This window comes from Phaseolus vulgaris, chromosome 5 (genome assembly GCF_051622355.1).
Source record: "Phaseolus vulgaris cultivar YP4 chromosome 5, ASM5162235v1, whole genome shotgun sequence".
Lineage (NCBI taxonomy): Eukaryota > Viridiplantae > Streptophyta > Magnoliopsida > Fabales > Fabaceae > Phaseolus > Phaseolus vulgaris.
Genome location: NC_143502.1, coordinates 11,911,964 through 11,983,833, shown reverse-complemented (window position 1 = coordinate 11,983,833; position 71,870 = coordinate 11,911,964). Strand labels below are relative to the sequence as shown.

At 36.2% G+C, this 71,870-nt stretch overlaps 3 protein-coding genes, 3 long non-coding RNA genes and 2 pseudogenes across 8 annotated transcripts; 5 read left to right on the top strand and 3 right to left on the bottom strand.

Moving 5' to 3' along the window:
* Nucleotides 1–13,172: 13,172 nt before the first annotated feature.
* On the bottom strand, nt 13,173–16,797 carry LOC137835177 (O-methyltransferase family protein). The gene is made up of 4 exons (XM_068643552.2): nt 16,259–16,797; nt 15,612–15,948; nt 15,469–15,533; nt 13,173–13,727 (listed from the first exon to the last, which is right to left on the bottom strand). The coding sequence occupies exons 1-4, from the start codon at nt 16,619–16,621 to the stop codon at nt 13,428–13,430; spliced, it is 1,065 nt and encodes a 354-aa protein (XP_068499653.1). The 5' UTR covers nt 16,622–16,797; the 3' UTR covers nt 13,173–13,427.
* On the top strand, nt 16,680–20,987 carry LOC137835178 (uncharacterized). Its single transcript, XR_011085033.2, has 3 exons — nt 16,680–16,744; nt 18,500–18,562; nt 20,297–20,987. It is a non-coding gene; the product is annotated as an uncharacterized LOC137835178 (long non-coding RNA).
* A 20,516-nt stretch (nt 20,988–41,503) lies between these two features.
* On the bottom strand, nt 41,504–42,536 carry LOC137833977 (inositol-tetrakisphosphate 1-kinase 1-like; annotated as a pseudogene).
* A 469-nt stretch (nt 42,537–43,005) lies between these two features.
* LOC137835175 (ribokinase-like) lies at nt 43,006–45,448 on the top strand (annotated as a pseudogene). Its single transcript, XR_016520896.1, has 4 exons — nt 43,006–43,726; nt 43,968–44,153; nt 44,818–45,012; nt 45,097–45,448. The product of XR_016520896.1 is annotated as a ribokinase-like (transcript).
* On the top strand, nt 45,100–48,777 carry LOC137835174 (uncharacterized). 2 transcript variants are annotated; one of them, XM_090302161.1, is made up of 2 exons: nt 45,100–45,204; nt 46,527–48,777. In XM_090302161.1, exon 2 carries the CDS (start codon nt 46,613–46,615, stop codon nt 48,767–48,769), a length of 2,157 nt encoding a protein of 718 aa, XP_090158287.1. In that variant the 5' UTR covers nt 45,100–45,204; nt 46,527–46,612; the 3' UTR covers nt 48,770–48,777. The 2 variants fall into 2 exon arrangements, with proteins under 2 accessions (XP_090158287.1, XP_068499652.2); XM_068643551.2 differs by having other exon boundaries at nt 45,145–45,204; nt 46,530–48,777.
* A 7,002-nt stretch (nt 48,778–55,779) lies between these two features.
* Nucleotides 55,780–57,904, bottom strand: LOC137835176 (uncharacterized). Its single transcript, XR_011085032.2, has 2 exons — nt 57,525–57,904; nt 55,780–57,407 (listed from the first exon to the last, which is right to left on the bottom strand). It is a non-coding gene; the product is annotated as an uncharacterized LOC137835176 (long non-coding RNA).
* Nucleotides 57,905–59,463: 1,559 nt separating this feature from the next.
* LOC137835173 (pfkB-like carbohydrate kinase family protein) lies at nt 59,464–63,312 on the top strand. The gene is made up of 5 exons (XM_068643549.2): nt 59,464–60,219; nt 60,393–60,578; nt 62,054–62,249; nt 62,334–62,437; nt 62,935–63,312. Exons 1-4 carry the CDS (start codon nt 59,608–59,610, stop codon nt 62,423–62,425), a joined length of 1,086 nt encoding a protein of 361 aa, XP_068499650.1. The 5' UTR covers nt 59,464–59,607; the 3' UTR covers nt 62,426–62,437; nt 62,935–63,312.
* A 1,189-nt stretch (nt 63,313–64,501) lies between these two features.
* On the top strand, nt 64,502–65,131 carry LOC137833886 (uncharacterized). Its single transcript, XR_011084881.1, has 2 exons — nt 64,502–64,763; nt 64,857–65,131. It is a non-coding gene; the product is annotated as an uncharacterized LOC137833886 (long non-coding RNA).
* The last annotated feature ends 6,739 nt before the right edge of the window (nt 65,132–71,870 follow it).

Sequence of the window (71,870 nt, the reverse complement as noted above, 5' to 3'; positions counted from 1 at the left end):
AACCGAACAAAATGTGAAATAAAGGCAAAACACCGAATAGAATTGCAAGAAAAGGCCTAAGACATGTTTAATGAATTCAAATGGACATGAAAATGGAAGAAATAGATGGAGAAGAAAGAAGACTTATGTGGTTGTAGTTCTTGGTTGATGAACATGCCACTTGAAGTGTGAAAGCTCCAAGATAAGTGTGAATTGCCGCCACTTGAGGGAACCAAGGCTCTCAAGATGAGACTAGGAAGAGGAGAAGGCAAGTTCTCACTACACTCAATCACCAATTTGGGAGAGTTTTGTTACTTCAAATATCAAATCTATTATTTGAAGGACCTAAGCCCTCCTTTTATAGGAGCAAGGGCCGGTCATGAAGCTTACAAAGCTTGCACCACAAGCTAACCAAAAGTCCCCTAAGCTAATGCCTATAGTGAGTCATGAAGAGTCACCTTCTAGAAAATTCTAAACTAAAGCCTAAAGATGTTTTACAAAAGAGGTATCTAATGTTTTCCTCTAAGCACCTTCCTAAAAACTATATATTTAAACATTCTATATTATTTACAAATTTATACAAAATAAACTATAAAGAAAGACATTAATTGAAGCCTATTCTTGAAAGCTTGTAGACTTCTTTGGCTTTAGGCTTGTTCCTCTCTTTATTTTATGTCTTCTTTGAATTTTGAGAAGACTAGAAGGAAGAACTTCAAATGTGTGGGTGAATAACCTCTTCCTTCATTAATAAAAGCCTTTCTTATGTGATCTCCATCATACAGTAGTCTATACTAAGTTGCCTTATCAAGTTGAGGAAAGGTTGCAGGAGAAAGAGCCCGAAGCCATATTGTATAGGATGACTATAAAAAGAAGGGGAATGACAGCCACCAAAGTGCTTGTGAAATGGAAGCATGACCTTCCAGAAGATTCTACATAGGAGTTTTACTATGACTTCAAAAGAAAATACCCTTCATTTCATTCTTGAGGACAAGAATGTATTCATGGGAGGGGTATTGTTACATATAAAGTGAGTTTTATATGCAAGTGAGTGATGTGGTGACTCATCACTTTCACCGCTTCATTGCCTATAAATAAGACCTATTGTAATCAAAGAATTTTAATCAGCAATAATACACACATTCTCTTACCTCTATATTCTTCCCTTTTATATTTTGTTTCTCTTCTCTATTCAGAAATCCTGATTGGGTTTCCCCATCACATCTTATCTTCGATGGCCTTAGGAAAGGAACCCTAGATCTCATTCTTCTTCTATCAGGTTGTTAAGGGTATTTAGGATTTTAGGGTTCCTGTTTTGATTTTCAATTTGGTGATTAGTTTTGATTATTTTGTTGGTGGTTGTGGCCACGATACATTCTTGGAGGTTTGCACTGTGTTTTGTTAGAAAAAGGTAACTCATTTGTGATTGTTCTATTTGTTTGTTTTTTGAAAAAATTATTTGGTAAACTAGTTAGTAGGTGACATAACAATTCTTTGATTAGGCAACATTTAATGCCTTTTTTTTCGTTTGATGTATGTTTTGGGTTGGGGTTGCAAGTGGCGGGGGAAGTTGTAAATTTGGAGGATGATGGGGGAAGGTTGGTGAATAACTTGTTTGACGAAGAGGAAATAAAAAAATAGATAGTATTTTGAAAAAATTGGGCGATAAAAATTATAGAAAGAAAAATATGTTGATGACTTTTGTAGGTTGTACATACTGCTTTCATTAATTGTTTTCTATTTTCCTAGGACTTTTTCTTTTTCTTCATTTCTTTTTAAAGTGTTACACAATTTAGATGCACTCCATGTCTACAATTAGGAGTCCAATTCATGAGTTAATAGTTTCCAGTTTAATGCAAGCATCTGAAGTATATAACCAGTAGAAGAAGGCCTGTGAAATATACTTGGCTAGTTGTGTTTTCGTGTTGTGTTTTAGTCTTGTAGTTTAGTGCCAATTTTATGACAAGTAACTTTGTAATCCAATTTTGAATTTGTTTAAATATTAATGACTGAGTACTATTTTTTGGCAACAATCGTGGGCAACATGATTATCAAACTCATGAGTTAACTCGTTTGAGCTTATGTTCTAACTCATCCTACGTGAGTTAACTCAGTAGCAAACTTGTTTTTGGAGTGAACTCGGTAGACTCGGGGTAAACTCGAATGAACTCGCAAGTCTGTTTTTGAGTTGGCGAGTTCATAGGGGTTTTTGTTTTAACCCAAAACGAAGTCGTTTGTAAATGCAAAATCAAATAAACTCACCTCTTTCGCTGGCATTAAGGTTCACGGGTTTGTTGACATTCATTTTCGTGGTTTCCTTTGTCGTGGTTGCTCGCCTCTTCTCTAATTGTGTGGTGGTGGTGGTGGTTATCGTGGTCGTGCAGCTCGCGTTCATCTAATGCAGTGGTCGCGTGGGTTGTGTTCATCTGGTGCGGCGGTGATGTTCGTCTGAGTTCTTATCCCCAATGGTGATCTAATATCCGGTTAGAGGAAACAGGGTATTGTTGGTGCTATGTTTTGTTTGATGTTTTGTTGTAAGGTTTTCTTTTTAAGTGCAAATTAGGGTTTATATGTAGTTTTATGTTTAAGAGAAAATTTGGTGCATAGCAAATATTTTCAGTTTTTTTTTTTAATTGGGGTATATCAAATTGGGGAAAATGTGGTGCATTTTTTTTTTTAATTTGGCAGGTTGGAGCATTACATTTACACAGACTGTGAACATTATTAAATTTTTTCAATTAAATTTTGTTTTTAATTTAAAAATATTTCATGGTCTTTTAAGGAATGTTTAAGATTGGATCAAATTCAACTAGGGACAATCCAATTGCATCTTCATCTATTAAAAGTATGAGTAAAAATGCTTCAGGAAATAGACCAGATAGATGGAAGCATGAGATAAATATTAATGGAAATGATAAAAATGTGAAATGTAATTATTGTTCAAAGATTGTGAGTGGAGGAATATTTAGATTCAAGCATCATTTTGTTGAAACTATGGAGGACTCTGAACTGTGTGCTTCTGTTTCATAAGAAATAAAAAAATTGATGATAAAAATTGTTGTAGAAGCTAAGCAAGCTTCATTGAAGAAAAGAAAGTTAAATATAATAGATGAAGATCATGAAGAAAGTGAGAGTGTTGAAGAAACACAAAGTATATTTGGTTCTAATGGAAAAGAAAGAGTTGGTAGAGGTAGGGGGAGTTTAAGCTACCATAAATCAAATGATGAAAAATGTTATAAAGAAGAAGTTGATGCTCAATTTGTTGACTTTTTTTTTACATAAGTGTCATTCCATTCAATGTAATTAAAAATCTAGCTTTAACAAGGATGTGTCAAATGATTGGAAAACATAGAGTTGGCTATAAACCTCCATCTTATCATGATATTAGAGATAAGATCTCAAAGCAAGCAGTGGAAAAAACTGATTTAATACTTCAAGAATATAAGGATGAGTGGAAGAGAACAAGTTGCACAATTATGTTTAATGGGTGGGCATATAAAAAAAAAGTGTTCTATTTGTAACTTCTTGGTGAATAGTCCTAAATGGAATGTTTTTCTTTATTCATTGGACACCTTAGACATATCAAAACCAACTAATAAAGTATTTAAGATGTTGGATGACATTGTTGAATTTGTTGGAAAAGAAAATGTAGTGCAAGTGTTGACTAATAATGCTACAAATTAAAGGCAACTAGAGAGTTATTGATGCAAAAAAGGGAGCATCTTTTAAGATTTTGAAAATAAATTGAAGGTGGAACAAATTACTATGAACTAAGGAAGAAAGATCTCCACTTACATTTATGGCATATCAATGTTAATTAACATGATGAAGAAGTACACAAAAGGAAGAGACTTGATAAGGCCGGGTGTGACTAGATTTGTCACGACTTATTTGACTCTAGCTTGTCTTCATGAATTGAAAGTGATCCTGCCGGTTGACCAGAACGCAAGAGTCTTGCCACGTCAAAGGTATCTTCCTCTGGATCGGCTTTGCACCATGCTAGCTTCCGTCCTTCACACCTCGATTCTCCTCAAGAACCTGAAAAAGACAGAGTGGCGCCGCTGCGACCGATCGCGCTCCGACGCTCAAGTCAGTGACGGAATCACCAAAACTCTAAGAGAGAAAGCTAAAAACTCAAGGAACCGTGCAAAAACTCTCTCAGCGTACTCAAGTATTCTCAAAGCGTAAAGAAGTGTTCTAAACGCGCGTACCTCAGAATCTGTTAAGAGTTCCTTATATACCTGTGCATTTTCTCTCTCCTGACGGTTACACCTCTGGACACGTGGCTCGCATCCAGCTGTACACGTGTCACCATCTGGAATGTCTTCTGCTTGAGCGCCACTTCTACTCTTCAGGCTGTTCAACTAAGTTACTCAGGTGAGGAGCAACTCGGTGCATAGCTGCCTTGGAGCGCGATCTCTTCTAATGGCGAGCACGGGGTGTCGCCATGCACACCTTCTCTGTGGTCTCGCCTGCCGCTATCACGATCTGCATTACTTGCTCATTGTGCATGTTCTGGTAAACTGTTCCCTTGCCTCAAACTCTGGCTAGGGAATGATCATCTGATAACTTCATCCTTCGTACTCGTGCCCCTTGAAAGCCTTGAACAAGCTTTCCTGATCTTTCGGCGATGTCCCCCTCTCGGCGATCTCTGACCACTTGGTCGCCTAAGCTCACATACGGCGACTACGACACTAGCCTGGTGACCGCTGGTTTAGATATGTTAGAGATCGGAGCACGCCAACTTAACGATTGGCGACTACACAGACTTCCCAATGTCCTTCCCTTCTGTCAGTCAGGTGTTCCGTTCAACACGCCTATATTATCGCTTGCTGCCACGTCATCACTCCCGACTACCTGGTCGGTACAGAAAGTGTTGAACAAGATGTTTTGATGTCTCCAAATTCGGTGGAAAGATTGAAGACCTTGTTGTTGTTGTGTGTGTGTCTAGTTGTTTGAAACTTGTTAATTCACTCCTTAAGATGATCCAAGTTCATTTGAATCTTTAACCTTTTGAAAATATGGGTTTTATAAAAAGCTGTTGAAATTTCAATAGGTTGAAATTTCGAAACAACAGGTTGTTTTACCTTAGTAGTTTTTGAAAATGTTTTGAAAAGCTTGACTTTGCTGTAGAGTCAATTCAACCGATTGTTTCGAAAAAAACTGTTGAATCAAGTGTGTTCAAGCTTTGAAGAATCCAAATCCTTTGTGTTTGATGGAAGACTGGATGTGCTTGTTGTTGCTGAGATGCTTTAGAATAGGATCTGGGGTTGATTATATTTGTAATCCACTCTTTGTTGAATCTAAAGCTTAAGTGTTTTCAAATCTTTTAAGATTAAAGTGTTTTTCAAACTAAGTGAAAAGCAACCTGTTGTTTTGTTGAAACAACCGATACTTAGGTATTTTTGAAAAGGTTTGAAAACTGTTTTGGATGGTTGACTTGCTGTCAAACCCAAACAACCAATTGATTCGCTATTTCAACCGATTGTTTGTTTGGAATCCTAACAGAAAATAGTTTTGTTTGTTAAAAGAGCTTTAATTGATTTCATAACTAAATACGCTCCAGCTTTAAATGCTTTGACCAAGATTTGAATACTATAAATAGTTTGTTAATATTTTCTAACAAACAACAAGAAAGAAAAACATATTTGAGTTTTTCAAAGAGTTTTGAAGCATTTTGAATTTGAACTTGAGCTTTGGTTATTCAAGAGAGAAGTGGAATAGGATTACTCTGTATTCATTTCAATTGATTCTGTAACAGTGTAATTCATTCTATGATTTATGTACATTCTGGTGTTGTAAAGCCAAGAATGGTTGTGTGCTCTTGAGGTTGTCAAGATCAACATTCTTGGTGGTGTATGTGCTGAGCCAAAGGAAGTGTGTGTCTTGAGGCGATCAAGGTCACTTCTTTGGTGGTGTGTGTATGTAATCTGGATTTGATTACCTAGTGGATTCCCCAGTGGTTTCTGGGAAACTGGATGTAGCTCTTGGGTTAAGAGTGAACCAGTATAAACTGTTTGTGCAATTCTCTCTTCCTTAAACTCTTTAATTTCAGTTGTTGTTATATTACTAGTATAAACAACTGATTGTTTCTGCGAAACAACCGATTGTTTTTCTGTTGCTTTTTTGTTTTGAGCTTTGTTCTTGGCAAACTGATTTTCTAAATCTGGTTTCTTGCAAATAATTTCATTCTATCTTAAAAAGTTTGCGAAAACCCTCTTTAAACCATTCACCCCCCTCTAGTTTAAAGTCATACATTCTAACAAAAACAACCGATTGTTTTCCTGAAAACCTTAACAAAATTCTGTTAAGTGGTTTTAATATGTTTTAAATGATCCTAACTACCTTGGCTCCTTTATTAAATGTTTTTGACCACTTGGTTGGTCTAAATAAAGGTGGTTTTACGCTCCTAATCTTGAAGTAAGAGAAAGAGTTTATCAAAAACAGTTTTTCAAAGATTTGAAAGAGCTTTGGATCATTCTTAAGTGTGTGGAATAGGATTGAGTTGTAATTCTGAACTTTAAGCTTTGTAATACTCAGGTGTATTTTATTCCCTTCTTCCTTGATTACTGTATTTTTGTTGCCAAAGAGTGTTGTGTGTTCTTGAGGGGTTCAAGATCAACACTCTTGGTGTGCTTTGCCAAAGGTAGTGTGTTTCTTGAGGGGTTCAAGGTCACTACTTTGGTGTGTGATGTTTGTAATCTGGTTTTGATTGCATAGTGGATTACCCAGTGGTTTCTGGGGACTGGATGTAGCTCTTGGTGTAAGAGTGAACCAGTATAAATCTATTTGTGTGATTCTCTCTTTCCCTGATCTTACATATATCTGTTTAAAGTTGTTTTTATTAATTGCTGATAAAAACAATCGATTGAATCGCAAAAACAACCGGTTGATTTTTTGGAAATCAACTAAAACAACTTTGTGTTTTTCTTTCATTAGTTTCGTTCTCTGTGATTCTTCATTGACTTTCATTATACCTTCAAAGTTTGCGAAAATCTTTCATAAACAATTCACCTCCCCCCTCTTGTTTAAAGCCATATATTCTAATAGAAAGCATCATTATTGACCATGTTCAACTCTGAAAAATGGAAAACAAGCAAGTTTGGAACTTCACAAGAGGGGAGAAAAATTAAAAATGTGATATTAGATAGTCGGTTATGGAAGAATGTCTCCATGTGTCTATTTGTCTCCCCTCTTATGGTGATCCTAATATTGATGGACTCAGATATGAAGCTTGCAATGGGTTTTATGTATGAAGAGATGGATTGCACAAAGGAGAAGATTAAGTGCAATTTTAATCATATTAAGAAAATGTAAAAACTCTATAGCTTATCTCTTTCAAAATTGAATTACTTATTTGTGAAATTATTTCTAATATATGATAGTTGGTATTGAATGTAGCTATGAAGATGTTTGGAAAATAATTGATGCAAGAAGGGATAATCAACTTCATAGGTCTTTGCATGCAAATGCATATTATCTTAATCCCCATTTCCATTACATATGCAAATACAAGAAGGGTTATATACGTCCATGGAAATATTGGTTAAGGATGTTGCAAAAAGAAAAAAATAATAATTTGCGACTTGTTGATTTCCATTATGCTAGAGGACTTTTTACAATGAATGATGCAAGGGAATGTAGGAAAGCACTACTTCCTAAAGAATGGTGGGAGATGTTTAGGATGGAATTCTAGAGTTGAAGAGGCTTGCTATTCGAGTTCTAAGTTTGATTTGTAGCTCTTCTGGATGTGAGCGTAATTGGAGTTCATTTGAAATGATAATTTAAGTTATTTATAATTTATAATTTCATTTTTTAGTTTTATATTTACTAAATTTCCTATTTAATTAAAGTTTCATACAAAGAGAATAAACCGTTTGCATAAAAAAAAGATTTGGTTTATGTGATGTATAACTAGAAGTTGAATAATAAGAAAACTAGAAAAATGGTTGATTTTCCCTTTGATGATATTCAATCAAATGATGAATGGATAACTAAGGAGAGAGATGATATTGATGAGATTGAGCAAGTTCGAGGTGCATATGATGGTGAAAATGTTCACTTAGATGGAGTAACAAGAGATCCAACTCTAAATCCATTTATCTTGATAATATAAATTTTTTTGTCAATGTGGATGTACAATTTTCGTCAGGGGAAGATGATGATTGTGATGAAGATGATGATGGAGGAAAGGATGATATCATTAGAAAATTAGACATAAAAACTTGAGATTTTTCCATTTCCAGTTATTTAATTCTATGACTTTAACAATTTAACTTTTGTAATATTTGTATGAACTTATTTATTTGAGGTACTTTGAAGTTATATAATTCTCATTCACTACTAAATGTTGTTATTTTAGTGTTGTGGACTTATTTGTTTTAACTACATTGTGTGGGTTAAATGGATGAAGAAACTGAATGGAGAAGATGAATTTGGTTGGTGAATATAGAGACTTAGAAGAGGTTAGGTCAACTCCTAAGAGATTCTAAGCTAGACACAAAACTAGTGCTAACAAATAGTGAGCAAAGAAGAAAAATTGTGCACAAACATGGGCAACCTTTCTTTATCAATTCTAAGCTAGCATTTACAAGAGGTACACACTTATTTATAGTGTTAAGGACAACCAATGTGTAATTTTTAACCCTAAAAACTCTTCACTCCCATGGTGACAATTGACTTCCTCTTACTGGAGAAAATCTTCTCAAATTAAAGGTTGACAAGTGACCCTTCTTCATTGGTGAAAATTCTCTCCATTGAGGGGGATGACATGTGGACCTTCATGCCTTCCTTGCCACTCCATGCTTTCTAATTTCACTTTAGGCATTTATTGGTGCACCCTAGATGATTTAGAATTGCATTGGGTCCAAAGATGTCCAATTGTAACTCTAGCTAGACTCTCTTTTCCTATTTACACCCTACTCTAATTGGCCCAATACATGACCCAAATGCAAGCCTAAAATAAAGTCTATAGTACTTTGTAAAAATTTTACAAGACTAGACCAAAAATGAAGAACAATCAACAACTGATTCTCCAATAAAAAAAGAGTATTATGAACACATTCTTCTTCCAATCTTCTAGCCATGACCCCTGTTAGATGCCTAATATGAATCCTTTCAGATTGTCCTCCATTAGACCCTTCCTCTTCAAAAGGATTTGTCCACATGTCCAATTTATTATTGTAGTCATCACCACCTGGTGTGGACCATTTCCTTGATAATTATTTTCTTTCTCGACCAGGATCAAATATTAATCTACAATATACATCAAACACATTATATAAGTGTCTTTATTAAAAGAAAGTTGAAACAAAGGAAAACATAACAGAAATAAGGCCTATTATTATTTTTGTACAGGGTATCAAATAAAGAAATAAAGTTCTTTTTAATTTTTTTTTTCACTTTGTGTTGTCCATTGCTTAAGTTAGGCAAGAACATAATAAAGTGTTGTTTTTAGATTTTTGTGAAGAAGAATTAGGATTATATGATTGAAAAGTGGAGTTTAAAGTATTGCAATCCGCCATCCGCCTTTAAGGATTCTTTCTCAATTGTGCTTGCAGGGAGTATTATAAGAGACTATTTTTTATCTTTTATGATTTCTTCTTCTTTTTCAACCACACCTTTAGTTGATTTAGTTGATTTTTTTTTTCTGGAGAGGAAAATTTTTTGTTTGTATCTGGTTCAGCTTCATACACAAACTTTTTTGTACTTTCCTTTACTATTCTTATTTCCCCATCTTCCTCGTGTGACCTTTCGTACTTGGATTTGGAAGAGTAACCCTCCCTCTTGAACTCTCTCCTAGAATAAAATGTGTTAGGATAATCTTCCCTAGAGGTACTCTTTCTCTTGGGCTATTGTTCTACCCTAATACATAGTTGAACCAAGTCATCCAAATTTTTAAAGTAATTAAAAGGAAAAAATTCCACCATATCATGTATTTCAAGGTTAAGACCACTCTTAAATCTAGCAATAGTAATCGTGGCTTTTCCTTGACACAAGCCCTCAACATAAGTAATTCCCTTTTCTGCCTACATTCATTTATAGTTAGATCTCTTTGTCAGAGTCTTTGGATTTGATACATCAACTCCCTTCCATAGTAAGAGGGAACATGGCATCTCCCAAGGACATTCTTTAGCTCATTCCAATTGAATGTTAACAAAATAGTGTTTCATTAAAAAAGTCCACCAATACATGGCTTGTTCCTGAAAGCTCAGTGTAGCCAGGGATACCTTTCTATAATCTTCTACACGGTGACTATTAAAAATTTTCTCCATCTTCACCTTTCAATATAAAAATTCACACTAGGACAAAAATAGAAATCAATGACGACTTATTATGATGGTTGTAAGTCAACCTATCATAAAAAGTAATCAATGACATTTTTGTAATAATCGATATACTTATTATGTTAATTAAAAATAAAAATGGCATAATAAATAATTAATACGCTAGTTCTTAAATAAACATAGTGAGTTTTCATCATTAATGCTCTAAAGTTCTTCCCGATCTACAAACTCTCTTCTCCAACTACAAACCCTGAGTATGACTCCAATTTTTTTTTCTCCATTTTCAAATTGACTGCAAACATTCATCCATTTATTAGTATTGGAAATGCTTGCTATTGAGAAGCGCACAAAGAAAAAAGAAAGATGATGTTATCGCGTCCCTCACCATCGAAATCAACGGATCTGGACCTCACCATTGTGGCGGCAAAGCACCTCAATAATGAAAACTGGAAGAATGGCGATCTGAAGTGCTACATCATCTTCTAGTTCCCAAGTTACGTCTCACAACCTTCACATCTCCACAACCTTCATGTCTCCACAAGTTCCCCTTTAAAGCTCCCACAGTAAGATCCACCTCCACAATGTTGTTGTTGGAGCTCTTGGTGGGCTTCCTCTCGAGGAGAGGCTTAAATACGAAGAGGACAAAATCACGTAGGTCAAAAATGAAATTTGTTGCTAGTGTTATGCGTAATGATTAGAGTGATTCTCAAGTGGATTATTCAACCAAACAACTCCTACTGGCTTGTGTTATCATAAGGTTTCCAAATTTATAAGTTATACCTCGCTATAATGTTATTCCAATGTATATTACAAATATATATATAACTATTATATATTTATGTATAATGGTTTGACTTGGTGTTGAACTGATGAATGCATCCGTGTTACTTGTTGCTTATGGTGATTTAGTATTGTTCTTAAGACTTGTGATTAAATTCCTTGAAAATCTGCAATTGTCACAATTCTACTACTTTTGCTTGCTCTAGTTCAAGCTATTTGTTCAATCATCTCAATATTTTAAGAACAAGAAACTATAATACATTATTTATGCTTTATGTGTTATATTAATTGATGGGGAAAGTTATTGGACAAGCATGAAACACAAAATCTAGAAGCATGATTTTAATCCACCATCCAATATACTTTGTTGCTATTCGACTCAAAATTTTGACAAGGTGATCAATGTAAACCGTAATCTAAGTCAACCATAACTAAACAAACTAAGACTAGATTTATGTGAATGGTCACTCATTTTATTATTGAAGACAAAGAACAAATTTAAACAAAAAGGTTGAAATGTCAAAAGTTCACTTTCAGAAAAGAGAGGTAAGTCGCTATGACTACTTAAATATCTAGTTTTTCTTAGTCATAATTCTCTAAGTTAGCTTTCACAAATCTCTCTTAATAAAAACTCATTTAAAATCTTCACAAAATGAAGTGTTTAAAAGAAAGAAAATAAAAGACACTAAGATAAACATTAAACTAACCACTAAACAAAGCACTAAGTAAGACTAATGTGTGCAAAATAAAGTAAACTAGATATGCCTGGGTAAGATTTATTGGTACTTGTGAACCTTTAAGATACTCCCACCGTCTACTTGCATGATTATTAGTCCACTAATGAGTTAGAGTAAAGTCAATACTACTTCACTTTTACTCTTTTTTGTATCACTCTTTTACTCTCTTTTTTAGTATCATGCATTTAGATATTTGATCCTTTTTGTACAAAATTTCTACAAAAAAAATAATAAAATATTATTTTTATCTAAAAAAATATTGTATTTAATTATTCAAATAATTTATTGAATTCGTATGTATAAAATATGAAGTTATATACTAAAGGAAATATATTTAATTTTATATTTTTGATGTTCAAACTAAACATTTACTTTAACCTAATAGTTGTTGTCCTATTATCCTGCGAAGAAGTTATAGTATTAAATCTTTATTGAACTAAAATATTACTAGTTTTGTTCTCTTTAACCTAGATTAGAGGATCAAATCATCGATTTACAGTGAGACTAAACCAGCTTTCACAACAATTATTATCAACTTTCTTACTATAAAATTGTCTTCTTTTCAAAGGTCAAATCTGTAATCTTTATTATCATTAGTCATATTTATCATAATTCCATATCCACATCAAGCACCAAAACATTATTTTTGGATCAACAAAAGATGGAAAGAGGTTAGAAGAAAACATTGACAAAATAAATAATTTAGATGACCATGTTAAAATAAAGTTCGAGGTAAATGTTGACATAAAAAAACAGAGAACCAGAAGAAAAATAATATAATTTTAGAGGTCAAAAATTGCACTCATTCTTTTTATGACTATATATTAGATTATATATAGTGCGCATCATCAAATCCAAAGGAAAAAAATTATAAAGCATCCACCATTAAAAATATTGTACGAAAATTTTGTATAATTATGTCGTATAACTTTCTTTGTCAAAACATTACAGAATTCAAAATTGTTTTGTTTAATGCACGACCTAGTTGCATAATATTATTTGGCTTATATTCTTGCTCACGATCACTTGACATTAATTTAAATTAAAATGTCTTATAAATAGAAAATTCCAATGCCACAATAATTACATATTTTCTGTTTCAACAATATATCAATATCATGTAAAATATATAAAAACATGCAAATAAAAATATTGCACTATAGTAAAATTTTCCAAAATACTAATACCATTACAATGCATATAACAATATAATAATTTCTTACGTTTTTATAAATAGAACACCAAAATTTATGTTTATGATGACTGTCAAAAGACCAAAGTTTGAATTTCACTTGAGATGTATATTTGTAAGTACCTTTTGACTCTTAAAATTAATTTTACTCATAAGAATCTTAATTCAACTTATCTGAACTTTTAAGAATAACAAATTAACTTAAATAAAAGGATAACTTTTTTTCTTGAAAAGATAGTTCAAAGGGTACTACTCTCTCGTGACTCTGTTTCTTATTTTTTTAAGGCACATGGTAGGGTACTATGTGTACCTGTTTTTCTACTATACCACAGTCAATATCTAAAAATCTTAACCCTAGTTCTCCAAGCAACTCAGTTCTAATATCACAAGACCACTACCACTTAACTAGTCTACAGAACAAAACCCTTGAAACAGAGAAGAGTGGTTGCCTTAAATTCATTTCTGAAACTCAAGAACAGTGTAGAAATGGTCAACGTTGAAGGCTCTGAAACGAGGGAAACCTGCATCATTGGCTAACTGCCTGAACTGTTCTTCAGTCCTGTGCTTCCCCTTGGCTCTGTAGATTGTCATCACGAAAATGTCACCCTCAAGCAACGCCCTTGTTCTGTGACTCTCATCCGAGTGCTCTGGCAGTACTGGCTCACAAGCTATCAGTTTCCCTCCCTCAGGAAGTGCCTTGTGACAGTTCTGCATTATCTGCTTTATTTCCTCGTCCGTCCATGTTGTTAGCACCCACTGCCAAACAATGTAAAATACATTATGCAACAAAACTATAACAGATGTCATACACACACAACAATCAACACAATGAGAAAGACTAATCATTTAATTCTGTCACAGATCTTAAAATCTACTAAACAGTAGACTAATCATTAGACAAATTTTTACACACAATATGAATCTACAGATTGTTCATTACATAAATCTTTCCTATAACGTGTCAATCATAGATATTTAAGTATTGTACCAATCCGTCGTGATAATCTTCTTTTTATTATTCATAATTAGTGCTATGTAAGAAATATAGTTAAAATAAGTTATGTTTTATTATGCTTATAATAATATAAAGGAAAGAGATTGAAAGTAATGAATGAATTAATAATTATACGATTAATTACACTCTTTTTATCCCCTACCATCATCTAAGAATAATTTTAAAAAATAAGTTTAAATCTAACTTGATTTGTAAAGTGAATGTTTGCCCTCACTAACATATACTATAGAATAATTTTATTTTTAGATGATATGAATTTTCAATACTCATCCCTCAAGTTAGGTTGTTAACTTGAATATAGAAATGAGTAGACATATAATTTCATCCGCTTATAACTTAAGAAGGTCGATTTTCACTCCGTTATATAATATAAAATTATCTTATCCTAATCCATGTTAAATTGTAACCGTGTCTAAAAGTAAGGTAATCTCCAATGACGGATATTATGAAAAGAAAGGAAAAAGTGCAATTTTATAATACAAGGAGCATTTCTCAAACTGCATAATACAACGACTTCAGTTTCATTGGCAATAAAGATTTTGGTCCAGACAAATTTTAGGAGACAGAGATTCTCGAACTGTCTTAAATTATTTATAATAAGTCATAATCAATCCAACACATTAGCATGACTTTACCTACCCCCACTGTATAAGATGCCTACAATAATATATTATATAATGGAAGTGCAGCTTACTGAAAATTAAAGTTATCATGTATATGTGGTGAATAAATGATTGCGCTTTCGTTGAGACTTATGGCTTATCTTAAGAAGCATAGTATTTTTTTAGCTAAAAAACCTTTATATTATGCACATAAAACATCTCTGATAAAAATTGCAAGAAAAATTTAATTAATTTAAATAAAAAGAAAAAAATAATTTAATTAATACTAACAAGTTTAAACAAAATATAAAAAACATATACAATTTTTTCCATAATAAATATCAAATAAAACGAGTATTTATACATCATTTTCCATTAAATAAAGGGTTAAGATCTCTTCGCAATTTTATAATTTGAAGATAAATGATAAAAAAAATAGTACATATAAAATAATATAAAATTAGCATTTTCAGAGTTTTACGTTAGAGAAAAATGACCAGACAATCAGATAATGGTTATTTAGAAACAAGAGAACAAATTATATCTGACCAAATAATTCTACATAAAATACTTTCCTTATATTTTTAGGGGTGATCGTAATTAAGTAAGAGAATGATACAATTTTGTTTTGTCTAGTTCGTGAATAGCTAATATAACTTTTTTCTCAACCACTCATGCCATCTGCAATAACTATAACTGGCAATATCTACTATCAGCCAAAAGAGAGTTTAATAATGTTCACCGTAATTGCTTAAGCGAATTTATAAATAAATTTTAAATATATAAGAAATGAGAAATTCAAGGGTGATGAAATTGACATTCTGGAAAGAAAGGGAAGTTAATATAAATGATTTATGATTAAATAAAAATAAGGACTCACCTTCATGAAGATAGCATCTCCTTGGGGAATAGACTTGAACATGTCACCACCCACATGGGTTACACCTACAAATGAATGAGACGATGATAGAAATAAGATGTGTGATCACAATCTCATGAAATAAAAACCTAACAGTTACTCACATGGGGTTGGTGGTGCTTTGGCCACAACTTCAGGGAGGTCGAAGTTGATCCCTTCCTTGATGTTGGGGTATTTGAGCAGGATCATGCGGAGGCAGTCACCGCCACTACCACCCACGTCCACCAGCCTCTCCACACCTTGGAAGCCATCGTAGCCCTCCAACATGGCCCTCATAAAGGGCACTGACACCCCTGACATCGCCTTCACCATTAGCTCGTTCATCTCTGCCTGCTTCAGGTAATACGCATACGCTCCCTCCCCGTTCGCCCTCTCGAAGGGCTCCTTCGTAGGGTCCACCACTGCCTCGTGAACCAATGTCCACGCTCGCATCAGCGCGTCCTATCCACGCAACAACATCACTCACATCAGATCAGACTGTGTGAAACCCTTCAAATTCATCCTATTTTAGCCCTCAATACTTTCATTCATTCAATGGCCATTTCCTATCTACCAAGTTATTTTAAATATTAATTTCAATTGTTATCTTTTTTTTTATGGGAACACCTCTTTAACTTAAATTAATAACTATTCCCTTAAAATATTAAAATCGTTTTCTTAAGGATATTTATACTAAAAATTAAACATCACCAACAAACTTAATCTGAACAAAAATTATTTTCCTCTTTCTACTAACAATTGATAATCGGACCTGGTGGTGTTGGAGCACGTAAGCCCCGTAGGAGAGGCCTTGTTCGTCGGTGACAAGCGCTTTGCCGACGTCGGTCAGGGAGTACTTGCGTTCGCCAGCGGCGAGGTGTTCGTGGAAGACGCCGTAGCTGGTGAGGATGCGAAGGAGGCGCTGGAGGTTCTCGGCGTCGCCGTCGCCGACAGGGAGGATGCGGGGGAGGATCTGGGCGGCGGAGAGGGGGGCGTTGGCGCCGCCGTTCCAGATGGCGTCGGCGACGTTGAGGCGAACGACAGCGTTTAGGGCCATTGGAACGCTTATCATGTTGGCGAGTTCCATAATCGCGAGCCTCGATTGCTTTCGCGAATCCGTGCTTTCCTCTTCCATCTTCTTCTTGTTGATGTTGTTGCAGGGTTTGGAGTTTGTGAGAAGAGGAAGCGATGTTGAAGGGATTTATAGACGAATGAAGCTAACAAACCTGTCAGAGTGAAAGGAAAACCGGTTTAAAAGGTGAGTTGGTAAGGACGGTGATTCAAATAATTTAATGATTTATTGATAAGTTCAAAAATTTTATAATATCAAGAATTATATACTTTTAAAGTTTTGAAACCATCATTTCCTTTCAAATAATTTAGTACCACTGTCGTATAATGACTTAATTCTTTTACAGTTAACATTAAAATATAAACAATACTAAATATTTAATTTATTAAAATTATTCAATTGTAGTAATTTTATTTTTTATGAATATATTGTTTTTAGTTTTTTTAAATATAATTTTTAATTAATATTTTGAAATATATTACAAGCAATATTTTATTAATAATGGAAGGATAAATCAATGTAATTCTTTAAAGGTTAATTAAAGTATAGTTATTTTAATATTGAGAAAGTAATTCATTAAAAAAAATAGTATATTACAAAATGTAGACCATATCTTTAAATTAGTATATTACCAATTATATACTCTAACGGGAAAAAAAGTGATGTACTATGAGATAGTTTAGGATTGTTACTTTTGATATCTTATAACTAGCATAAAAGATTGTTTTACACGTAGTATTAGCATTAACTCATTTTAATACTTGTTTTATTATTTTTATTTTAGTATATAATTTTAAAAATACCAGTATACAAGTGCTAGAAATTTTAATCAAAATAAAATATTTGAATTATTTATTTCCTCCAATAACATATTATGTTAAATATTTATCTAAATAATACATTATGTTAAACAATTATCAAGTAGTATGATTTAGTTCAAGATTTAATTCCATTATAAATTTGATTTGATTTAATTTTTTTATTTGAAAATGAAAGAAAAAGAATTGTTAATTTTGAGTTTTTAAAAAAAAAATTAATAAAATTAGTTTGAATTTTTTTTTTTAAATAGATAAATAATTATAAAGAATATAATAATTTAGGAATATAATTATTTGATGAAATAATTGTTTTTAAAAACATAATAAATAAATAAAATTTTAACAAAACTAACATTTATAAATTTTGAAATAACTTATTTTTAAAATTTTGGTTTTAAAAAATTCATAAAACCAAAAATTTTAATTTTTTTATATAATTTAAATTATTGATTTTATTAATAATGAATATAATAACAAAAATATTTGTAAATGTAATATTGAAAATTGATTTAGAATATTTTGTAATATAAGATTTGTTTTTACATTTACTTATTTGTATAGATCTATGCTATTTGGGTAATTATTTAGCAGAATAGTAAATATTTACCACAATATCCTATTGGAGAAAACAGATGATCCAAATATACTGTTTTTGTCAGAATTTCGTAAGTGGTTTTTTATTTTTGTTAAGAAAAGTATTTTTTTCTTGTGAACATAATGACATTTGTTTATTTTTTAAAAGAAAAATATGTTATTCTCCTTTTATTGTCTTCAAACAAAATTTAAGAATTTTATTTCTAATTTTAATAATATTTTCTATAATATGATAATTTTATTTCAAATTAAATTTTCAAACTAATAATTTTATTAGTAATATATATATATATATATATATATATATTTCATAATGTAAGATTATTTATTATTAACAATTGCTTATGTTATAAGCTTACTAGATATTTTTGATGATAAATCAACTTGTCTGTCTGACTATTATAAAAGTTTTCTTCGATTTATCGAAAATTTCTATATTTTTCATATTTGGTTAAGTTAACGTTGGAAAGCTTTCTTCATTCACTGTTTTATTTTCCTTTTACTTGCAAACTCTTCGTGTTTCTCTCAGATTCACTGTGCCTCCTTTGTGAACCTAGGAACCTCCTCTTTCTCAATCGCTCCCTGAAACAAGGTATATCCTTTTTTCAACTCATTACTCTTGTATTTGCATGATATCTGTTTGGAATATTTGTTGCGATCACACTGTCTGAGTTGTGACTATTTTGAATTTATTCTTTCCTGCTTATGCTCATCTCTGCTGGTTATGTGGTTTCGGTCGAATCTGAAATGCGTCATTGCATGTGGTTTGCTTTGCTTGAATGTATGTCTGCATTTGCTTATGTTTATATTTCTAGATACTCTTGCAATGATTTACCAAGCTCTATACCCCTCGACACCCCATAACCTATTAGAAGAAGTTGTTGAATCAAGTGTGTTCAAGCTTTGAAGAATCCAAACCCTTTTAAGGTTGATGGAAGGCAGGATGTGTTTGTTGTTGCTGATGGGTTTTAGAATAGGATCTAGGGTAGATTCTCTGTGTAAATCCACTCTTGATTGAATCCAAAGCTTAAGCATTCTTAAACCTTTTAATTGAAAGTGTTTTTCAAACTAAGTGAAAAATAACCTGTTGTTTTGTCGAAACAACCGATTGTTTTATACTTAGGTGTTTTTAGAAAGGTTGAAAACTGTTTTTGATGGTTGACTTGTTGTCAAACCAAAACAACCGATTGATTCGAGTATTCAACCGATTGTTTGTTTTGGGACCATAACAGAAAACTGTTTTTTGCTTTGACTGAGCATTAAATGATTTTATAATTGATTACGCTCTAGTTTTAAATGTTTTGACCAGTCTTTGAAAGCAATAAATAGTTTGTTCAGTTTATGTAACAAGCAAGAACTAAGATTTAATCAAAGAAAAACATATTTGAGTTTTTCACTGATTTTGCTTTTGAAGAGTTGAAGTTTGCTTTGAGTTTGCTTCGATCAAGAGAGTGTGAAATAGAATTTTCATCTTGTATTGATTTCATATCTTTTTGTAACAAGTGTAATCCTTTGTACTTTGAAGAAACTCTGTGTGTGAAGCTGAGAAGTGTTGTGTGTTCTTGATGTTGTCAAGATCAGCATTCTTAGTGGTGTTTGTGCTGAGCCAAAGGAAGTGTGTGTCTTGAGGGGATCAAGGTCACTTCTTTGGTGGTGTTGTAAGTAATCTAGGGTTGATTGCTTAGTGGATTCCCCAGTGGTTTCTCGGAAGACTGGATGTAGCTTTTGGTTTAAGAGTGAACCAGTATAAACCTCTGTGTGCATTCTCTCTATCCCTTGAACTCTTTAAATTCAGTTTATATTGTGAACTGGTATAAACAACCGATTGTTTTTCTGGTGCTGTGCTAATTTGCTTTGTGTTTTTGGCAAACTGATTTCTTAATCAAGTTTTCTCGAAGTAATTTCATTCTAGACTTAAAAGTTTGCGAAAACCCTCTTTAAACCATTCACCCCCCCCCCCTCTAGTTTAAAGCCATACATTCTTACAATTGGCATCAAGAGCTTGGTTCTTGAATTTATTCAAGTGTGATCCTAAAACTGTTTTTTATGGCTGATAGACTACCTTTTGGGGAAGGTGCTTCAATCAACAGACCACCTCTGTTTTGTAGTTTGAATTACCAAGTTTGGAAAGTCATAATGAAAATCTTTGTAGAATCACTTGACAAAGGTATTTGGGATGCAATTGAAAATGGCCCCTTTGTTCCAAAATTTGAAAAAGATGGATCTTCCATTGAAAAACCTTGGTCTCAATGGACTGATTTTGAAAGAAAGAAGGCCAAATCTGATTGCATTGCTAAAAACATAATAACTTCTGCCTTGAATTCAGATGAATTTTTCAGGGTCTCACAATGCAAATCAGCAAAGGAAATGTGGGACACCTTGGAGGTAACTCATGAAGGTACCAATGAGGTGAAAAGAGCCAGAAATCATACTCCAATCCAAGAGTATGAAATGTTCAGAATGCTCAAGGGTTAGACCATTGCTGAAGTTCAGAAGAGGTTCACTCACATCATCAATCACCTCATGAGCCTTGAGAAAACCTTTGAAAAAGAAGAGCTAAACATCAAGATCCTCAAATGTCTTGATAGGTCATGGCAACCTAAGATAACTGTTATATCTAAATCAAAAGATCTAACATCTTTAAGTATGACTTCTTTGTTTGGTAAGCTTAGGGAACATGAGTTGGAGATGAATAGACTCTATGTTCAAGAAAGTGAAGACAAGCATGTAAGGAGTATTGCCTTAAAAGTTGTCAAACACAAAAGCAAGCAAGAATCCAGTGATGAAAGTGGTGAAAAGAACCTTAGTTTGCTATCTAGAAAGTTTAGCAAATTCTTGAAAAGGAACCGCAACAAAGACACAAACAAAGAAAGGTATGGAAACAAAAAATCCAATGATTTTAATTCCAATAACTATACTTGTTTTTATTGTGGTGAGCAAGGGCACATAAAGGAAGATTGCCCAAATAAAGAAAGCAAGGAGAAGAAGTCAAGCTACAAAGAAAAGAAGGGAAAGTCAAAAAGTCAAGCTTGGGATGAGAATGAAGTCTCCTCATCAAGTTCATCATCAAGTGAAGAAGAAAAGGCAAACATATGCTTCATTGCAGAAGGGGATGATGAATCATGCAGTTCAAGTGATGTAAGTTCATGTGCTTCTCTAAATGTTGAAAATTATAGTGAATTGCTTGAAGCTTTTCAAGAAACACATGATGAAGCTAATAGATTGGTTCTTTCATACAACTAATTGAAAGAGCTTAACAGCTGGCTTGAAAAGAGAGTTAAGGCACTTGAAGAAGAGCTGGAAAAATCAAAAAGTGATTTTGAAAATCTAGAAACTCATTGCAAAAACTCTTCTTGCAAGTGTGACACTCTCATTTGTGAAAATTGTGAAAATCTTGAAAGGAAAGTGCATTATCTTGTGAGTACTGTGGATAAGCTTTCAAAAGGAAAATCCAACTTTGAGAATGTCTTAGCATCTCAAAATTGTGTTTTTGGAAGAGCTGGATTAGGTTTTAATCCACAAAACAAGCAAGATAAGTTTTCAAAGAATTTTCCAAAACAGCCAGTAAAACAACCGATTGTTAAGTCGAAACAATCGGTTGTTACATGCTTTTATTGCATGAAGAAAGGCCATTCTGTTAGATTCTGCAAAATAAGGAAATTTTCTGTTCCTAGAGGCTTTATGAAATGGATTCCCAAAGGTTGTGAGGTTTCAAATGATAAAAGTAAACCAAATGGACCCACATTTATAAGGGGACCAAACCTTGTTGCTTGAATTCATGTTTATGTAGGGAATCTAGAGAAACATGAGGCACTAATTCATCTGATCAGGTTCTTGAAAGGAAAAGATCATCATTGAAGCTGAATCAATGTTATGTATCAATCCAAGGTACACAATAGTCAAAATAGGTTTATTGATCAAAAGGCATATGACTCATTGAAGGAACATCACAAAGGATAAGACCTTCCTTATCTCTATCTTTAATTCCTTTTTAAATTCATATTCATGCTTAAATATCTCTTTTAAAATGTTCAAATACATTTGTTTTGAATCCTTTCTGCTCATGATTAAAAATTTAAAATTTGTTTTACTGTTGCAGAAAAACAACTGATTGTTTCCTCGAAACAACCGATTGTTTTGTATCTAACAACACTGTGAAAGAATGGATTTAATTCATTTTTAATTTCTGTCTGTTGCAGATATCAATTACGAAAGGATTTGGGTCAATAAAGCTATGTTGAAAGCCTGGTTATGTTCTGGAGGAAGTTACAACATGTCATAAAGGAATGTATTCCAAAAATCTTGAAAATTTAAGAGCCTTTATGACTAGTCAAAGATCACATGTGATGACCATGTGATTTTATGCTTTTTCTTACGTTTTCTGTGCAGGTCTTGGTCAAGTCTTTTCTCTCTGAAAAACTGAAACCCACTCACATCATTGAATGCAGTTTGGTTCTGTGTTTCTTTAAATTTTGTTGCAGTTGTTCTCTTTCACAAGAACAATCAATTGAGCCATCTCTTGCAACAACTCTTGCTCTCCTTGTGTGAGTCTTCTTTGCCCTTTTTTTTGCTGTCATGGAATCAACTTCTCCTAGATCAAAGAGGGTCAAAACCAGAGCATTGAGGTCTGGAGGGAGATTAGAGGGTTGGTTTTCTGGAGACAATGAGCTCATTGAAAGGTATAGGTTTGAAACTAGCACAAAAGTGATCAACAACCCCAAAGTTGTTTCCTTTGATTGGCTGAAAAGCCAAAAGCTAGATAATGTGACGAAGCTGCTCAAAGATCAATCTCTAAGAAGGTTCTTGGAGATGAAGGGGAACATATACCCTGATTTGATTCGGGTGTTCTACACCAACCTCAAGTTTGAGGGAAACAACCTTGTTTCTCATGTGAAGGGAGTTGACATGGAGATCACTTATGATGTGTGGACTGTTGTTGCTGGTCTGAAATGTGCTGGCCTAAGAATCAACAAGGGAAATCTTGGAGTAGTGGAGGACAAATTAGATAATGGTTATTTAGAAACAAGAGAACAAATTATATCTGACCAAATAATTCTACATAAAATACTTTCCTTATATTTTTCGGGGTGATCGTAATTAAGTAAGAGAATGATACAATTTTGTTTTGTCTAGTTCGTGAATACCTAATATAATTTTTTTTCTCAGCAAGTCATTCCATCAGCAATAACTGGCAATATCTACTATCAGCCAAAAGAGAGTTTAATAATGTTCACGGTAATTGATTAAGCGAATTTATAAATAAATTTTAAATATAAGAAATGAGAAATTCAAGGGTGATGAAATTGCGAAGAGATCTTCAACAAAGTCCAATACTACAAGAGTTGCTTGAAGAATCAAAATGTCCAAGTGAGAACTTGTTCGGTTGGAGGCTTAAAGCTAGATGAAAGGGTGTTTGCTCTTATTGTAACCTGGATTCTTACTCCAAGGGGGAGCAATCATTTTGTCCCAACAGAAAAAAGACCTTGTATACATCTACTGCATCATGAAGAAGATCAAAATCAACTGGAACCACATCATCAAAGAACACATGCAAAAAGCCATGAGGTTAAGTGATTATCACTATCCCTATGCTGTTTTAATCTCTAAGTTCTTGCTCTATTTTGAAGTGAATCTTAAGGATGAGACATCTGAGCTGGTCAAGTCAACACAAGAGATGAACAATGGCTTTCTTAGCAAGATGGGATTCACTAAAATAAGTGGGAAATGGGTGAGCAAAGATGGTGATCATGGTGCTTCATCTAGTGCTGCAACTACGGATTTTGATGAGGAAGATCAAGTTGTTGACATGGATTTTCACCATGAAAAGCAACCTGAAACCAATCTAGGTGCTGGAACCAGTGCAAGAAATCAAGGAGATGAAATGCCATCCATGTCTTCTTTTGAAAGATACATGGTAAATAGGCTTGATGGTTTTACCGAGAACCAAAGAAATCTTCATGATTTGTGTGTAAGCAACTTTCAGAGTATAGACAACAGGTTCAACAACATGGATACACGATTCATGACCTTGGATGAACAAATAGAAGTTGTTCAAAATCAGATTTTTGAACTCCAGTATGACAAAGATGATTAAAGGAAAAACAACAGGTTGATTTCACGAAACAACCGATTGTTTTTGGTCTTGAATCAGTTTTATTGCTTTTGTTCTCTATTTCTGTATGATCTGGAACAATTATCTTATTATCTCTTCTTTTTTGTCTATTTGTGAAGACAAGTAGGGGGAGATTTATGCTGTGTTGTCTTTCATTATCTTTTATTTCTGCAAAACTCTATGTTGTGTATGAATGTTTAAGTAAGCCTTATTTCTGTTGGTTTTTAAAACTACTGATATACTGTTTTCTGTTTTTTGCTCTAACCCTATATCAGAGATATTGTGCTTTGCTTAAACTTTGTCTTGTACAAACTGCTTCAGATTCAATCACATCCAATACAAGCAACCAGGGATTTGTCTTCATCAAATAGGGGGAGATTGTTGAATCAAGTTTGTTCAAGCTTTGAAGAATCCAAACCCTTTGAAGGTTGATGGAAGACAGGATGTGCTTGTTGTTGCTGATGGGTTTTAGAATAGGATCTAGGGTAGATTCTCTGTGTAAATCCACTCTTGATTGAATCCAAAGCTTAAGCATTCTTAAACCTTTTAATTGAAAGTGTTTTTCAAACTAAGTGAAAAACAACATGTTGTTTTGTCGAAACAACCGATTGTTTTATACTTAGGTGTTTTTAAAAAGGTTGAAAACTGTTTTTGATGGTTGACTTGCTATCAAACCAAAACAACCGATTGATTCGAGTATTCAACCGATTGTTTGTTTTGGGACCATAACAGAAAACTGTTTTTTGCTTTGACTGAGCATTAAATGATTTTATAACTGATTACGCTCTAGTTTTAAATGCTTTGACCTGTCTTTGAAAGCAATAAATAGTTTGTTCAGTTTATGTAACAAACAAGAACTGAGATTTAATCAAAGAAAAAAATATTTGAGTTTTTCACTGATTTTGCTTTTGAAGAGTTGAAGTTTGCTTTGAGTTTGCTTGAATCAAGAGAGTGTGAAATAGAATTTTCATCTTGTATTGATTTCAGATCTTTCTGTAACAAGTGTAATCCTTTGTACTTTGAAGAAACTCTGTGTGTGAAGCTGAGAAGTGTTGTGTGTTCTTGAGGTTGTCAAGATCAACATTCTTACTGGTGTTTGTGCTGAGCCAAAGGAAATGTGTGTCTTGAGGGGATCAAGGTCACTTCTTTGGTGGTGTTGTAAGTAATCTAGGGTTGATTGCTTAGTGGATTCCCCAGTGGTTTCTGGGAAGACTGGATGTAGCTCTTGGTTTAAGAGTGAACCAGTATAAACCTCTGTGTGCATTCTCTCTATCCCTTGAACTCTTTAAATTCAATTTATATTGTGAACTGGTATAAACAACCGGTTGTTTCTATGAAACAACCGATTGTTTTTCTGGTGCTATGCTAATTTGCTTTGTGTTTTTGGCAAACTGATTTCTTAATCAAGTTTTCTCGAAGTAATTTCATTCTAGACTTAAAAGTTTGCGAAAACTCTCTTTAAACCATTCACCCCCCTCTAGTTTAAAGCCATACATGCTTACAGAAGTTTCCATATATACCTCTCACGAACAAATAGTGGCCTTTATGAAAAGCGATCGCCAAAAAATGTGTCATTTTGGCAGAGAAAACGATGGAGCTCTTAGGGTAATCCCGTGTAAAGAGGATGAGTTTGTCTGTTGTGACGAGTCCTTGGACCCTGAAAGTCCCTTTTGTTATTTTTATGCCACCGTCTTCAAAAAGATTGCTCTTCGTTTACCTTTATTTAATTTTGAAAAAGAACGTCTTACCGAGATCAACGTGGCCCCTATCCAGCTACATCCAAATAGTTGGGTATTTGTTCGGGGATTTCTCCATTCTTTGCACATAGATTGGCCTTTTCCCATCTGTGGAAGTCTTTCAATATTTCTTTGAGGCCAAGCACTTAGGTCGCAAACTCTGGATTTCCTTCAATGGGGTGGCTGGGAGAGCATTGTTATCGCTTTTCCAACAATTTTAGAAAGGCTTCAAGGGTAAATTCTTGAAGATACGGTGCAACAAGAAGGACCCAACGCTTCTAGATGTGTTTCCTTTATACTGAACCAAGAAACCAAACTTCCAAGGTGCTCGGTGCCTAGAAAACATGCCCCCGCGTGACTGATGAGCATATATTTATTCACACTTACTAGCCTTATTCATAGATTATTGGACTATAATAATAAATAAATCCATTGTTTTCATTAATATTTTTATAATTGGGTTTATTTGGGCCTTAACTATTATTATTGTTAATTTTGTATTTTTAGAGTAAATTATCCGGAGGAAGCATCTACCTTTGTGAATGGGCCAAATATGCAAAAGTCCAAGTTGCTCTTGAACCAAAACAGAAAACAAATTCTGAGGAGAAGAAAGAGAAAATAAAATCTACAATATCTCAGAAACAGAATTGGAAGCAAATCTTCTGCAAAATAAAAAGAATTATGGAAAGGGAAACTGTTAACAAAATATAAACTACAATATTTTCCCAAGATCCTTGGAGCAGAAAAGCCTATAAAAGGACACAAGCATCAAGGAGAAGAAGAGAGCTTCATAGGGTTTTCTTAGTTTATTTTCTTCTTAGTAATTCTTTTGTTTTGCCTCCGCATGGAAGGCTAAACCTTTTTGGTTGATTCTTTTGTAATTCCCCATTGAGTTCTGAGGTTTTGTTCAATAAAAGTTTCGATTTTTAATTCTCTATAACAGTTGTTTTTATTGTCTAATCTCCTGGAAAACTGGTTTTTGTGAGAGGTTGTACTTGAACGCATGATTGAGAGTCTTCCTTATCTTAAACTTTGGTTTCTTAGTTAGTTTCATTGTTCTAATTAATTTCTTGGGCGCATGATTCAAGGGAGAGGAGGTAAGCATTCCCATGGAGTATACGCATGGAACAAAGTGGGTATTGATTAAACTAGTAGACGCATGCTTTACTGGTGAGTTTCAGTTGAATCAGATCGGCGCATGTTCAATCTGGTTTAGCTCTGTTGGAGGATTGAGAAAAGATTAATCTTTAGAGAACCTGTGAAGAATTCATTGGTGGAAGAACTTGGGATCAACCGCTTTTTATTTGCTATTTTAATTTCTTTTATATTTTTTGCACAACTATCTCAAACCCCCTTTTCATCTTTATTGTTATTGCTAACTTTTATTGCTTGCAGATAGATTTTAAACCCTGATCAACTGATTTTACTATTGGATTCGTTGGGAGACGACTTGGGGACATTTGTCCACAATTATACTATTATCTCTCTAGTGTTAGACAAGTCTACGCTAGAATCATATTAATTTGACAGCAAAACGACAGCTATCTGTGACCAAGAGGTCTGCCATTTCTTCTCAAGCTTAAAGGTGATCTTTGATACTACCACTCTCATAAGCAAAGAGTTCTCCCAGGGGGGCTAAAGGTTTATATTGGTACCATGCTGGCCCAGATTAACAAGAAGGATATGGCAGAAATGGCCAAGAAGATGAGGGCAGTTGCTCAAGCACCCCAAGCCCAGGATCTCAAACTCAAGGCTCTTGCCATAGCAGCTCCAACCCCTATGGAGGACGAGGAGGAGACCTACTTTGAGCTAGTCTTTAAAAGGAGAAGGAACACTACAGTTGCCCCTTCCGAGCACTCTACATTAGATGGGCATGTTTCCTCCCTCCATGCTCCTCCGCTAAGCCCATCCCCATCACGCGACATGGTAGTGGTGCGAGAAGACGAGGGCACGAGCTTCCAGGAAGAAGGACTATGGGACCAAAGCCTGGACGCTCCCTCTTTTCTCGAGAAGGTCCTCCTGCCCAACAAGGCGAAGGAGAAACTTATGAGCCTAAAGGAGGACCGCCTCGTCCAAGAAACCATGAGACAAATGGGGTAGGGCCTTGCTGCAAGCTACTTGGTTGTTACCAAGTTAAAAGAGTTGAGAGGGTCGGCTGACAAGAAGTTCCACAAGGCTGCTGAGTTCCAACAACAACTGGAAAACCTTCAAGGAGAGCTTCAGCGAGAGACGGCGAGGCTTTAGGAGGAACTCCATCAATCAAAACATTTGTAACAAGAAGTTGAGACTCTTTTAGTTGAGAAGTCCAGGGAAGCCTTAAGCTTATCTGAGGAGAAGACGAAACTCCTAACTAAGGTGGAGAGGCTCAAAGAAGAACTGGAACTGAAAGATGAAGAGCTAGCCAAGGAGAAAGAGGCCTTCACCAATGATGCTGCTAACTCTTACCTAGTGGGGTTCGAGGATGTTGTCGCCCAAGCCTCGGGTGTTTACCCTAAGATGAATTTCTCCCAACTTGGCCCGGGCAAGTCTGTGGTTGATGGTCAGCTTGTGGAGGAGTAGCTTTTACTCTCCATCATACCTTGTAATTTCCTCTTATGGAGAACACCTTGAAATGGGGTGACCTATTTTGAAAAGTTTCATTTATCCTCGAACTTATACTTCTGTCATTCTTGTTTGTATATGTGATTTTTTTTTAAATTCTTTTAGTTAAATTAATTATTTATAAATATATAAAATAAATTATTTATATTCTTCTTCAAATTTTATAATTTTTTATAAATATAATAAATTTATTTATAATTTAAATGTTAAATTAATTTTAAAATACATTGATTTATTATTATATATATAAATATAATCAATTATATCTATATCTATGTATAAAGGGATTCTCCACTTTAATTTCTCTAAATTGTTTTCCTATTTTATCCTTATTTAATATTTTGTTTTATTAATTTATTCTTGTTATTTGGACATTTTATAATTTTAGAAGTTACTAAAGAAGTTTTTTAATTTTAAAATTTTATTTTATTTGTTCTCACTTAACTAAGAGGAGAGTCGAGATATTGATACGTTATTTTATTTTGTTGTCACCTAACTGGCAGGAGAGTGGAGAGATTGGTTACATTTCTATTTTAAATTGATGTTCTTCTTTATTAAATAAGCAATTTATTAGAGAAGAGTGGAGGGAGAGTGGTGAAATGTGGATTTATGGACGGTTACTTTTTTTTAGGCAAAATAGTGATATATAAGAAAATTGTGAGAGAAAGAATATAAAAACATCTTAAAAACTGTTGTCTTGTGCTATTTGATATTCTTTCTATAGAGCCCCAAGTGCGCTCTTTCTACAGAATCTCAAGTGTGCGCAAATTCAACAAATTCAATTCTGGTGTTTTTTTTTTCTACAGATGGTCGAACTCACCAAAAACCTTCGGTAAGAAAACTCGAAACAAACTAGATAACAAACCAGAGTCATTTGATGGGAACTAAGGATTGAAACACCAACACTACATTGTTGTACGAAAATTATATATTGTTTGGGATATTCAAAAAATTATTCAAACTGTATCAATCCAAGTTTTGCATAGAGAAAGACAACTTACATCTACAAGATCGTCCCCATCCACATCATCTTCCTGGTAGATAGATTATTCCACTCATTGATTTTTGTTCTTTGTGTAGAGTCCTAGGTGCGTGCAAATTCAATTTCGATGCCTCTTCTTTCAAAACAAAGGTATATTTCACAAGCACATGAGCAAGAACTGAAATCCTAACGGTGAGTCAAAAATCAAAGTGACTAAAGACGAGAGAGGAAGAAATCGAAAAAGTTCAAAGTTGTTGTACCAATCAGGTAATCGGAAGTGATGACGTGGCAGCAAGCGATAATATAGGCGTGTTGAACGGGACACCTGGCTGACAGAAGGGAAGCACATCGGGAAGTTTGTGTAGTCGCCAATCGTTGAGTTGGCGTTCTCCGATCCCTACAATGTATAACCGGCGGTCACCAGGCTTGCGTCATAATCGCCGTATGTGAGTTTTAGGCGATCAAGTGGTTAGAGACCGCCGAAAGGGGCACATCACCGAAGGATCAGGAAGGCTTGCTTAAGGATTTCAAGGGGTACAAGTACGAAGGACGAGGTTATCAGATGATCATTCCCTAGCCAGAGGTCGAGGCAAGGGAACGGTTTCCCAGAACATGCATGATGTGCAAGTGAAACAGATCGAGATAGCGGCAGGCGAGACCACAGAGAAGGTGTGCATGGTGACACCCCGTACTCGCCGCTTAAAGGGTCGAGCTCCAAGGAAACTATGCACCAAGTTACTCCTTGCATGGGTAACTTAGTCGAATAGCTTGAAGAGTAGAGGTGACGCTCAAGTAGAAGGGGGCTCCAAATGGCAACACGTGTACAGCTGGATGCGAGCCACGTGTCCAGAGGTATAACCGTCAGGAGAGAGAAAGTGCTCAGGTATATAAGGAACTCTTAACAGACTTTGAGGTACGCTTTTCAGAACACTTGAGTACGCTTTGAGAATACTTGCTAAGTACACTGAGATTCACTGCGCACGGTTCCTTGAGTTTAGATATTCTCTCTTAGTATTTGGTGATTCCGTCACTGACTTGAGCGTCGGAGCGCGATCGGCCGCAGCGGCGCCACTCTATTTTCTTCAGGTTCTTGCGAGGAATTGAGGCGTGAAGGACAGAAGCTAACGTGGTGTGAAGCTGATCCAGAAGGAGCATCCTTTGACGTGGCAAGGCTTTTGCACTCAGGTCAACTGGTAGGATCAGTTGTGATACACCATTGCATGAGCAAACGCCTTCATTGTTGACCCTCCCAACGTCTAGATGTAAGCGCACACGCGCGCACAGTCTTCCTTGGTTGTCACTACCGTCGTGCCTTCCGCATCCTTTATGCCTCCGAAATCCTAATTTTGAGATTCTGAAACGGTGTATTATTGTTCCTCTTCACATTTCATCACCGCCACTCCATCGTGTCTTCTGCCTCCTCAATGCTTCAAAAATCCTAATTTTGAGATTTTGAACCTATGTATTGCTAATTTACTTCATATTTCATCTCTTTTATTTATCTTATTTTGTTTTTCCTATTTCTTTACTGTATACATTTTATTTTGTTTTTTTCAATAAAGATGTTTAGTTTATTTTATAAAATAATAACTTCAATTTCTTTACTCATTAAGAATCACATTGTTAAAATATTATGTTCTTCAATAATATTACATTCGATTTATTGTGATAAAAAATATAATCATTTAATTATTTTAAACATATTTAATTAAAAATAAATATAAATATAAGTAATAAAAGATTAACACAAATAGTAATATATTATTTAATTTGATTAAATTTTGTATTTAATTTTTTTCCACATTTTAATATAATTAAATAATAAAATAAAAAATCTATAGTTATATATAAAGGGGATTTTCCACTTTAATTGCTCTAAATTATTTTCTTATTTTATCCTTACTTCATATTTTATTTTATTAATTTATTTTGGTTATTTGAACATTTTATAATTTCATAAGCTAATAAAGCAATTTTTTAATTTTATTTTATTTGTTGTCATTTAATTGAGTAGAGAGATTGATACATTAGTTTTCTATTTTAAAGTGATCTCCTTTTCTATTAAATAAAAATTTCAAGATATTCTCTAAATTCTTTTCTTATTTTATCCTTATTTTATATTTTATTTTGATGATTTAGACATTTTATTATTTCAAAAGTTGATAAAACAGTTTTTTAATTTTAAAATTTTATTTTATTTGTTGTCATTTAAGTGATAGGAGAGTGGAGAGATTGGTATACTTTTATGTTTTAAAAAAAATAGTTAATATTAAATTTGAAATAACTGTTTCAGAGGTGCACTATATTTATTATTCCTAATTACTTTCCACTGTTGTAGCAGTTTTAAAATTTATTTAAGAAACCGTTTTTATAATTCTCTAGTGCACATAAACCACTTACCCTACTTTCCACTTTCTCTCTCTTTCCTTCCCACTACCTCATTTCCACATTCTTTTTTTACCATACTTCCCACATTTTGTGAAAAATTGATATATTATAAAAAAAATAAGAAAATTAATAAGAAAATTGGAGAGAGGAATAAAGATTAGGAATAAATTGATAATATGTTTTTCATGTTTTATTAATAGTTATAAACTTTCAATTTTTATTGTGTTGTAATATATGAGTTTTTAAAGACAAAAAAAAGTCTTATGAAATCACTTAAAGAAAGTCTTTTATAATGTTATCATTTGCATTTAAAATTGATCAATTTCATATTTTGGATATTTTTTTTCCTTAAATTTTATAATAAAAAATATAACATAAGTTCCTTTGCAGATAAATTAATATTGTTAACAAATATGAAATTTACTTGAAATTAATATATAAATACCCTTATGTTTATCTTATTATTTATTAGCTTAGTTTTCTTTACTTTAATTAATTTGATCAAAAAATAGTATTAAAAAATATTATTTAGAATTTTAAAATTTTCTAATTAAAATTAAAATTAAATATTTATTTTTTATAATTTTTAAATATTTTTTAAATATTTATTATTTTTCTAAATTTTAATAAATTACATAACAAACACAAATTTAAAGACTAAATATTGGAAATAGAAAAGAGAAATAAATACACGAAAAAAAAACTTATAAAGAAAGGAGAAACAACACTATTCATATATGACAAATATTGTTTCAAAAATAAGATTGACATCTATTTGACATTTGTCTCAATCAATAAAAAATGCAGTTAACAAAAAATGTTATTACTGTTCCATACTATGATTTTATTTTTATTGGTGATAATCTTCATTGTAAAAATTTATTTAAATTTTGAAAAATTTATATTTAATCAAAATAAAACTAAATTGAATAATCAGTAAATTTATCATGTATTACTACTATGTTAGCTATGTTTTGATAAAATTTATGTGTCTTCTTACATGTATTCGTATTTTTAATAAATTTAAATTTATACTAATATAAGTGTGTGTGAATAATAATATCGTTTATTCAATTTTAATATTAAACATAATGATATATAAATAATAAAAATAAAACATGCGGATACACAGGCATGTCATGCCTGTGTTCTTGTAGTATATATAAAATCGATTATACATATAATTGACTGTATTTAATATAATATAATAAAATAATATTTAATAATAATATTAATAAAAATAAATATTAGAAATTAATAATATATATATACAATTATTTATAATGAAAATATAAATTTATGTTTCCGCTAGTATATATAAAAAATCGATTAAAAAATCGATTATACCTATAATTGATTGTATTTAATATAATATAATAAAAAAATATTAAATAATAATAATATTTAATAAAAATATTAATAAAAATAAAAATAAATATTAGCAATTAATAATATATATATATATATATACAATTATTTATAATAAAAACATAAATTTATATAATAATAATATTATTAATCATAAAATAAAATATAAAAATAATATTGTTATTTATTTTTATAAAAAAAAATTCAATGTTTAATGATAACAAAAATTATTATAAAATTTTAATTAACTTAAATTTATAGAAAAATATCTCATAATTTGTTATTCAAATATTTCTAAAGATAAAATTAAATTTATAAACTTACATATTAAATCTTCTAAAAAAATTAAAAATTCATTCATAATTATCACATCGATTACAAACTTCAATAAACTTTTCCCTCAAATTCACTATAGTACCTTATTCCAAACAACTCACTTTCTTCACATTTTTTTCTCAAATTATTTGTAATCCACTCTCAAGACATCTCTTTCCTAATCTAAACACACCATCGTTAGTAATTAATACGTCATATAACTAAATGTCTATTAATTTACTTTCCCTTTTTCCCTTTTAATATTAGGTGAAAAGCATTCTTCAATCTCCTTTTGAAAATAGAAAATATTTTAATAACCAAAATGTGTTTTTATTGAAAATGCAACTTTAATAGTCCCCTCTATCCTTATTATAAAAGAGGTTTAATTATCTTATTCGTCTGTAGGGGCAATAGTCAATTTAGTATAGTGGTTTTTAAAAAAATCAATTTTTTTTTTAAATGTATACAAATTGGTCATTTTCGTTAAATCTCACCTTACAACGTCAAATGTTACTTATGTGGTAGAGAGATGTGATTGAGAAATGTGACGTGTCAAGATCAGATGCTGACGTGGCGGTGTGTGGTTGTGGTTTTTTTTTTCTTCTAATTTCTCTATCTCTTTGTTTAACTACTTTTTTTTTTATATTTTTAATTACTAAATATTACCAGATATCATAATTTTTTTTATATTATTGAATATTTCAAACCTGGACATAGTTTTATTTTATAAAGTCCACCATTAAAATTTTAAATATATTTATAAATAATTTTGTACCGTCCCGTCATCGGGCGTTGACTGAAGGTCAGAGTCAACGCATGATGGGGACCCCTCCAGGGATCCAAGGAAGAGAAGTCAGCAGGTAGACCGCTCGAGTCGTCGCCCAAGTGAGGCGTCGCCCAAAGAGAAGCAACGCCCGAGGGAGAGAAGCGTCGCCCAAAGAGAGGCATCGCCCAAAGAGAAGCATCACCCGAGGGAGAGAGGCGTCGCCGGAGAGGCTTCGGGCCTCGACAGTCCAGAACAGCAGTAAAGAGAAGAGAAAGGCGGCTTCAAGGCCGCAAGTTTAGCACCAGAAGGCGATGCCTTAACTCATGAAGTATCCACGCCACTGCTGGGAGACCCTGGAACATATACGACCCGTGAGAGGGCCATAACCAGGGAGAACCACGTGCATGGTACGAGAGAAAGGTAGATATACCCCAGGGCAAGTAACCAGTGATTGGGACACATGAGTTGGCACCCAGAACGTCAACCCACGAGCCGGAAGCACTTCGCAGGAAAGAGGGCTCACACGATAGAATAACCCTAAGTTTGGTGACGGCGTTGTGGGACCCTCTACACAGAATAAACGATCAAGTCAAAGGGACACGTGGCAAGGCACACGTGCTCATTAAAGGTTTCAGTTAAAGTTTGCCAAGGTACGCGTTAATTTAGTTAAGATTCGAATGTTCCAAGGAATGTTTTTATACGCTTTCAATGCGCTTTAACGCGCTTTAACAGATGAGAGGTGTATAAAAAGGGACCTTGGGGCATTTGAAAAGGGACCGAGTTTTTAACCTAAATTCACACAAATACACAGAGAGAAAAACCCTAGTTGTATTCGCGGCGCACTCACAGTGAGCACAAGGCAATTAGGGCAACACCATTCTAGTTCTGAGTTTTTTTAGTCACTTAGCACAGTTTCTTCGACCACCTCCCAAGGGTGTGTCACTTTGATGTTTCTCGCTAGCTGACTTGATCGTCCGAGTGCAAACGGCCGCGAGGGCGCCCCTTTGTTCACTTCTTTCAGGTACTCACAAACGGAGCAAGACGAAGGTGCCCAAGCTTGCGAGGACATGCCACGCGCAAAGACGATCCCGGTCAGCCGGCCGGAACATTTGGCGCCCACCGTGGGGCTCGATATAAAACATCAGTCCCACCACACACGTTTTCAGTTCCAGTTCCAAAACCCGGATAAGTCGAGAAAGTTTCCAGAAAGCCATGACCACAAGACCTTCGCGCTCCAGGAGCGAAGAGATGACCATGCAACCATTTCTTGGTCCTTGGAGGCCAAGGCAGAAGTCAACTCCTGAACCTTGGCCTGGAGGGTGGCATTTGCAGTGGTTAACCGGGCGCATTCATCAGTTTTGGACTCGAGCGCAGCCTCAGTTTTCCCCAGCTTTTGCTCTCGATCCACGCACTGATCCTCGAGTTTCTTCTGGTAGGCTTTCGAAGTTTCTGCAACCGCTTCGAGATCAGCAATTTTTGTGCGAAGAGGGACCACTTCATTAAGAAGCTCTGCTTGGGTTTGGGCCACCTCGTGCAGACGTTTGTTGGCCTCTTCCCTGGCCTTTTGTGCCATCCCCAGGGACTCTTTATAGGCACCCTCTTGACGCCCCCAGTGGGCGGCCAACCTCTCTTTCTCCTCTTTGAGCTTCTCCTGCCCCTCTTTCAGAGAAGCTACTTCCTTCTCCAAAGCTTGGAAGGCAGAAGCTTGGGCGGTCTTGGCCCTGGACTATTTGTGCCAAGTGTAGGCACAAGACATGAAGAGGCCCATGTAATAGTACATGTTCTCCCTCTGAGGCTCTTCAGCTTGGCCACTAGCAGATCCCAGGCTCAGAAACCCCCTCAATGACTCCTGCATGGAAAGAGGGATTTCTGGGGCAGGGGGAAGAACGACCACGGGTTCAGCTTCGAACCCCCTCTCCTGATGCACTGATTGGGGAGGGGAGGTGGCGCTCGGTGGATCCTCCCTTAAGGACTCCGCCCCATAAGAAGAGGAAGTGGCGGAGGCGACCATCTGAGGGGCATGTTAGGTCCTTTGTCGTTTGAAGACTTGCCCCTCAGCAGAGTCCTCATCATTAGAAACAACCTCCACCACCCACTTGCCCTTGTCAAGGGGGGCTGAGGAAGCACCCGCCTCAACCAGCGCGAGAGGCACGGTGACGATGGGAGGTGGAGAGCTTGGAAGTGGACGGGGAGAAGCTGGGGTTGTTGGGTTCGTTGGTGTTGTTGCAGGTTGAGGTTGGGGGTTAGGAGAAGATGGAGGTGTGGAAGAGGCCGAGGGAGGAGACGCCAAAGCTCCATCTTTGGGCCTCAGTAACTGGGCTAAACGCAACCGGCGTTGCCTATCCATTTTTGAACCTACACCAATAAAGCAAACATAGCAAAAGTCAGGCATTGGGCGAAAGTAAAACACAAAGAAGCAGGAAAATCGCGCATTAAGCAAAGATCCAACAAGAGCAAAGCCCAGAAAGTCGTAGGAAAAGACGTTCATACTTATGTATTTTTCTAAAGCATCGGCATTGAACTCCAGGCTTATCAGGGTAGCGGTATCGAAGCCTCCCACACTGGTCAAGATCTTGCAAGCCTCTCGATCGTTCGAGGGCAATTCATCCAGAGACTTGGACTTCATGGTTTTGACCTCATTCACCCAATATAGGGGAAAACCGTCAAGGGCAGAAGGGTCGTAGTCAGAGCAGCAGACTTTGAAAAACTTCCCCTTCCACCCCTTGAAGGATTGTTGGAAGAGAGATAGAAGAACCCTTCCAGGGATATTGCTGAGGCTCACCCAGAGGCTTTTCCCCTGTTTCTTCACTTCAAAGAAATGCAGGAAGATGTCAACGGAAGGAGTGCACCCGAAGAAGCCGCACAAAACGCCAAAGGCCTTGACGAAGGCCCAGCCATTGGGGTGTAGTTGGGCTGGGGCGATGTTAATCTCCGTCAACAGCTCCCTCTCAAATCGGGAGAAGGGCAGACGCATCCCGATACGCTTAAAAACAACTTGGTAGAAATAAAAGAAAGGAACCCCGTTATTGGCCCGCTCATCCCCACAAACAGGCTCTCCTAGAGTGCAAGGGAGCACTGCAATGTCATCATCATGCCTCTTCCCAAAGGCACGATGGTCGTAGGTACATGGTTCCCCTACGTGGTCCCTCCAGGCTTTAGTGGACACTAAGCTTGAACACTCGTCGAGCAGTTCGACTGAAGCCCACGAGTAAAGGTCTCTATAGTTAACGTTGAGGGGTGCAGGATTGGCTGTTGTTTTAGTACGAGCCATTGGCGAAGAGACTGAAGAATAAAGATGAGAAAAAGTTTTAGCAAAAAAGGATAGGAAAGGGGGAAGAAACAAAAACCTTACAAGAATCCCTACCCGCACGAAGAAGCTCAGAAAAGGGGAAGGGGAACAGGAACAGAGAAATGCGAAAGAGAATACAAGAGATACGAGGAAAATAAACAGTCCCAGGCAGTTGTATCAGTACGAAAGTTAAAGGGAGGGCCAGTGATGGAGAAAGATCATACCTTTTTGAGTATCTAGAGATTCGAGGATCGAAAACGCGAGAGAGAAAACGAAGATTGCAGAGAGAGTTTGGGGAAGATGAACAGTAGAGAAAATGCAAGAGGTGAATGAAACAGTGGATTGGAGCGCGCGCTTTCGAAAGATGTAACGTTAACTTGGAAGCGCAAGCGACACTCGTCCTCAATCGTTGGATCGCACCACGTGTCAAGAGATTAAAACATAACTTAAACGTCGAACACAGAGAACGTCGCGTCAGATGTCTCGAGAGTGTCAAATCAAACTGAACAAAGGAATGTCACGTCAGCAGGGAATGCCACGTAGATAGTGGGGGGGGAGGCATTTCCCTTTTCGTTGACCAAAGATCAGAGTCAACAGGTTGACTGCGCGAGTCATCGCCTCGTGCAGGCGTCGCCCAAGAAGACTGCTCGAGTCATCACGTTGTGCAGGCATCACTTAAGTAAGCGTCGCCCAAGAAGACAACTCGGGTCATCACCTATGTAAGGCATCGCCCAAAAATGCACACCGCCTATTCCCCAGTAAACTCAGTTGAAGTTGTTGGGGGTGCAGGCGAGGAAGTTCAAGCACGTGAACATCCCTCACAGGTACTAAGAGCAAACGAGGCTGTGAGAAAGGGAATCAGGAGGAGAATATGTGTCACGACTCAAAGGGAAAGAACAAAGAACAGAGGAGAAGGGCACGTGCTACTTAGAGAGTTAAGGTCGAATACACGAGAGGCGAGTGCTGAAGGCGACGCACGCAGTATAACAAAGAAAACAAAAGCGGATGCGAGCAAGCAAAAATAAATCGTGTAGCGTTTAACATAAAGAAAAGCGTGAATCCAGAGTTATGGTTACAGATAGAGTTCATAATAGTTGCAAGTTAGGTGAAAAGATAATCCTGTACACATTCTAATGTTCGCACGAGAAGCAAAAACAGGTCACTCTTCAGTGGCCCCCGGAGTTTGAGCAGTGCGACGAAGAAGCTCCGTCCCCGAATCTCAATGCCTGGGCCAGCAACGACCTTTGTTGATCGTTTATCTTCGAACCTATGCAAAAAAAGGACAAGCACAGTAAAAGACGGGCACAAAATAAAGCACTTCAAAACAAAATGATACAAGAATCCAATGAAAGCAAGGAATAGGAAGGTCATAAGGGAAGTCTCCCGCACATATGTATTTTCCCAGAAGCTCGACATTATATTCTAGGCTTATCAAGGAAGCCGCGTCAAAGCCTCCAGCACCCGCCAGGATCCGACAAGCCTCCTGATCCCTCGGGGACAACTTCTTAAGAGGCTTAGATTTCAAGGCCCTGGCGTCTTTCGTCCAATACAATGGAAAGCCGTCCAGAGCAGAGGGCACAAGGTCGGAACACACACCTTGAAGAACCTGTCTTTCCACCCTGTGAAGGTTTGTTGGAAAGGGGTCAAAAGAATCCTACCGGGAACGTTGCTGAGAGTCACCCAGAGGTTATTTATCTGCCTCTTCACCTCAAAGAAGTGAAGGAAGATGTCTACAGATGGTGCACATCCTAAGAAACCAAACAGAATGTCAAAGGCTTTAACGAAGGCCCAACTGTTAGGATACAGTTGGGCTGGGGCAGCGTTCATCTCTGATAGCAGCTCTCTCTCGAACCTAGAAAAAGGAAGGCGCACGCCGACGCGCTTAAAAACCACCTGGTAAAAGTAGAAAAAGGGGACCCCATCGTTGGCCCGTTCGTCTCCGCATACCGGCTCCCCTAGGGTGCAGGGAAGCACGGTGATATCATCGTCGTGCCTCTTCGCGAAGGCGCGGTGATCATAGGTGCCCGAGTCCCCCACATGTTCCCTCAAGGCTCTGATGGAAAGTAAACTCGAGCACTCATCAAGGAGTTCGCGCGAAGCTCACGCGTAAAGATCCTTAGGGCTAACTCTAGCGGAAGAAGGGTTAGAAGACATGTTGAGACAAGATGTCAATAAAGGACCTAAATGATCAAAGAAGAAGGATCCGGCAGTAACACAGAAGGGAGAAGTCGACGATAAAATAATGCAAGAAGAACTCTTTCCAAGAAGAACTCTTTAGAAGGAAAGATGAACTGCGCAGGGAAGATATGAAAGATATGGGAACGATGAGTGCAACTACGGGATTTCAAAGACCCAAACATTACAGTTGAGACGCCAAAAGACGCCAAACGGGGGCCGTGCGATTGAGCCACATGTCATAAGATCAAGGCATGACCTGGAGAGTCACTTTTCTTGCTCAGAGAATATCACATCGTCAGAGTCCTCGAGGGTACGTAGCGCCGACGATGCAAAAAATGTCACGTCAACCAGTCAGGGAGTGACACGTCATCAAGATATCGCAAGGACAACGGGGCGAGGCCTTAGCCTTAGTCTTTTCGCTGAAACTAGTTTCAGCTCAAGACTGGGGAACTTGTGTACCGTCCCGTCATCGAGCGTTGACCGAAGGTCAGAGTCAACGCATGATGGGGGCCCCTCGAGGGACCCAAGGAAGAGAAGTCAGCAGGTAGACCGCTCGAGTCTTCGCCCAAGTGAGGCGTCGCCCAAAGAGAAGCATCGCCCGAGGGAGAGAAGCGTTGCCCAAAGAGAAGCATCGCCCAAAGAGAGGCATCGCCCAAAGAGAAGCATTGCCCGAGGGAGAGAGGCGTCGCCAGAGAGGCTTCGGGCCTCGACAGTCCAGAACAGCAGTAAAGAGAAGAGAAAGGCGGCTTCAAGGCCGCAAGTTTAGCACCAGAAGGCGATGCCCTAACTCATGAAGTATCCACGCCACTACTGGGAGACCCTGGAACAGATACGACCCGTGAGAGGGCCATAACCAGGGAGAACCACGTGCATGGTACGAGAGAAAGGTAGATATACCCCAGGGCAAGTAACCAGTGATTGGGGCACGTGAGTTGGCACCCAAAACGTCAACCCACAAGCCGAAAGCACTTCGCAGGAAAGAGGGCTCACACGATAGAATAACCCTAAGTTGGGTGACGGCGCTGTGGGACCCTCTACACAGAATAAACGATCAAGTCAAAGGGACACGTGGCAAGGCACACGTGCTCATTAAAGGTTTCAGTTAAAGTTTGCCAAGGTACGTGTTAATTCAGTTAAGATTCAAATGTTCCAAGGAATGTTTTTATACGCTTTCAATGCGCTTTAAAAGATGAGAGGTGTATAAAAAGGGACCTTGGGGCATTTGAAAAGGGACCGAGTTTTTAACCTAAATTCACACAGATACACAGAGAGAAAAACCCTAGTTGTCTTCGCGGCGCACTCACAGTGAGCACAAGGCAATTAGGGCAACACCATTCTAGTTCTGAGTTTTTTTTAGTCACTTAGCACAGTTTCTTCGACCACCTCCCAAGGGTGTGTCACTTTGATGTTTCTCGCTAGCTGACTTGATCGTCCGAGTGCAAACGGCCGCGAGGGCGCCCCTTTGTTCACTTCTTTCAGGTACTCACACACGGAGCAAGACGAAGGTGCCCTAGCTCGCGAGGACATGCCACGCGCAAAGACGATCCTGGTCAGCCGGCCGGAACAAATTTTTACATGTAATAGGAATTAAAGTGTACTGTCTTGAAATTAACAATTTAAATTGATTAATTTAAATATAATATTTTAAAAAGAAAACATTAAACAATAATATTTTTGGTGGAAACACCTATGGAATATCTAAATACAGTAGTGGTTTGAGAATTGATAGTTCATTAAGGAATGTGAGAAGGATGTTGAACTAGGAGGATAAACACATTGAATACTAAATACTAGATTTTCATAATTGTAAAGAACTCTCTTTGTCTTCCAGATAAAGAGAAACTTCAATGGCACCCTCATCCCTATCACCACAACCAGTACCGTTCACAATCCTAATTGCATCTTTCAGACACTCCTCACTCTCACCGCTTTGTTGTTTCTTGCACAACCCATCACACAAAAAAGTCAGTAAAACAGGTGTAGAATCCCTAATAACATCAAAATTAAATAGGTTCAGCTTCATCACACGTCTCAACTCCTGAGCTATTCGAGTAAGGAAGCTCAAGGGAGGCATCTCAACATTATCCAAAAGCATCATCTTATAGTACCTATAGTCGATTCTTTCATCCCTTGCCAAATTTGAAACCTATGAAAACACTCATAAATCCTCCAAAACCCTCATCAACTCCTCCTCTCCCACGTCCGACAACTACTTTCGATTCACACACCTCACGCTCTCCCCAACCACTCCTCTCCTTCCGCTTCCAGATCCCCCGGTCGAACAGCTTCGTCTTGTCGTTTATCACAATTTGCTTCGAAATCCTAACACTCCAGGTTTGGTCGTCAATTTTCAAATCCAACACAACCTACAACATCGAAACCCGATTGTGGAGCCTCTCGATTGATTTTGGTGAGTCTAGAACAACGACATTCGAGTAATCTTCCATAAACTCCTTCACCCACACCAGAACCCCTTCCGTGCTTTCTGTTGGCCACCCAGGACCCTCTGTACATGTCGTGGAAACGCACCACGGACTCAAGATCACACCACGAGATACCACCTCACAATCGCAATGAAGGCACAAACCATAGGATCGCACCTCAAAATCCTTCTCACATTGCACCTTAGAATGTCCTTTTTCAGAAACCCTAAATTCGTAACCCCCAATTCAAAATAAAAAAACCCTAACCCTTATTTCAATTTTCACTAAACTAATGTAATCATCCACCTCAGTTGACACGTCACACCTCACAGTAAACCAAATTCCCTTTCTCTCTTTCACATAAGCAGTTCTTGATGTCGTAAGAGGTGATTTAACAGAAAGGACCATTTTGATAGATTTTAATAAACATAGGAACCAAATTGATTTTTTTAAAAACTACTATACTAACTAAATTGACTATTGCGCCTAAATGTTGAGACGAATAAGGTAATTATACCTAAAAAATATCATGAATCAAATTACATTATAAAAAAATGAATTAATTAATCTTATAAATATTTTAAAAATAATACTCACTTATTTATTTTATTCTAGATACTAAACATTTATCTCAATATGTAAATATAAAAATTATTTAATAAAAAAATAAATGTATCACTTACAAATATAACAAACAGTAGTAATAGTTTTTTTTTTATTAAATTTAAATTTCCATTATGACGTTTTGTGAGTATTCTGCAAAAACAAAAACATTTTATCAGTACTGTTGTCTTCTTCTTACATTAATTGTGCATTTGATTGTTTCTGAAGTATATGTAATGAGTAAATTTATTCCCCATCCTAATCGCAAACATTAATTTATTGACAAACCTAATAAATGCAATCACAATTCCTTCAAAAGAATTAGCAAAAAGGCCGTCAAACAGAGTAGATAGTTACGCCCAGAAAATATTAATCACCCATCCAATGATCCAAATTGAAGCAAAGAAGAGCAAAAAATGCGCAGCTTAACAACAACACTTTCAACTCAACACCACGGTTTCCACTACCACACGCAAACCACGTTCCACACTACCCTTATCCCAGTCCAATCTCTCTCCTTCCGCACTCACAATCTCAACTTCCGACTTCTCTGTTTCTCTTCAGACCCCTCGCCGCCACCGCCACCGCCGCCGCTGGTGGTCGTGGGCTCCGCCAACGCTGACATCTGCGTCGAGATCGAACGGCTACCGCGCGCGGGCGAGACTCTCGAGGCCACGTGCTCCTCCAGGCTCAATTACCCAACCTACTTCGTCGGACAGGTCGGGGATGACGCCTACGGGAGCCTCGTCACCGACGCGCTCCGCCGCAGCGAAGTTCTCCTCGACGGTCTCACGGTGGTTCCGTCCGCCACTACGGGTCACGCCGTTGTGATGCTCGAATCCAACGGCCAGAACTCCATCATCTACATTGGCGGTGCTAACTTGAGTTGTTGGCCTAGAATTCTGCCACGTCAGCATTTGGACCTAGTGGCCCAAGCTGGCATCGTTTTATTGCAGAGGGAGATTCCCGATTTTGTAAACGCTCAAGTCGCACAGGTTGGGCCGGGCCGGGCCTTTTATACAACGTTTTTAATTACAAAATTTAATTACTCATTTCCTCTCATAATCGCACGATACATGTATTACACTCACACTCTCTTTCTAATTAGTTAGTGAGATGAATATTTAACTCTGATCGAAGAAAAATACTGATAGTAGTTAAGATTGATTTTATGGTTCGTATTTGCGAGGCATTTTGGATATTGCATTGTGTGATATTATCTTGTAATGCATGAAGGCTGCAAGGAGTGCTGGGGTGCCAGTTGTGTTGGACGCTGGAGGAATGGATGGGCCACTTCCGCCGGAGTTATTGAATTTTGTTGATATTCTGAGTCCTAATGAAACTGAACTTGGTCGCCTTACGGGAATGCCAACGGAAAGTTTTGAAGACATTGCACGGGCTGCTTTGAAATGCCATGAATTAGTAAGTTCAAGTTGGGATTTTAATTGCAATTGCAGTTTTTCAAACTCAATCCTTCGTACCAAGGGAAACTACACACGATTGTAGTCGCAGTCGCACTTTAACTGCGATCATGAATTTTTTTTAGAAACATGGTTGAGAATTACTATTGTTCTGTTCTCAAACCAAAGTATTTGAGTGGTTTGAGTTAGTTTGTTGATGATAAGAAATATATTTTATAAATCTTAATTATTTTTAAAGTTTGAATTTTCCTCTCATAAGCAAATATTTTCTTATTGTTTGTTAATATTTTAGATAATTTTATTAAATCTTTGTATTAATGGTTAATAGGTCTATAACTTACTTTTTAAATAAATTATATTCTCTTATAATAACATATAAGAATAACTAATTAACTGTACAACTATAATAAAGAATGCTAATTTTTCAAATGTGGCCTCTTTTATATAAACTTTTTAATATGCATTTCTAGGTAAATGAATTGAAATCAACTTATGTACTTTAACTTGTATGTCAGCTCTCTTATTTATTTCTCCAAAAGTTGATTTAATATGTGCATTAGTAAAATTAACTTGTTGCAATAGTCTCAAGTGTTCTAGTTCTGTGGTTATTTATCTGGAATTTTCAAGGAGCTGAGCAAGTTGTTGTTATTTGTCTGAAATTTCAGGGAGCTAAGCTAGTTCTTGCGAAACTTGGCCACAAAGGATCTGCCCTTTTTGTAGAAGGCCGAAACCCGATTCAGCAGCCTGCCATACTTTCTAAAACAGTCATTGATACAACTGGTGCCGGTGATACTTTTACTTCTGCTTTTGCTGTAGCTTTAGTTAGGGAAAGTCCCACAGGGAATGCCTCAAATTTGCCGGTTCGTATGGCAAAATACAATTCTTTTTTCTTTGTAGAATTTTCTCTCTGGAATATTATGCTTAACTCTTATGTTCTGCCACAGCTGCTGCAGCTTGTCTTTGTGTTCAAGTGAAGGGAGCTTCACCCAGCATGCCTGATAGGATATCTGTTCTGGATCTTCTCAATTGTCAATGACAATTTTTTGGAAAAGGTCAATCTTCACTGAAACTAGTTTTACATGTGTTTCATTTGTCTGGATTTATTATCTTATTCTGTAGTGAAGAAAAACCATAATTTAGACTTCTAGAGAAAGTTCCTTGTATCCATATCTATATATGCTATTTTTTTGGTGGTCTTCCTTGCTGTTCAGTGTCAATTTTTATGTTCCTGACTGTAATTAAATGATCTTTGTCATTACCTTTTCTCTAATACAATTCAAATGTCCATTTATTAAACCTTTCTCTAATAGTTTGTGAACATATTTGTTTCTACATGCAAAATATATAGTTCTTAAATTGGAAATTATGTTAGTTACTTTTCTATTTTATTAATTACTTTACACAAGAGTATAAATTAGTGAAGATTTTGAAACAGAGTCTCAAAGACTAATAACAATCCACTTTTAGTTGTCAAAGGTCACAATTCGGACTACCTGGAACAAAATACCTATGAATGGCAGAGGAAAAGACTCTGAAAATGGAAACACAATGTTTTTGTGATAGGATGAAACTTAGGACTTCTTAGCAGTTTTTTTTTTATAAAGTTAAGGTATAATTACCTTATTCGTCCCATTTAGGGTCAATATTCAATGTAGTATAGTGGTTTTTAAAAAAAAAAATCAATTTGGTCCCTATGTTTTTTTCAAATATATCCAAATTGGTCTTTTCTGTTAAGTTTCACCTTACGACGTCAAGTGTTGCTTATATGGCAGAGAGAAGTGAGATTAGGTGTTGTGTGAGGTGTCAAGTGGCGTGGATTCACATATTAGTGAAAAATCAATTGGGGGTTGGGGTTTTTTAAATTGCAACTAGGGTTAGAATTTTTTAATTACAATCAGTGTGGCAAGCAGTGAGTTGTGAGCTGCGATCCCGTGAGGTGCAATTGAGGTTATAATTCAATCCCGTGAGGTGCGATCCCGTGAAGTGCGATTGTGTGGGTCATCGATTGTCTGAGGTGCAACAATTGTGTGAGGTGCAACCATTGTTAAGCGTGGTATAGTTTTGTGTTTGCTCATTTCTAAGGTTAGGACTTTTTCACTTACCCTGTGTTGGTTCAATGATTACGTGGTCTTTAAATGTTGTTTAATCCATTGCCTTATTTTATATATTGTATGTTTTGTTTCTAATTACTTTGAGAGAACATTTACAGAGTAGTTTATGCATTAAGGTCTTACCATGTGCAAAAAAAATTGTGTGTGGTCCAACATTTGGTTTCTGAGATAATTAAATAAGGATTGATTTGTAATTTGTTTGGTATATGTGGTCATATGTATATTTTACAAGGATACCTTTTATAAACTCCATATCATGCCAGAAGGTTCACCACAAAAGGCAGCCCTTTATGAAGACTTAAAGAATGCCAAGCAATCCAATGCTCACTATCTTGAGGTGATAAGGAAGATGGAAGCACGACTCCAAAGTTTGGAGTTAAACCGAGAAGAAATGCATCAAAACCATGAGAGAAGAACTCCTCCTCCTATTCGGCATTCTTCAAGGCACTCCCATTCTTCTTATGGTTATTATGAAGACAATCCAAGGTCAAGACATCATCACCATGAAGAGAGGTGCCAACATGTGGTTGGCCCTTGTTCTCCTAATGTAAAACTTCCTAGTTTTAGTGGTGAAAGTGATCCCAATGTATACTTAGGATGGGAGGCTAAGGTTGACCAAATTTTTAATGTACATGGGGTAAGAGATGAGCATAGGGTTAGATTAGCTTCTTTAGAATTTTTGGACTATGCCATGCAATGGTGGCATCAATATATCATGGACATTGACCTACACAAGAGGCCGCCCGTGGTCTCTTGGAACGATTTGAAAGCATGTTTACGCGCTAGATTCGTACCCCCACACTTTAGGAAAGACCTAATGTTGAAACTCCAACGGTTTCATCAAGGCACGCTAAGTGTGGATGATTACTTTAAACAACTAGACACGCTTTTAATTCGAATTAATATGGATGAGAGTGAGGAAGCTAAGATCGCTAGGTTTGTGAGTGGCCTTCGAAGGGACATTCAAGACGTGGTAGAGTTACAAGAATATTCTTCTTTGGAAAATGTGGTGCACCTTGCTAGTAAAATTGAACATCAACTTGCAAGGAAAAATGCTTTCAAAAATTCTTCTAAGGATAACTACTACCACTCTTCTTGGAAAAATAAAAATAACTCTTTTTCAACTATCCCTTCTAATGACTCTACTTTCAAATCTAGAGAGTCTAAGCCTTCCACTTCCAATTCTAGGCCTAAATCACCACCTAAATCGTCTAGTAAGAAGTGTTTTAAATGCTTAAGCTATGGACATATCGCTTCTAATTGCCCTTCTAAACGAGCTATGTATATGCATGATGGGGTAGATAGTAGTGAGCATGGGTCCGAATCTTCTAGACATTCCTCACCTTCTAGATCCCCAAGTGAGAGTGAAAGTGAAAGCCCACATGAGGGTGACCTATTAGTAATAAGACGCATGCTTGGACAAGTGTTAAAACCTTTTGATGAAACCCAAAGAGAAAATATCTTTCATTCAAGGTGTCTTATTAGTGATAAAGTATGCTCTTTAATTGTGGATGAGGGGAGTTGTGCGAATGTGGCAAGCACAAGAGTGGTAGACAAACTTGGATTGCCTACCATCTCTCATGCCAAGCCCTACAAGTTACAATGGTTGAGTGAGGTAGGTGAGATAGTAGTGAACAAACAAGTCCTCATTACATTTTCCATTGGTAAATATAAAGATGAGGTCTTGTGTGATGTTGTTCCAATGGAAGCTACTCATATACTTTTAGGTAGGCCATGGCAATTTGATAGAAAAAAATTTCATGATGGCTTTACCAACAAAATTTCTTTTAACTTCCATGGACACAAAGTCATTCTTAAGTCTCTCTCTCCAAAGGAAGTTCATGAGGACCAAGTTAAAATGAGAGAAAAGAGAGAGAAAGAAAATGATATAAAAAATTCCAAGAGAAGCCTTCTCATGTCCACACAACAAGTTCAAAAGGTAATAGTTACTCACAAGCCTATTTTTTTAGCTATTCCTAGGACTATTAAATGTGAGTCGGCTAAGGATAGTCCCACATGTTTGGACAATTTGGTAAAAGAATATGACGATATGTTTCAAGATCCTCCTAAAGGCTTACCACCTCTAAGAGGGATTGAACACCAAATAGACTTCATGCCTGGGGTTTCTTTACCAAATAGCCCTGCATATAGGACCAATTCCAAAGAAACTAAAAGAGGAAATGAAAAAACAAATGAAGTACATGATCAATCGAGTCATAATACCCTCTCAACTAATTCAATTTTTTTGACTCGTGCTACGCCTATAAGGTATCCTTCTTCTTTGTCTTGTTCATTACCCAAGGTTCCTACTTATACACCATATTGGATAAAGAATGTTAAGGATGATTTTTCATACCTTCTAGTTTTCCAAATAATATCATTTCTAAACAATCTTTTCCAACTTGGGCAATGTATAGGACATCTTTTTCTGCACTCCCAACGTTTCAAAGTGATAAGTCAAGTTTGCCTATTTCTTCTTGTATTCTCTTATCTAATTGCAAATTGACTTTGCTTTATGTAGGAGTCCTGAATTCGTGGACGAATTCTCTCCAACTTGGGGAGTATGATGAGAACCAAAATGGACAAGGGCCAAAGCATTTAAAGTTCTTCTTATTAGTCTTTGCAAAAGATGAGGCCCAAGCCCAAGAAGACCCAAGCCCAAGAAGCCCAAGTCCAAACCATGAGGGGCAAGGCCAAGCATTAAATAAAAGAGCATCATTTGAATGACTCTTGTAGGAGGTGTGGATATTAAATAAATAGGTGTGAATGTATTAGAAAGAGTCACATTGTCCATGTGACTTAGCAGGAGGGTGTAGGTGTAGTTTTTAGGAGGTGTCATAGTAGAAAAAGGTCACACCTCCCATGTGACTTGTTTTTGGTGGGAATTTCAAATGAGTTTCATTTGAATTTTCCCACCCATTTTTCAGCACCTCTTAGGCTATAAATAAGGTGCTTGCCTTTGTAAAATTCAGATTGGAATTTTATAGTAGAGAGACTATACTGAAATTTGGAGAGAAATTGTGAGTCTTGAGTCTTCTTCTTCCTTTGCCTTATCTTGTGAGCTATGGTGAGCTTCAAGTGGCGGCACTCCATCACTTATCTTGGATCAAGGAACCAAGTGGCGTGAAGTGTTCTTCCAATTCTCAAAATCCAGCAAACTCCTTCTATAAGTGTTCTTCCTTCATGTTCTTTCAATTCCATTCGGTAGAATAGCTTTGTTTGTTGTTTCTTTTTATTTGTACCGATTAGATTTCTGTTTCCAACATTGTTTTCTTGTTTCTGTTCGGTGCAGTTTCATTCATTTCCTTTTTCTGTTCGGTTTATCATTTGTGTTCTTCCATTCCTTGTGTTTTGATTCCATTGGACAATATATGGACTTCCATACGAGTCTTGGTTGGTGCTAAGTCTTGGTGAGTTCTTGAATTAGAACATTGATCCAATTCTAAAGTAAAGTGTCATTTATGACCAGCTCAAGTTGCTCCTAATAATGTCAAAGAATCATGTATTCTTGTAGTTACATTCACATCAGCTTGTGATCCACCTTAGTGGGACATTTTGTGAGGGGAGATATGTTGGTGGTGATACATCAACATGGTCACGTGTCTTTGATAAATGGAGTTACTTTGAAATAGTTGGCATTGTAAAAGAGATGGGGTTTTTAATCGTACATGAGATGTGATATTCACGTGGAGGTTATGAAGGGTTGGAAAATAGATTGCAGCTTCTGGTTGATGATGGTGGTGCAATAGAAATGCTAAAAATTGAAAATACTTATGTTGAAGTTTATTTATTTTTACTGCACGTTGTTTCAAAGGCAGAAGTGATGTTGGTTTTAGGTGATGCTGGTGGTGTGCAAGATGATATTGGTGAGCATGATGGGGTGGAGCCTCATGGTGTGGAAATTGTGGTTGTTGAAGGTGATGTTAAGGATGGTGTGGATTCTCATAATGAAGAGGAGGAAGGTTGTGCTGGTGTGGAACCTAAAGGTGATGTTGAGGATGGCGGTGGTGCCGATTTCGGTGAGCATCATGGTGTGGAAGGTGTGGTTGAGGATGATGATGAGGAGGAGGAAGGTCGTGCTGGTGTGGAACCCGAAAGTGTTGAAGGTCATGTAGAGGATGATGGTGGTGAGGACATTAGTGAGCATCATGGTGTGGAAGGTGTGGTTGAGGGAGATGATGATGAGGAGGAAGGTTGTGCTGGTCTGGAACCCGAAGGTTTTGATGGTCACGTTGAGGATGATGGAGGTGAGGTTGAGAAATATGATGAAGAAAAGGAAGGTCATGGTGGTCAGGGTATTGGTGCGGCTATTCATGAAGACATGGAATGTGATCATGATGGTGGGGATGATTATACAATCAAAGCCAACAAAGAGATGACCAAGGACTCAAATTACCATTCACACTATGAGAAGTCATCTCAACTTTCAAGTGAAGACCCCACCAGAAGGAGAAATGGGCAAATACTAGAATATCAAATGTTCTTCCTTCTGGTTTTCTTAAGAATGAAACAAGTTGTAAATAAATTGGGTTCACTTTAAAGGTCCAAATAGCAAGATAGGTTAGAATAGGTGCCTTTAGCATAATAGGGGATGTAATTATCATTTTAACTTGTTTTTGACCTAGTTTATAGAAGAAGTGGCCTAAGGTGTGATTTTAACTTAGTCAAACCCTAAAGGCAACACCCTCACACATTTACCATCCTACCCTTGCTTCTTGTTTTCCAAGGCACCATCTCCTATAAATAGGGTGTCTTCCTCGTATTTTTAGGTTGAATTTTGCAGAAGAAGGAAAACTCTACACATTTTTTGTGAGGATTATTTTCTCTAGCAATAGGTCTTATCTTGAGTGACTTTGAGAGCTCTGAAGTGGTGACCCTCTACACTCATCTTGGGGAAACCATACTCCAAGTGGCATGTTCCTTCTCAATTCACATCATTAGCTTTCTACTTCCATCCTTCTTTTTCATTTCCATTTCGCAACTTTATTCTTGTGTTTCTATACTTGTTATAATTCAATTTTCTTTTGTATTCTTGTGTTGTTCTTTCATTTAGCATTCGATCATGACCATCTTAATTGTTTCCTTTTATGTCTTTCAATTTCGGAATGCATCATCGCTATCACCTTATCTTAATTTTCCTCTTTGCCTTTGGAACTGAACCTTCACACTTATTTAACCACTTGGTTAAGTTCTCCCTAGGTCTCACCATATACTTGTTAAAAATGTCAATCATAAGTAAATTGTCACCTCTAAAATGGAACAATCTAAAATCAACTCACATCATGTGGTTATCAGAGCTTTGGCTTTTTAAGCATATTTGCTTTGAGTTGATTGACACTTTACTTTTCTTGTACCTTTAAATTTTTTCCTTTAAATTCAGCCTTTACTTTCTTGCCTTTTACATTTCGACATTCTTTTTGTTCATTAGCTTTCAATTTGCTTTTGAATGTTATTTTGTGTCCAATTTTTGTTCTTACCTCTTTTTCTTTGAGTCATATGTTCTTAGTGTTTTCAGGAGTCCTTATTTTTCTTCTACTTATTTTGCTTTTAATTGTGAAGGTATAAAAAAAAGCACATAGAAATTTGTTTAAGTGGAAGTAGATTTAGTTCCAAACATAGATTTCAAGTGTTCATTTAATTTGAATCCAAAACTTTTTTGTGACAATTGGAAGTGAATGAAAATATGCATGATAAGAATTATGGACATCTTATTTCCATAAACCAAACACAAGGATAAAACAAAGGGAATTGTGAAACATCTCTAGCAAGACCACCATTTAAAAAAAAAGTGAATTAATTTTGTTTGGCAAATTAATTTCAACATTGTGGAATTTGATCCTTTTGCTTTTACAATTTCTAGCAGGAGTAAAACTTCATTGTTAAAAGTCAAGTAAGTATCTTAGAGTCTTTTTGTGTGTTTTTTCTTGCTTGTCTTTCTTTAATAGTTATGTCATCATCTCTTTTCCCAACTTGGTTTAACTTATTTGTTTTGAGCTTTTCTTGTTTGTCTTTTAAAATTATTTAGTTTTGTTGTGGTTCTTTTGAGATCAAGTGTTAAGGGTTTTTACCTTTTTCATTTGAGAGCTTGAAATCTCAAGATAGACCTTTGTTGAGAGAAAATTCTTTTTTAGTGCTTGGATCTTTTCTCCTCTTTGCTACACAAAGGAGTGACACAAGTGAGGAGAGGGTTATTAACTTTTCTTTCACTAATTATTTGTTCTCCTCATGCAAATTTTATGGCTCATCCAAACCTCAGTCTCCCCAAAAGGTTTTTCTTATGGGTGAGCTTGCAACATCAAAGAGATCCTTAGCCCAAAAAGAGAAAGAAATGCAACAATTGGAGGAGAGACTTCAAAGACTTGAAACGGCACATGAAAGACAACCAAGAGGAAGGAGGTGGGAGCAAAGGAGAGCTTCAAGAAGCTATAGCCATTACGACAGCCATGAAGAAGATGAAGATTGGAGAATTCACCGATATGATGCAAGGCACCATCAACATCATCCTTCTAAAATTTCTTTTCCCTATGTGAAATTTCCTAACTTTAGTGGGAAAAATGAACGCAATATTTACTTAGGATGGGAGGCTAAGGTTGAGCAAATTTTCAATGTATATGTGGTCCAAGAGGACCAAAAGGTAAAGCTAGCCTCCTTAGAATTTTTAGACTATGTCATGCAATAATGGCACCAAGTTGTAATGGACATTGGGCTAAACAAGAGTCAACTGTGGTCTCTTGGTATGATTTGAAAATATGTATGCGCGTGAGGTTTGTTCCTCCTTATTATAGGAATGAACTCTTGTTGAAGCTCCAACGACTTCAATAAGGACCTAGAATTGTAAATGAGTACTTCAAAGATCTTGAAACTACTTTGACTAAAATTGACATGCATGAAAATGAGGAGTCAAAGATAGCTAGATTTGTAAGTGGCTTGAGAAGAGAAATTCACGTTGTGGTAGAATTATATGAGTATTGCTCTTTGGAAAAATTGGTTCACCTAGCCATCAAGGTTGAATCACAATTTTTAAATAAATCTTCTTTCAAAACTACTCATAATGATGACTTATACAAAACATCATGCCTTGGTGAGGTCTTCACTTAATTGATGAGATGACTTCTCATAGTGTGAATGGTAATGTGCATCCTTGGTCATCTCCTTGTTGGCTTGGTTTGTATCATATCCGATCTCAGATTGTAAGAACATTTTGGCGCCCACCGTGGGGTCGAAAGGAAAACCTATTGAAAAACACATGGTAGTGACGAGAAAGTGGCGTTGGCGCTAGTTCACGCTTCCCGGAGATTCTGACACTATTTCCAAAGTCATGTGATGATTGTCAAAACTGATTGCTCGATAAGCAAGGTGCTTAGAAAACTAGAGTTAACAAGGAGAATGATAGCATGGTCAGTAGAATAATTTGAGATTAAGTATGAACCTTGATGACCTATCAAATCCCAAAGTTTAGCGGATTTTATCTCAAAATTGCTAGACAACCAAACAATGGACGAATGGTGGACACTGTATGTTGACTTCGCGACAAAAAAAATGGGAAGCGGAGTCGGGATAGTCCTAGAAGGACCAAGACATATAAGGATTGAGCAGTCCTTACACTTTGAATTCAAAGCCTCAAATAACCAAGCGGAGTGTGAGGCTTTGGTAGTCGGTCTACTATTGGCCAAAGATATGAGAGCGCGAAAGGTGAAGTGTCGAAGCGACTCCCAGATAACGGTTAGCCAACTGAAAGAGGAATACCAAGTGAAGGACCTTTGTAACTTAGATACTTCCACCGAGTATCCGCCCTAATTGTTGATTTTGAAGAAGTCGAAGTACATCACATCAGGAGAGAGGAGAATACTCGGGTCGACGTACTATCTAAACTGGCTAATGTCAAAGGCAAGAAGGGATTAAGCACAATCATACAACAAAGCCTTCCCAGATCGACCATAATAATAGAAGAATGCTTAAACACGGACTCCGCTCCGCAAGACTAGTTAACCACCCTTAAGAAAGTGGTCAAGGACCGAGAGGCCAACAAGGAGATAGCGGATCCCGTGCTACGTCAGAAGGCATCCCGTTTTTTACTAATCGGACAAGATTTGTATAAAAGGGGGTTCTCGAAATCTATACACAAATGTTTAGACAAAACAAAAGTCGATTATGTCATGAACGAGTTGCTTAACAGGGTGTAAGGAGCCCACTCATGAGGGAGAAGTATGGCGAGTCGGGTACTCCGGGCAGGATAATATTGGTCAGAGCTCGGGGCCGATTGTGTCGAGTTCAGTAAGAAGTTTAAAAGTTGCCAAGAAAATGGACCCATCATCCACCTACCTGTGCAACACCTTCAAAAGATCTACTCCCCCTATTCGTTTGCAATGTGGGCAATGGATATCGTCGGTCCTTTTCCCCTAACGTCAAGGCAGAGAAAATTTCTCTTGGTAGTGGTGGATTATTTCACCAAATGGACTGAGGCTGAGCCGGTAGCCCGAATAACAGCTGCACAAGTGAAAGAGTTAGTATGGAAAAATATTATATGTTGCTTTAGCATACCTCATATGATAATCATGGATAACGATCGGCAGTTAACCGACAAAAAGCTGGAGAAATGCTTTGAAGACTTCACTATCAAGCACAGAGTAACGTCAGTTGAGCATCCTCAAATAAATGGGCAGGTCGAGGCCGCCAACAAGCTTATCTTAACCGAATTAAAGAAGAGGCAATGAGATGCTAAGGGATGTTGGGCCGATGAGCTACTGGAGGTGTTGTGGGTGTATCGGTGCACTCCTAATTCCTCTATTGAAGAAACATTGTACAACCTGACATACGACACCGACGCGACGTTGTCAGTTGAGGTAGGGGAACATACTACCCAAAGGAAACTGGTCGACCTGACGGTTAATAAGTAATGCATGAGAACATAATTAAACCTACTACAAGAGCTCCGAGACAAAGCGAAGGTCCAGGAAGAGGTGTGCAAAAGGCGAACAACCCGAAGATACAACTTGAAGACAAAACCCCAAGCCTTCTTACTCAGAGACTTGGTGTGGAGAATGAAAGGTGACGGTCGAAAAGATAAAACTGAAGATAAGTTGGCATCAAACTGGGAAGGCCAATTCTGCGTTATTTCCTGGAGCGTCTTAATGGACAAGCAATACCAACGACATGGAACGTCGATCATCTTAAGTTTTATTTCAATTAAAAGGAAATTGTACACTCTCTTTCCGGTCATGTGTCACCCCAAAAATAGAGCCTAGCTGAAGGTTGTGGCAACATGAATGGAATAAGCTCTTTTTACACGAACCAGATTCTCTCGATTAAGGAAGAATCCTAAAAAATGGATCCCTTTCGACAACAAAAACAAGGAAAATCTGAAAATGGATCCCTTGAAAAAGAAAGTCGGAACGACGAGAAACATGATAGCGATTAAACAAACAAGCACGACAGGAATAATAATCGAAAACAAGTCAATTAAAATAAAAAGTCGAGTAAGTAGAAGTTGCGAATAAATAAAAGGCCGAATAAGTAGACAAGCCACAAACACAACAATATCATACATAATATAACAAAAGTCACTACATAAATTTCCAAAAAGAAATAAAACCGCTAAACGGTGACCAATTATCAAAAAACAAATCGCCCACATTAGCGATATCAAAAAAGGCATGAGCAAATCTCGACCGAATCAAGCATGGCTCGGCCCTGGCCGGCATCATCAGCGGGACCGGAACAGCGGGTTGCCCAGCTCCCCCTATCGGGGATGTTAGTAACAGGCATCAACTCTCCTTTGTAAAAATCTTTATTCACATTGAACTTCCCTTCGGTAAGAGGGATGCCATAGAAGAACACGACATGTTCCAATCCCTTGTTGAAACCAAGCTCGTGTTGATGAAGGACGATGTCCTGGGTGCGCTGAAGGTCCTCACCCAACTTATGCAGAGCCTTCTGCAGTTGATTGACTTTCTCCTTATCGGCCAGGGAAGGTAATGTCATCCTCTCTTGTTCGGCCAACACGACTTTTTCCTTCTCTTCGGCCGATGAGCAACACGCCAACAATGCATCATTTTCCAACTTCATCCGGGCCAACTCAGCAGCAACTGTTGGAATCCAGTGCATATTGAAGAGAGGTAGCAGAATCGGCCATCTGAGCCTTCAGACTGGCTACCTCGGTACCGTCTTGTTCTTTAAGAACTGAGCCCACATGTTTGCCGAGAATAAGGGCACGGACGCTCAGTTTAAGAAATGATGTGGGCCAACCCCGAGGGCGAAGCCGTCATGAACTGCTCTTTCCCAGTCGAGCTAAGAGAAATAGAGACCTTCTCACTAAGGTACATGTCCCGGTTGAGAAATTCCCGCGAAAAGCTGGAGCCGAAATCCACATGGGCTCTTTTGTGAGACTTCCCTGAAGAGGATTTGTCTGAATGACGCCGAGAAGTCTTCTTGTGTTCTCGGCGAACCCTCTTCGAGCTAGGGTCCTTTGGAAGGAGATTCTTAGTGGCGAGAACGATTTGCAAAGAGGTCACCACCTCAACTTGAGTGGTCGGACCCTTCTGATCGCGACTTGCATATGCTTCAATAACTCCTTGTAAAAGAGCTTCCCATCTCCCAGAGTGGCAGCCACCATGATGGATGCAAAGGAAGAAAGTAAAAAAACAAAGTCAAAATGAGTCACAAAAACAAAACATACCTTCAATGTCCTGAAGTCGGGTAGCCGAGAAGAAAACCCTCAGCAACTGCCGAGTAGGGAGTTTCCGGGGGGAGTTTCTCTAAAATAAACAAGGTCTCCAAGTCCTCCTAGGTCAGTGATGACCGTGGCCATACACGAAAGCATGCGGGGTTGCAGATCCAACAAAAACGAAAATGCGGAGTGTTGCCATCATAAAACAAGGGACGACCCCCTCCCCAATTACAACCTTAAAGAAACTCCCTTTGAAGTTCTTATAGGAAGAAGTAAAGGGGGTTAGCAGGCACGGCCTGTATTGACTTATTAAGGATAACCACCCTACTCGATTAACCGGCATCGTACTGTACATTTGGAGGAAGTCATGAAGAGATGGCTTTACATTAAGAAACAAACAAAGAAGCCGAAAATCTTGGACCTACGCCCAACTATTCGGATGAAGCTGCACGAAGCCACGTTCAAGGCATGCAACACGCTAATGGAAAAGTCACCGAAAGGAAAACGAACGTGAGCGTCGGTTAATAAACAAGAGTAAAAGAAAAAATAATTAGAAGACTCGGGAATCAAACAAACTGAGTTAGAGGGCAGACACCTTTGGAGGGACACAACCCCATCCGGTGCAACCGGGTCCAACATGTCAATACTTGCACTAAAGGACTTCAAAGAGGTCATGGTCCCAAACCGAGAAGAATACCCGAAAACATTTGATTCAACCCACTCGTAGTCAGCAGGTCAATTGAGAGACGAATGTCTTCGGCAACCCCTCCCACACTAGCCTCCCCGCTAATGCGAGAAGACTTGGAGGAGCTCTCAGTACCATCAGAAGCTGTCTTCAAAATATGGAAAACTTCACAAGGCAACATGCTGCCAACGACCCTAGACACTCTTAAGGTGGAACTACCAGAAGAAGACATGGTTACCTCAGCTAGATCGACGATTTATTAGAGAAGGAGAAAGATGGAGACAATGTGCAAAGAGGGGGCCACCATAATGCTATTTATAGACATAGGATTCGCATGGGGACATGAACCGTCGATCAACCCTAACCGTTGGATCAAAAGAAACCAACAATTCAGATCATGCAATTGTTCAAGAAGTAACAGCAACACGCCACTCACACATCAGTCAGCTATAACACGTGAACCAACTTATAGTGACGACAACATGGATTGACACGCAGAAGGCCTGTCGGTCTAACAACCAAGAGACTTTTCGTTTTCAATGAAAAAACTCACGCTTAGAGCCTATGTCCTATTTGGTTAGTAACGACCAAAAAGCCGACAAGGTAAATGGTCACACGATCATTCGGCTATTAGAACAAGGAGACAACCTGGTTGGTCAATTAGATTAGCTTGGGAATGATAAGGAGCTAATCGAAATTAGGGAGTTATTGGGCCTGAGCCAACGTCATTAAGAAAGAAAACCCAATAGAAAGTTTTAAATAAAACAGAATTCTCATGGAAAAAGGTAATGACTCTTTTAGTTCTGAACTTATAAACATTCCAATTCCTAGCTAACTTGAGCATTGAAGTGTCTTTACATTTACCCCACTCCTCGAACACTGCTTATGGCTAAAGAAGGAAGATTGGATGGAAGAACGATTGATAGGAGATATCTCAAATTGTAAGAACACCTTTTTCTATTGATATTGATTTTAGCTATGTTTTTTTGGTAAATGTTATAATCACATTTCATCTTAAGATAGTACAATTAACACAAAGAAAGAAAATCAGTGTGAAAAATTATTTCATCTTAAGATAGGACAATTAACACAAAGAAAGAAAAACAGTGTGAAAAATTTGCCCATCATTAGTTTTTATACCTAACTAGTTAAATCAATACATAGACTGTTAAAGTGTAACTGTGAATATTTTTGTAAAATTTATAAATTTTATTGAATTTTATTTTACAAAATTTAATAGAAATTTCATAGAAAAATTTCACAAAATACAAAAAAGAGATTGTAATAGGAAGAGAAAGTATTAATCAAAAGTTTGCATGTTATAAATTTCTCTCACATAAAGAGTTTTAGTTTTAGTTCGTGTAATTAAAAATTACAGCTTTTATACTTAATATGACATTTGTTCTACCTGTTTACTGTTTAGCGATAAATTATTTCAAATGACATTTAGTGACATACAAAATGATGTCATTATATAACATTTTTATTATTTATTTATTATAAAATAAGTATTAATAATAAAATAATCATTTTAAATTTTGGAGGGATGAAAATAAAAATTGTAGGAATTAAAACTAAAATTACATATTACATAAAAAATTAAAAGTAAAATTTTTAAATTTTAAAGAAATAAAATATAAAGAAAACATTTGACAAAATTGAGCAGAAAAAACAAAGCTTATTATAATTAACTAAGTTTATATTAATAAAACTTTTTTTAATGGAGTCTACATCATGATCATAGTTATTAAAAATTATAGTCTTATAAAGGTAAAGAATAATTTATAAATTTAATCCCCGTCCCTGTCCCAATTATTAAAATATTAACAAATCCATAATCCTTTAAGAAATAGCAAAAAGGCATTAGAAAAAAAGTGACATTTTTTCCTAGTAAGTAGCTCCATCTGTTGGACCCTCACTGCACATAGCTACGCCTAGAAGAGATCCGTCGATCCAACGACCAAACGAACCGAATCCAATCCAAAGAACAAGAATGAACAGCTTAACAACAACTTTTTCAATAAACCACTCCTTCTACTCTCACCTCCCAACCACTCTCCACAGTACCGTTACCCCAATCCAATCCCTCTCCTTCCGCACTCTCAATCACAATTTCAGACTCTTATGTTTATCTTCGGACCCCTCGCAGCCACCGCCGATCGTCGTCGTCGGCTCTGCCAACGCCGACATCTACGTCGAGATCGACCGCCTACCACTCGAGGGCGAGACCCTGGCTGCCAAATCCGGCGAGATGCTTGCCGGCGGCAAGGGCGCCAACCAGGCTACGTGCTCCGCCAAGCTCTCCCACCCGACCTACTTTATCGGACAGGTCGGTGATGACGCTTATGGCAGCCTCGTCACTGGCGCGCTTCGCAGTGGCGGTGTGCGCCTCGACAATCTTACGGTGGTTCCGTCCGTGCCCACGGGTCACGCTGTTGTGATGCTCCAGTCCAACGGCCAGAACTCCATCATCATCATTGGGGGTGCTAACTCGAGTGGTTGGCCCAGTGCCCTGCCAGGTCAGCATTTGGACCTCGTGGCCCAAGCGAGCATCGTTTTGTTGCAGAGGGAGATACCCGATTATGTCAACGCTCAAGTCGCGCAGGTTGGGCCGGGCCGGCACAGGCCTTTTTAGCGTAGTTTTCTTAGCAGAATTAGAGTTTTATGTCGTTACATGTTAACAACCTAGAAGCAATGATTTTGTTCTAAGAACAAAAGTAAAATCGCATAAGAAACTTTTCGGTATTGCGACGTGTTATGATCTTGTAATGCATGCAGGCTGCGAGGAATGCTGGTGTGCCTGTTGTGTTGGATGCTGGAGGAATGGATGGACCATTTCCGCCGCAATTATTGAATTTTGTTGATATTTTGAGTCCTAATGAAACTGAACTTGCTCGCATTACAGGAATGCCGACTCAAAGTTTTGAACAGATTGCACAGGCTGCTTTGAAATGCCATGAATTGGTGAGTTCATGTATGGAGTTTGGATATCACATTAATATGATTTGTGCATTTTGCTAATTGAATGCATTTTTGTTGCCTGAGGATTTTTAACGTTTTAAATCTCGATTATAGTTGCAATGACGGCTTTACTTTGATTCCTATTGTTGAGGAAATTTGCAAATAAATGTGGTTGCAATTGCCATTGCTTACTGTATGAGTATCTTGCTTAGAATTTTGACAAATGTGGCTATATATGCAATTGTGGTTTTATTGTGATTCGTTATATTGAAGAAAATTTCTGACATATGAAGTTGCAATTGTGGTTGCGGACTATTTGTTAAAGCACAATTTTCGAATGTAATATTTGAAGATCTGATGTAACTTTGAGATTTTCTGTTACTAATATCATTTGCTTTAGTAGCATTTCAATTTTTTGGCTGCAAAGATGGCATTCACATTGGTTGCAGAAAGAAATGGCCATCATACTGATGTTTATTAGAGAGATATCCTTCTACAGAAAGAAATGGCCTCACATCTGGGTCTTACTGCCTTTTTTTGGTGGCACTATCTAAACAAGGTGTTGAACTGTTACTGCTATAATAGAGGGAAATGGAGCAATTTAGTGGCCAACCGGTGGGTTGGACCGGAAATGAAAATACTTTTACAATGGGTCAAACAATTGCACCCGACCCAGTCCACCATGGGCGTGTTGGACCGAATTGACCCACCTTAAAAAATGGAAAAAAAAAATCACCTAATTGTAAAAATAGTGTTATTCACTATGTATTATGATTTAGGTGAAAACGATGGAATTAAAATCTGGAAAACTTGAAGTTTATCCTGACTGAGGAGTGAGTTGGTGTGATATTTTTAATTCTTTAATTTGTTATGAATTATGTATCATATTAAATCTTTAATTTGTCATTATGAAGTCTGATTTTTCATGTATTATGTTTTGTTAAATATATACAAAAATTTAAAATAGAAATTTTTGTTTCTATTTTAAAAAATAACTGTTTTAAAATTTAGGTGAATAAACTCCTCTAACCCACCAATCCGTAATATACTTACCAGGTTAATATATTTTTTTTATTACATGTTAAGTGACCGAATGAGGCTAATTTGTTTATAATATGAGTGGAAGTGAGCGAAGCTGGCCGTTTTAATCCTCTTGGCATTTACAGCTTGCCTGAGGAAAATAAAGGGGAGGGTATTATGATTTTATATTTGATTTTCTTTTCGTTGAATCCAATAAATGTAAATGCATCATAAGGGAAAGGAAACTACAAGGAAGCAGGATGGCTAATGACCAATAAACTATTGGTTCTGCTTTTTCTTCTATTTCTTCTGTATTGTTACTCAATGGTTGCAGTACATTTGCAGCTGTCAGAGTTATCTTAAAATGTCTTGGTTGATTCCTGAAAGTTGATAGTATGATAGATAAATTTTATTGTCATGAACATTGCAATTCAACGGTTAATTGTCTGACATTTCAGGGAGTTAAACAAATTCTTGTGAAACTTGGGCATAAAGGATCTGCCCTTTTTGTAGAAGGAGAAAAACCGATTCAGCAGCCTGCCATATTCGCTAAAACAGTCGTAGATACAACTGGTGCTGGTGATACTTTTACTGCAGCTTTTGCTGTGGCCTTGGTTGAGGGCAAGTCCAGAAAAGAATGCCTCAGATTTGCTGGTATGTATCGTGTAATGCAATTCTTTCTTCTCTACAGAATCCTCTCTTTGGTTAAACATGGCTAACTATATTGTTCTGCAACAGCCGCTGCAGCTTGTCTTTGTGTTCAAGTGAAGGGAGCCTCTCCCAGCATGCCAGATAGGAAATCTGTTTTGGACATACTTAATCGTCAATGATACTTGCAAAAGGTCAATTTTCACTGAAACACTTTTGCCTTTGTTTCAATTGTTTGGACTTACCGCTTGTTCTAGTGAAGAAAGTCAATAATTTAGACTTCTAGATGAAGTGCCTGGCATCAGTATCTTTATATGCTATTTGTTGCTTTCCTTCTCATTCTGAATCAATTTTCTGATGTTCCTATCTATAATTAGATAGTCTTTGTCATTACAGATTCACCCGTGTCTCTCAACTACATAAATAAATATTGTTTAGTTTCATTAGATGCATTGCTAGTACAACTCGCGTGTCCATTTATTAAAATTTTCTATAGTCTGTCCTATTATTGGTCCTGGTTTGTGGACATATTTGTTTCAACATGCAAATGAGCAGTCAGTGCTTATATAGGAGAATCTTGTAGTTTCTTTCGTATTTTATTATTTTTTTATACAGAAGAACGAATCAATAAAGATTTTGAAAAACAGATCTGGTTTCATTAACTGATAATTGTCTTATCTTTTACTGTCAGTGGTCACAAGATTATCAGGAACAAAATAATGTGTATGGCAGAGGGAAAGACACTTCAAAATGGCAGCAAGAAAAAAAAAAGTCCTTTACAGAGCATTTCTGCTAGATGGAATAGTTTGTTGTTTTTGTAATAAGATTAGGCCAATCACTCACCCTTTGACAATGGAAGCAAAATGAAGAGAATAAAAAAAAACACGATGTTTGGCTTAAGAGATAAAAGATCAAAAGAAAATAGGCGATTTCCTCTTTGTTTGGTGAGAAAAGTGGGGAAAAATTAACAAAATGAATTACATATCTATCCTGAAAGATGTTATTCATTCCAGGACTTTTATTAAAAAAAATTATGCCTGAAGGTAATCATTTGTTCAACTGCTCTATACATTGATTTCAGTGGGGAAACTGAATACTTCCTCAAAATTGATATATCTTTTTCATCGACCATGATTTTGACTAGCAGAAAAATCAATTATTGCCCGATATAAGTTGGCTATTTCAAGCCAAATTCTTTTTAAAGGAAACAATGACTTAAAGATAAACAACTTCATTATATCACTGGGGAAATACATTCCAGTTTCTATTTCTATTTGAAGGAGGGGGAGGCAGTGGCCCAAGAAGTGTAACAAATTGAAGAGAGTGGAGATAATGATTCAAATTTCCAGCCACTACCACAATGACACTTCCTTGGACGCACTGTGCACCAAGTGTGAGCTTGTACCGAAGGACAAATAATCCATGGCTTGTCTCTGGATAACATGTATCCGATTACTTTGAATTCAGGCAATGTTCATGAAGGAGACAATGCACACTTATTATATTCTTATCGGTGTTATAATAGTCCTCTCTTATTACCAGGTTATCAACTTAAACCTCAATTTTCTAAGTTGTAAAGGCAATACCGTAGTCGTTCTAAAATGGCAATGCTCATTTACTTGAGATGAACATATGTTTGGAATCAAATTTACCTTGTATGTAGAGGGACCATATTCAAGTGAGATTACAGAAAAGTGTCTTTTTATTTTTATAAATGGGTTGTAAAATATTTTGTTTTTTGCTTTTTTCATAAAGTTTTCTTTAATTTCAGTCGGCGCTAAAATCTCCAATACTAAACATGTTAGTCAAGTTTCAAAAAAGAAAACAAATAATTTTAAACCTCTTTTAACACAAAAAAGGATAGGAAGATAAGTAAGAGATAAGATCAGATATTTGGTAGAGAAAACAAATGTGTAAAGCAATAAAGGTTGATTGCCAGATTACTTTAAGTAGTAATTTAAATTTGAATATATATATATATGTATTAAATATATTAAATATTTATGCCATACCCATGGACACATTATGATAGTGTCCATGCAAGGAGAGTAACTGAAATATTCATACAAAAAAAGTCAAAATAGTAGGATAAGGCATGAAAAACACTTCGAATATTTGTTCAATCACTATCTAAAAAAGAAGAACCTGTATTTGTAGACACTACATATACTATAGTAAACAGATGTTTACTACTCAAACTTTATCCAACGACAGTGTATGTATGGTATATTCTTAATAATGTTTGTGCGGGGTACCCTCACATCATATGAATTTCTCTTTTTGTAAGCCTCAAAACATGTGTTTTCCTTTAAATTCCCATAAGCTAACAAAAGCATGCTAGCTAATCATTTTTCTCTAAAGCTGCATGTTCACCACTTTCATGAAACCAAAAATATGAATCATTCTTCCAGCTTTCTCATAATTTTTCTTCTGCTATCCCAATTCTTCCCATACTCAAGCTCAAGCACAAGAATAATGATTCAACAAGTCACAGAAACAGATCATCATCATCATCACCCAGTAAGTGTATATATAATTTCTTTGATATGATCCACCATCACCTTTTCTTTGTGTAAGCAAGAGAAGATGCTAAGTCATGTTTTCTCATACCAGCCAAGAGGAACTGAGAGGGATCATGTTCAAAGGAAAGCATTGCATGAAGTACACTCAGGGCCTAATCCCATCAGCAATTCCATTCCACAGCAAAAGTTGAAGTCAGATACACAAAAACATTAGGTCTTCTTTTGGATATGTTAATTAGTTTTTCTCTTACTTTAAACTCTATATCTTTCCTTTTCTGTTCTTTCTTCCTTCATCATATTTGGTATACATATTCTGAGTCAACTTATTGAATCATACATAATGAATATAAATTCAGTTTGAAACAAGCATAGTCATCTTCATCAGTTCTTCAATCTCTTGATCCACTTGTTATACTGTTACCCCTCTCCCCCCCACACACATATTTATATATATATATATATATATATATATTTGCATATAAGTTCAATCATCACTTTCGATTTAGTTTTTGCTACTGTGAATTATTGGGTAAGGAGAGTTTTCATTCAGGTTAAATAGAAGTGAGAGTCATGCTGTTTAATAATTAAAGTTTGAATTCATTTGGAGAATTTGATTTTGATGTTTAAATTATTATTTCTTTTTGGTATTTGAGTTTGACACATGAAACAATAATGTTGGGGGAAAATACTGAGATCTTAGTTTGGTGGGCAAGACAGAAAAATGTAAAGGACTTAATTTATTGGAAGTGCAAGTAGCACTTAGGAAAGAATGATTGATATCTCACTACTCTAATTAGCATAATTATGTCATTAATATACTAATACTATTTATGATTCAAGGTGTCCATTTATATACTTTACTTCACTTCACAAAATTTTGTTGTTGGAGAATTATAAGTGTTTATTGATTTAGTCATATCCACTAAATAATAATTATATAAAAAGAAACCACCCTACCAAATAAATTAAGTTGTTGTGGTTCTTTGTTTAATTAGGTTTGACCAAAATCAATCAAATAAGACTTGACCTCCAATGATTTGGATATCAGGTGTATGTTTAACACATCATCCACTATTTTACTACTCATTCTCCTTTTTTATTTACTTTTATTTTCTATAAGTCCTAAACATAGATTTAAAAAAAAAAGTTTTGTATTAAATTTGAATAAGTAGCAATCATAAGAGGGACTTCATTTTTTTAACAATTTGTTAATTTTATTATAATATAATAAAAGAGTAGAAATGATTTAATTTGTCTTTTTACCAAGTTTTGGTTTAATTTTTTTTTAAATGTCTCAATTGAATCAAACAATTTTGATTGATTAGATTTCTTTACGTCAAACTAAGTAAAAAACAATCCAACACACTTGTGGAGAATGTTGAAATATTTCAAAAGATTGATCTAGAAAATAAATAAATAAATTTTTTTATAAAAAAGAGAGTATTATGAGTGTATATATCTTTACCAAAATTTTTAATGCACTCCTGTTTTAGTTTCAATGGATTATTTTTTGGTTATTTAACATAATTACTCTTATTGAAGGGATAAACCATAATTATTGATTTTCAATCATTTTCCTTGAGACACTATTTAACTAGACATTATTAAGAAAACTGGAAATAACTATTGATAAACTTATTTAAAAGGATTTAGAGATGAATATATTGTAAGTAGATATAGATAGTGATAATTTGATCATTTGAAGCAACCCATATGATGGAATAAGGCTTGATTGATATTGTTGTATTTGTTTGACTTATAAGCCTATTTGCATAAATAATAATGTGTATTGTGTGTTGAAACCTTTTCAGTGGATATTGATTTTAACTATGCTTTGGTAAAAGTTATAATGACATTTCATCTCAAGATAGTACAATTAGCACAAGAAAGAAAAGCAGTGTGAAAAATTGACCCATCATTACTTTCTATACCTAACTAGTTAAATCAAAACATAATACACTATTATAAGTGGAACTGTGAATATTTTTGTAAAATTTTATAAATTTCATTGAATTTTATTTTACAAAAGTTAATAGAAATTTCATAGAAATTTTTTACAAAATAAAAAAAAATGTAATAGGAAGAGAAAGTATTGATCAAAAGTTTACATGTTTTAAATTTCTGTCACATAAAGAGTTTTAGTTTTTATAATTAAAAATTACAGCTTTTATTCTTAATATGACATTTGTTCTACCTGTTTGTGTTTAGTGAAAAATTATTTCAAATGACATTTATTGACATACAAGACAAGACATGATGTCATTACAAAACATTTTTATTATTCATTTATTATAAAATAAATATTAATGATAAAATAATTATTTTAAATTTTGGAGGGATAAAAATAAAAGTTGTAGGAATTAAAACTAAAATTACATATTACATAAAAACTAAAAGTAAAAATTTCAAAATTTAAAGGAATAAAACATAAAGAAAAAAATTTGACAATCTACGTGAGAAATGTGAGAGATCCTAATTTTAATTTGTATTATGGGTAATTTAAGACATTCTAATTTGAAGTCCTCCCTTTACTCTTTCATATCAATAAATCACATTATTGCTAAATGATTTTGAACAAATGTATTCTTGGTTGGTGCCAATGTTAAAAAAAATGTAATTATATTGTTTGAACCCTACTATAGCCCTAGTGTACAATCCAAGACTTCCTTTTCAATCCTATGACAATCAAATAATTGTGAAACCTCCACCATAGAAATTTATAGAAATAATTGACAGAAAATGAAATTATTGAGAAGAAAGTCATGTCCATTAGTTAATTAAAAAGTGGTGTGACCTAGGGAAAAGAAAAAGAAAACAAGAGAAGAAAAAGCAAAGGCAGACATGATTCTATTCCCTATAATTGACCATCCTCACTCACGTACCAAGTTTGGCATCTTTCAGCAAAAGGACATCCATTTGTTTGGAGGTCTTTAGAAATGTTAACTCCACAAAAGATTGCATTGGTCTAACTATCACCAAAAGTGAAAAAGAAAGACCAAATAGGGGTCACCATGAAAAGCATAAGTGTTCAAAATTTAGCAGAAAAATAAAGCTGATTATATTCAGTTTTGGGATATTAGCTTTAGAAAAAATAGTACCATATATGCACTCAGATTGTGTCACTTGCTTGTATCACTCAAAGGATTTTCATACAACTCAACACGTTACTCACCTTGTCACAATAGAATAATCATGCACACCGAAAATGACTAATTTACAACTTTGATTTGATTAATTTTAAATTTTTTTCATTTCACTCAAAATTTATTTATTTTTTTCAATTGTAATTTACTGCAACACTCATACAAATTATGCATATATATTAGATTTTTTTTAAAAAAATCGTCTTAAACTATACTTCTCTCTTATTTTTATAAGTATAAAATTTGTGGTTCATTTTCGTCAAATAGTAAGTATATTTATACTTTCTCTCTTGTAACAATTATGTTAAGTAATTATAGAAAATAATAAATAATTACACATAACTAAAATTTTATAACAATAATAATATCTATTATTTTTTCAAATATTAAGGAGAAGTAATTAAAGAATTTAAGTTAATTTTGTAAATATGAAATGAGTTGAATCATTGAAAAGAAAAATGAATAATTGCGTATAGGAAAAAAAGAATATTTTAAATAAAATGAAATTAAAAAGTAAACAAAATAACTTTAGATAGTAACATTTTCATGTGAGAAGAATAAATAAAAAATAAAAAATTAAAAATTAGGATCTTATAATTGGTGTTAAAATAAGTCACATAACAAATTTCACAAATTTCTACCGTAAATGACACAAATCCAAATTGATGGATCAAACCATATCATGATAAGTTATGCCTCACCACCACATATACAAGCATGAGAAGGGATGTCTCATGGCACCCTCTCAATATTAAGTCAAAAAGGAGATTATCGATAAAATAAAAATAAGATTGAAAACTACCTACATTTAGAAATTTATCTACATTTATGAATTTATTTCCTATTCACATGTTTTATTTATGTGTACCTTTATATTCTTGTATTTTTTTATTTTAATTAAATTAAAATTTAAAAATATTTTTAGAAATAGAAAAAGTTAACCAAATATATATTTAGAAATTACTTTTTCCCCATAAAATTTTCATAAATTACATTTTCAACAATACAAAATCATAATTTGTAAGGTTAAGTTTTATAATTGCGGAAACCTCTTACTCATATATTATTCAAGTTATTTATTTTACTCTAAGTAACAGTTTACTTTTATATAATGATTAACCCTGGTGAAGCTTTTACATAATTAATGTCACTTTTTTCTGGAGAATTTCACACTTTAATCTTCAATTGCAAATTTCCTTTCAAGTTCACACTTTTTAGGCATATCTTATGATCTTATGAATAACTACTATACAACTAACGGCTTGTTTGTTTGCACGTTTCTTTAACTGTTGTTAGTGTTCAATAATTGGTTATTAAGAAATTATATAGAGATCATTCAACTAGGGTAATTGCACCAGAAATTAAGTGTGCATTTGATTTCATATCAAATTAATTGTGGTTGTTTTCAAGCAAAAAAATTAAGCAATTTTAAAAAGCATAATTTTTTGCGTTTTAATTAAGAAAATAATATAATTCAATTTGATTCAGTTTTAATTTAATGTACAATTTAAATAAAAACAAATTTTAAAGTTCGATTTAAATCAGTTTTTTCAAATTTTAAGTATAAAATTAACATTTTTTTGCGAATATTCAATGGCTACCTTTAACATACCCCAAAAGTAAAACTTACAATAATAACTACTTTAGGAAAATCTTTTATGGTGAGTCACTACAATCTTCAAGCAGTTTTACCATTTTTTTTTCTCAAATTTTTTAAATAGTTATAGGGAATATGATATAATCAAGATTTTTTAAAGGTGGGCTAGGGTGAAAGAGGTCTTCATTTTCCGAAGACTCAATAGATGGAGAAGAAAATTTGATTTTGTTAGACTTTTTGACGTGGAAAATGTGGGAAGACTTGAAAGGGTGTTGGATTAGATATATATCGGTAACATGAAGTTACATGTTAACATCCCTAAATACATAAGATATGTGGTAGAAGAGAAGGCTAAGGCATAAAGAGGTCAGTAAACAAAATGCTTTTGTTCTTGGCTACTCAAAGAATTATTTCAAGGAGGTTCAAAAACCTTATGAACATGGGGTGAGGCAAGGAGGCACAAAAGGTCGGTGGTATGGAGAGAAAAGAAAGGGAAGGAGGTTCGAAGGGTGCACAAAGGGACGCAATCCTATGCAGAAGTGGTGAGAAGACCGACTAAAGAACAATGGAAAGGGCTCGTTATCAACATCCAACACCAACTTTTGCCATGGATAGTTGATCCTGCCTGTTGACCAGAACGCTGGAAACTGCCCCGTCAAAGGATCGACGTGTGCATCGCTTCACACCTCCGTTCCTCTTCGAGATCCACCTCAAGAACCTGCAAAGAAACAGAGCGGCGCCGCTGCGGCCGATCGCACTCCAACGCCCAAGTCAGTGACCGAATCACCAAATACTAAGAGAACAAGAACTGTGCAAATCCTCTCTCACAGTAAGCTCTATAACTCGCAAGCGTAAAGAGTATAATCTGAACGTGCGTACCTCAGAAAGTTCGTTGAGAACTCTTATATACCTGGTTACTTTCTCTCTCCTGGCAGTTACAGACTTGGACACGTGGCTCGCATCCAACTGTACACGTGCCATCATCTGGAGCCTCCTTGACTTGGGCGCTGCTTCTGACTTTCTTTTTGGCTAAGTTATTTATGCATGGTGCTGCCCGATACATAGCTAACTTGGGAGTGCGATCTCTACTGGAACTGGCGAGTTAGGGTGCCTTCGTACACCTTCCCTGTGGTCTCGCCGGCCGCCTTCATAATCTGCACCACCTTCATCTCTGGCGATGTGCTTTCTCTGGCGATCTCCAACCTCAAGGTCGCCTGAGTTTACATCTGGCGACTTCATCTCCAACCTGGTGATCGCCGGTTCTGGTATGCTGGAGATCGGAACACGCCTACTTAATAACTGGCGACTTCACGAGCCCCCCGACTTCCTTCCCTTCTGCCAACCTGGCGCCTTGTCAACACGCCTATACTGTAGCGGGATGCCACGTCATCACTTCCGACTACCAGGGCGGTACACAAGCCCCCTAGTCTTAAGCGAAGACTTGTCCAGCGAAAAGACTGAAAGAGTCACGTCAACACCGGTCTACGTGGCACTGACGCAGAATTCCAAGCGGTTGTACTTTCTGCTGCTCTGACGCTCCACCAAACCCCTCGTCCATCACTCGACACGTGGCTTCATCAACGGTTACCTTCAGTTACCGTTTGCGCTTCCCAAACCCATTTTCGAAAAAACTCTTAAACCCATTTTCACTCTACTGTTCCATCACTCTTCTTCGTGTTCTCAAACGCTCTCACCTTCTCCTGCAAAAACTCTCTCTCAGCGCTCTTCAACATCCTGAACCATCATCAACCTTCATCGTCTTCCTGATCGTCGAAAGGTACCTACTTTCCTTCTTCTGCTGGTTTTCCTTGCATTTTAACCGATTCGCATCATCCTGTAACTGCCTGGTGCATACACTGTGGGTTGCTTTTTCCATTTCTCCTTCTACGTAACTTAGGGCTTCGTCAATCATCGCAACGAACCTACGTTCGTTCGTTTTTCACCTTCCTTCCATGATCGAGTCAGCCTCTGTAACCCCTGATCATTTTTCCTTTTCTTCTTCCTTTGCAGCTGCAACAATGACTCGCACAAAGATCACCCCGAATCCTCCTCCTTCATCACGAAACCCCCCTTCACAAGCACACGACCCACCACGAGTTCGTGGCGCTTCATCTTCCCAGGCTGAGAGGCCTGCGTCTTCCCGCCCTAACCTGGCCCAGGCGACTCCACCCATCGCCGGAGGAGCCCCCGTTCCCTTGCCAGACTTCAAAACCCTGTATCCCTGGGCCAACTCGACCCTTCTGAGGGAGACATCCTCTGTGAACACTGCTGGAGCAGTTTTGCGGCTGACAAAGGGGGATGAGCCCAACCAAACGTTTCATAAGGAGCACGATGAGAAAATGATAGTGCTGCCTTGCACCCCCGA

Excerpts from the sequence above, each read along its gene's own strand:
- LOC137835177 (XM_068643552.2), bottom strand. The coding sequence starts at position 16,621 with ATGGAAGAGGAAAGCACGGATTCGCGAAAGCAATCGAGGCTCGCGATT. Across the intron at positions 15,949-16,258 it reads ACGTGCTCCAACACCACCAG|GACGCGCTGATGCGAGCGTG; the intron begins GTCCGATTATCA and ends TTGCGTGGATAG. Across the intron at positions 13,728-15,468 it reads GAGATGCTATCTTCATGAAG|TGGGTGCTAACAACATGGAC; the intron begins GTGAGTCCTTAT and ends ATTGTTTGGCAG.
- LOC137835174 (XM_090302161.1), top strand. The coding sequence starts at position 46,613 with ATGGAAGCACGACTCCAAAGTTTGGAGTTAAACCGAGAAGAAATGCAT.
- LOC137835173 (XM_068643549.2), top strand. The coding sequence starts at position 59,608 with ATGAACAGCTTAACAACAACTTTTTCAATAAACCACTCCTTCTACTCT. Across the intron at positions 60,220-60,392 it reads TCAACGCTCAAGTCGCGCAG|GCTGCGAGGAATGCTGGTGT; the intron begins GTTGGGCCGGGC and ends TAATGCATGCAG. Across the intron at positions 60,579-62,053 it reads CTTTGAAATGCCATGAATTG|GGAGTTAAACAAATTCTTGT; the intron begins GTGAGTTCATGT and ends CTGACATTTCAG.